Source organism: Manacus vitellinus, unplaced genomic scaffold (genome assembly GCF_001715985.3).
Source record: "Manacus vitellinus isolate BGI_N305 unplaced genomic scaffold, ASM171598v3 scaffold_104_pilon, whole genome shotgun sequence".
In the NCBI taxonomy this organism is placed as follows: domain Eukaryota; kingdom Metazoa; phylum Chordata; class Aves; order Passeriformes; family Pipridae; genus Manacus; species Manacus vitellinus.
The window spans coordinates 185831-248021 of NW_021938821.1; the positions used below are offsets into that span (position 1 = coordinate 185831).

Consider the following 62191-nt stretch of genomic DNA (forward strand, 5'->3'; position numbering starts at 1 on the left):
CAGTATATTTATACTGCTCTGTCAGATTTCAGGCATTATCTGATAGCAGGGCAATGCATTTTTAAGGGTTTTTTGTTTTGTTTTGTTGCACTTTAGCCCATTCTGCAAGTTTCTTATCAACTTCACATGTGTTTTCAAAACAAACTTGTGTTAAGACCAACTTGTTCCACAATATTTCTAGTAACGTTTTCTGAAATGAAAGATGGGCTTTAGCCCTCTGGAGTTTGACAGAAATAGAGTTACCTGTGACCATGAAAGACTTGACTTTGGTTTTGAGAGTTCTAAAGAAGTAGCTGGCAAAATGAATTCAGTAAGCAGAGAATCTGGGTTTACCAGATGTAGTAAAATGACTGTAGAGAATGAAAGAGGGTAAGACAGAGAAGGTCAAGAAAGAGAGAGCTGAAATCCAAATAAAACAACAGGCAAGAATTTTAATGGTAACACAGAGTGGGTTAGTGTGAAAGAGATAAATGAACAAAAGCTTTTGTGAAAATGTAGCAGAAAGTGAGGGTTGACAGTGACATGGAGCAAAGAAAATGAATAAAGTTAAGAAAGAACAAAGTAAGCAGGTCATTTTAGCCAGAACAGGTAAAAGCTGCTGTAAAGCACTCAGGAAATGTCAGACACATGTGCTTATGTCTAGATTTGATGGAAGGAGGAAGCTAGAAGTGGGATTTTAATAGCTAAGTCATCACACATAATTAAACTGGGAAGGTGGATAACACTACCCCAAGATAAGATGTAGAAGTGGAGGCAGAAGACTGAGAAGATTGCAGGGTGAGAAAGAACAGAAAGTGTCCACTAAGAAGTCCATGAAGGAGCTGTCAGGAGCAAGAGGGAAAACAGAGGACGAGGTCACAAAAAGCATAAAGGAGAGAAAGGGTCAGTACAGATCAGTGAAGAGCCCTAGGAGAATGTCAAGAATTACTGGCCACAATATTTTGTGAGTAAAAATGAGCTTAGAAATGGCCAGAGTAATGTCAGGTCCATGCAGAAGGAGTAGTCGAGTAGTCCCTACAGCAGTGATACAGTGGGTGATTTACAGTGACAGGGGGTGAGGGGACAGTTGGGACAGTCCCCTGCCTCTTCAGCAGACCTGGGGAGGATTCTTGTCCTGCTGAGACCATCTTTGGTGAGACACAGGGACAGGTCAGTACAAGCTGTGTTGAAAGCCCTCTCTGATCAACAGGACACAACTGTTCTAAAGCATCTCCCAGGCCTGTGCTCTCCTGAATACACCACAGATCTTTGGCTCAGGCAGTTCAGGAAGCTTCTTGCCATCACTTTTTAAAACAAGTAACACTTCTATTTTTCCTCAGCACTCAGGAGTACTTTGTCTCTGCTCTGTACCTACTATAACCTATGTTAGACTTAGAAGAGTTGAGAAATGGCCTTTTGGATTTGAAGTACGTGCTGCTGGATCTCAAGAAGAAACTAAATTTCTAGATTCTCAGGGATTTTCATTCAAATTCTTTTCAGGTAATCAGATTACTGGAAGATTTTCATTCAAAGAAAGCTGATGAAGGTCTGAGTGCTTAGCACACAGGCAGAGGATGTACACTGATTTCTGGGTTGTACTAACACCACAGACACCCCGTGCTGCACAAGGGTGCAAATATGTTCCCCACCAAAGGGTTCAGTTTTGAGCCCTGTCAAAATGGGGATTGAGACCTTAAACTTAGTAATAAAGAAAGCAATACCTAAAAACATCTTTTGTATCAATGCTGAAGTAAGTGTATAGACATAGAAATACTTGGTCTGGTGTATTCCAGCTTTGTAGGTGTTTCCAGGGATTCACTAAGCACTGGAAGGATGTGCTGTGCAAATGCTACATCCACTGGAAATGCTGCAGTCTCCCAGCTTTGCTCTTGTCAGTGACTGAATTTCAGGCACTGAGGACTTCAAATATCCATGCCTAGGCAGAGAACCTGGGAGAACTAGATATCCATGCTCAGTACAGATAATTGTAATGAGGAAAATCTCCTATAAGAGTACTAGTGATGTTTTCTCCAAAGGAAACCTTCCCCAAAGCATTGCTATATAACTATATGCAAAAAAGGGATCTTTATTTTCTCCCTGCTCTGTAAAGTCTGTGGTTCCTTCCATATTTGAACCTCGACCCATTGTGCTGTAAATTTTATCCCATCTGCTTAGTGTTTCCAGACTGTTCTTCAAATATAGCAGTGGTAGAATATCAGAATCTTTCATCATTGTCTATATTTGTTTTTATATTCCCCAATGAACATGCTGCCTGCAGAGTAGATCCATTTCACCTTAGCAGTATATAAAAACATAGTTATTCTTACTAATTTTCTGGTCAGATGAAAAGAGAGAAATCCCAGTGTGAAAATATTTTTCCTGTAACCCTTTTACATAAGAAAATATAGAAGTGCTTGAGCATGTTTGTTTGATATTCTGAGACATGCTGCTCTGTCATATTCTCATTCCTATTTCAGCTTTAATTTGAATATATACATACACTTGGACTCAATCCAAAGCTCTGTAAGGACTATTCAAAGATCATTGTTTACTGCAGAACATTTTGAGTCATGACCTTGATAAAAATAAACAGGACTAGCAGTGGGTTAAGTGTAACACCCTATATAAAACTCTCTAATCACATTTCTTTTTTTTTTTTTTCCCAAGATTTGAAATGAGAAATCAAGAGAAGATTAAAATTTGTTCTTAAATGAGAAAGCCTGAAGTGGCACTTTTTCTGTCAACACCCTGTGAAGTAATTTCATTATTTGCATGATATTCTCACACAGGGAGGGGTGAAGGGTAAAGTTTAGCATGTCAGGAAAAGCAGTTGTTGTTCTTCCAATCATGAGTCTTTATTGTACATCCTTCCATGTCACCTTGGTGAGTCTGGGTTCTTTAGGCCACCTGTGCCCTCTGGAGCTGTGAATGTACCCTCTGTTTCCATGTCCTCCAGAAATCTTCAGAACAGTCTTCATTCTTCCAGTCTTAACATCTTTTGGTCTTTGGCCTCCTCCTGGAAGCCCAAAAAGTAACCTAACCAGAAGGAGGAAAAAGTGGAAAGGAATTTGTTCCCAGAGAAGACATCACGTGAAGCAGCAGTTTTCAGGTGCACAGCAGGCTGGGTGGAAGAGCCTGGGGATAAGAGGTAGTGGGAAAAGAAGGAATTGGAATGGGCTTTTGGGGAGGACAGGGAGCCAATATATTATTAAACATTTTCTGTCGTTGCTGAATGCACAAAATGTTGAGGAACGTTGCCTAGACAGGTTTGGGACTCAGCCTCACTTGATATTGTTTTGAACAACTAAATAGAACTCTGCCTACAACTGACTTAATTTTATCAGTTCTGCCTGAAAGTAGTGAGTGGGACAAGATAACCTTTTGAGGGCTCCTACATCCCTATCCTTTGTGACATTTATATATATATACACACACATATATATAAAAAATATATACATATATGAGATGCCTTATTCCTGCCATAGATGGAGCTGTCTTTTCTAATTCGTAGTAGCCAGTTATCTACTTTTTTGAAAGAATTTTTTATTAGACCTGAGACAAAATAAAAAACCCACAGAAAACCACTTGCTTTCCCTGCTAGAGAGCATAAGGGGTGTTGCAGCATAGCTTTGCCTCCCTCAGGCCTGACCTTAGCACCAGCCAGAGCAGCAACCTCATCACCAGCTATTGCCATGGAAGATTTTAAGGACTTCTTTTATAAACTGCAAACAGATATCTCATAAAATGAGGTTTGGCTGTATCTGAAAAATCCCCCTAACTGTGTGATGACCACTGCTGGTGCTACCAGAGCCACATTCCCCATAAATGAGTGTTCTCCAGACCTAAGAAAATTTCCAGTAAGATGTTGGCTGTTTTCAAACCCACCACAAAACAAACTAACATAGTAGGCATTTCCTTTAGGGTGCTGCTGCTTTACTTGCTGTGCTAACTGGGTTTCTTCAGTGATTTCAGCTGTCCTGAAACAATCCCCCTGAGACTGATTCTGAAAGGAAAGGTTCAAATCCTTTAAGGCTGTTTGGAGATAACATCCTGTTTCTTAGCAGCACACAAATTGAGAGATTGTCTGTCAGTCCACAGAGCTCCAAAATTACCTCCCCACTTGGAAGAGAGAAGCCCTTTGTCATAGGCCCTCTCTGAGGGCAAGCAGTGGACTAGAGCAGCAGAGGAGAGGGACAGCTGGTGAGGAACACAGCCTGGCAGCCTACAACACATCCCCTGGAGACAGCAGCCTGTGCTGCTCTGGGTGTCAGGGGAGAGCCATCCTGGCTCCAGGTTTTATGCATTTGTTATCAAGTTCAAGCTGTTAGAGTTTTAAAGAGAACCCGTAGAGAACAATGGAGTGGAAGGACTAAGAACACCTTATTGTCCAAAGGACACTGGTGCCACAGCTCAGCTGTGTCTGCTCCTCATACCCCATCACTGCATTGGCACATCTGGTGAACAGCCTTGAGGTGAACCAACAAGTCTCTGCAGAAAAGGAGGGACTCCACTTCTTTCCCTGCATACAAAAGGGAAGAGGGGCATCTTCATTCCAACTCTAGTCCCAAGAGATCCAGCACATACTCTAATCATCTCAGATGAACGATGGCAATGCCTTCCTGCATTACTCCTTTACTTCCAATTCAGACTATTTATTTCAGGGAATCATGAGGCCAGATTTTCTGTTGTACGTCTTTGTCTTTCATTGTTTCAGGTCTCCTTCACCCTTTTCCCTACTCTATGTGCCTAATCCCCAGGTTTACACACAAGATCAAGATGTAGCAAAGCTGGATTTATCATGTCAGTCTATTAGCAGTTGGATCTTTGAAGTCATCTGGCTTTCCTCTTGTCTAAACGTGTCTCTGGGTCTATGTGATGCCTTAAGTGGCCAGCCAGCATGTGCTTGCATTGCCAGACAGCATTTCCACAGCTTGTTGTAAGAACAGCCAGAAAATCAAGACTACAAATCCCAGCTGCCAGCACTTGACTGCTATCCCTGCTACAAAAGCTGCTGACTTGTCCATCTAATATTAGCCAGGTGTCATTGTTCAATAAATGATTGATTTGGTGCTGCAGATCAGGCCAAGACCACACTGCCCTGAACCTCGAGCAAAGTGGAGCCTTGGCCAAAGGGATGTGCAGTTGCTGTGGTTTTATGAGAGTACAGATGTAAAGGGAGGCTGGAAGACAAAGGATGTGACTGTGAATATTATGAATGGCCAGTTTGTCATTTTGACAAATCCCATAATTAGGCTTGGGCTTTTTTCAGCTGGCAGTCAGATGGATGAGCACCACTAGTGAGAGAGTTTTCATGACAGGACAGGAAAGGTTTTATCAAAAAGGTACACAGGGAATGCTGCAAGTGGTTTTCTTACTGGAAACCTAAACCAGTGCATGTGTGTTGTAATCACGAGCTCCCAAAGTTCTGGCTGACATGCTGTTGGTGAAACATGTTGGACTGGTGCTGAGCTCTCCCAGAGTCCATCTGCTGCCTGGATCCTCGGCTGCTGAGGAGTGAGAATCACGCTCTGTTTCCTCACATTCCACAGTGCTGAGCCTCTGACAGAGGGAACTGAGCAAAGGACAAGCTCTGAACCACATCTTACAAACTGAATCGATCCATGTGCTTAGAAGATTGAAAACACCTCAGTAAGGAGGAGTGACTTTGACCCCTTGACCTGGACTCAGTTCCAAACCCATACCCAACCACAGCTGGTCATGTGGGCTGGGAAGCTGATGGGTGTGAGGGTCACATCAGTGACTGCCCTGAAGAACTGGCCAACTTTCTTGGCACTACCTTGGTGAGCCCATCTAGGCCCAGGTGTAGCTCTGGTTTGGTACCAGCATCAGACTGGTAACTGTTCCATGGATCAGCACTGAGTAATGAACAGCTATCCAGTCCTGGACTGTGCACAGACCTTTCCATCAGGGGCAACTGTAAAGAATAGCTGCTACTGTAGATTGTTACTTAAAAAATCTGTCCCTTTTTCATCTAACTGGAATGCTACTGCCACGAAATTTATCCCTTTTTACTTCTGCTTATTTTTTACACAATTCCCAGAAGCAATTCAGGGTTTCTCATTCCAGGAATCATGCTTTGGGTAACATTCTTAAGCTTATCTTCCTTTTGCAGAAAATATTCATTGCAGCAGCTGAATAAGCAATTATTACATCATAGAAGTCTAAGGTTATGCAGATATTAACCACATTTCTTGCTTTGAACTCCCACACAGTATGGCAGTCCTGTTAAGATTAGCAAACTACCTTTTTTTAAAACAACCATATGCTCTTACACATCGTGCCCGTGTGCATAGTTCAGAGCCAGCCCATGAATGCATCATGCACACAAAATGTTTGAATAGCTGTGGCCTTAATCATGTCTTATCTGATAGCTTTTCTTCACGACAGCTTTTGTGAAATTAGAGAGCTGAGTTCCAGCTGTGTTTCTGCTGTCCTCTTCCCGAGACTCCTGAAATCTCCCTGGGAATCCAACACACACCACCACATTCCCAGCAGGACAGGCATCCTCACTGTCACCACACAACACATCTTTTGGATGCCCTGCTGCACATGATTTGGTAAAGGGACAAAGTGGTGATAAATCCAAAGTGTTGGATTTTATCCAAAATAAACTTGGGTTTTCTCAACTAGTCTTTTAGCATGCAAAATTAGTGTATCTAGAAAAGGAAGTCAACATGCTGTCATCTAACCAGAGCTCTGGGTTATCATGCTTTTCTGTCTTGTGGAACCAGAAAGCTGAACAAGTGCTTCTCAAATTTACAAAATGGACCAGCCAGTGTATTCCTGCACAACAGGAATTCACAACTTCCCTGTCAGGTTTCTTCCTCCAAATTTTATTTGGAGGCACATTTTATTTGGGCACATTGCAGCTGAGCACAGACAGTGTCCCCAGCCTTTCCCAGAAGGGCTTTCTCTCTCTGATGCCTGGGAGGTCTCTGGCTGATCTGCATGAAACTTATTGTGCAGTTGGCAGAATCCTTGAAGGAGCACCAGGTTCAGAAGAGCAGAGTTGTCATTCCTGCTCCAGCTGTGAGGGGTGCCACGAGCCATCAGCTGCACTGAGACACAGGGTCACAGCCAGAGGAAAAACAGCCATTATTTTCTGTTCAGAAAGTGAGATGTCATAATCAGAGCACTTCTACCATCTGCCTGCCACTGCCCCATCCTGTGCACACCCTGAAGGAGCAGTCTGTAGTCCCCTGTGGTGTTGGTCCCCTGAAGAGGGTGTAAGGAGGCACAGGTGCCCCAGTATGAACTGCTTGCCCAAAGGTTTCCAGCTGGGAGCGACATGAATATGCACATGTGTGCAGTGGAGTCCACAAGGCTGGAAGAATGCAGCCAGGAGAGGATAAGGGTCCTGTTCCTAAATACTCATTAACAACCCTGAGTGCCCAGATGGTCAGAATCACTTCTGGTTCACACACTTTCTGAGATTTGAAAGGGTAAGGATTTGCCCACGAATTGCAATTTTTAGAGCAACTGCAAAGCCAAGAGAAAATGTTTTTCACTGTTTAATTGTTATGTTTTAGAAGAATGGACTTGAGGGTGGAGTCCTTTTTTACTGCTTGTTTTTCACTTCCCTCTATTCTCAGGAGATTTTTGGCAGGACCTTTGGAGGATATGAATTGTGATGTCACCAAAACAATGAGCCTGGACCACAGTTCTCCTTCAGCAAACTCTCCGTGATCTCCTTTGTCTGGATGCACTCCTACAGACAAGCTTGCTTAGCTTGGCCTGCTTTGAATTCTTGAGTTATTTCGCTGGAGTAGAGGTGTGTTGCCAGAGCTTGGAGAGAAGAACTGGTGTCCAGAGCCAGGGATTGTCCTTCTGGAGAGGAACTTGGCCCAAGACCATTTTTTACAAAGCCCTGCAAAAACCTGCAGCCAGCTCTGCACTGCGGTTAAATGTGTATCATTTTTCAACACAGTTAAGATTGATTGCAGGCAGCAGCACTAAAAACATGGTTATTTGCAACCCATTGTATGAAATTTGATGCATATGATGTTTGTCAGCCAGAGAGCCCCAGACAGGGTCCCTGTTCCCAGAGAAGAGCTCAGACACAAGTGCGTGGCTTTCACCACGGGCAGATGGTTGTTTACCAGACTGATTTTCTCTGTAGCCTTGTAAACTGCATTTAGCTCTCAGACACTGGCATGGATTCTGGACACACTCTGGGATTCAGGAGAAATATTGCCTTGACTTAGTAATGACAGAATTTTGACCATTACTTTGGGCATGTAAGTAAGAGTGGAAGGGTGACCTGGGTCATAGAGTACAGAACTCTGTTATAAACTAACACTTAATGTAATTCCATTTAATGATTTTCTTACTACAACCTTTGTTTTTCTGGATCCCGTGATTCAGATTGTTTACTGCTGTACTATTTGTTGACAGGAACCACATCCTTTCACAGGTTGGTCTGATTCTCCCAGTTTCTCCTCATATAACAGGGCTTTGATTCCCCTGACCATCCTCCTGATCTTTACTCATTTTCCACTTTGATGTAATCTTTCTTAAAGCCAGAATTCTGTGCAGGACTCCAGAGCTTTGTCCTGTACAATTGACTGTACAAAAAAGTACCTACCTCAAGATGACTGATGCATCTTAAAATCTCATTTAACCTCTTCCTTTTTGCTTTGAAACCTTGGATTATAATCACTAAGTTGAGAATACAAGTTGTTCCCTGCAAAAAAACCCTGAGTTACTGGAGGGAATTACCTTCTCTTCTTGCTTTCAGCTGCTTTTTCCTTCCCCACATCTGAACACCTGCCAGCTGAGCAAACTCTGATGTGTGTCAAAGTTAGTGTGATCATGAACAGTTTAATTATTTCCGCTTATTTTGATAACTGGAACTACTTAGGAGGTGAGTATGTGGACAGATGGGAGGGGGCTGGAACCCCCACACATCAGGAGCACCTGGGAACGATGGCTTCCTAACTGGTGTAGGGAGAGCCAGAGGAGACAGGTGTTTGTCCTTAGGAGACTCTGCAGGAAGTCGTTTGTGAGGATGGATAGTCTCAAATATGATGTGGCTGCCTGCTGAAATGTGCTCCCTTTGGATGTGCTTGGACCAGAACTAAGGATGAGACAGTCACGGGAGGCACGGGAGTGACCTGCTGTGCACTCCCTGTCCTGCCACCTGCCTAATGGGTAATTTGGGCAAGGATCTTCAACCCCCTGACAGGAGGGGGAAACCAGGGGGGTCGGGCTCTGCTCCCAGGGAACAAGGGACAGGAGGAGAGGGAACGGCCTCCAGCTGTGCCAGGGGAGGCTCAGGTTGGACATCAGGAGGAATTTCTCCCTGGAAAGGGTGGTCAGGCACTGGCAGGGGCTGCCCAGGGAGGTTTGGAGTGCCCAGCCCTGGAGGTGTCCCAGGAAGGCCTGGCCGTGGCACTGAGTGCTCTGGGCTGGGGACAAGGTGGGCATGGGGCACAGGGGGATCCATGGGCCGGGAGGGCTGTTCCAACCCTAATGATTCTATAAGAGGTTGACCAGCCTGTAGTTTCCCAGATCTCCTCTCTTGTCCTTGAAGTCAGGGAGACCTTTGTTGTCTCCCATTCTTCAGGAACTTCTCTGGTTCTCCCTGAGCTCTCTGAGGTACCCGGGCGTGGCCTGGCCGTGTCATCCCTCAGCACTCCCGGAGCAGCCTGGCAGGGCCATCAGCCAAAACACTTATGAAACACAGAGAAACCATTAGAAAGCTGTCCCTCTGGATAATCAGAGGGGTCCTTTACACACATTGTGTATTTGTTACACAAGGAGCTGTTCGGTGTTCAGACTACAAGATAATTAATAGGAAAATGTGACTCCTGTTTTATTCCAAGTTCTGATACACCTGCTGTGCACTGAACTTTTGCACTTCGAATATGAAGCAAACCAGTAGTGCTTGTCAGTTCATTTACAGTATTCAGTTTTATTAAATTAAAGACTTGCAAAAATACACTCTACAGAAATAATTGTCTTCAATGTGCTTTTCCCCTTAGGTTCAGCTTTGGTGTAAGCTGGTATCTGGATCAATTTTTCCGTCGTATGTTAAGTGATCAAAATACCATATACCTTTTTGTCCCTCTCTACAATACTTTGGCATTTACAGGCATATTTTTGAGTAAAGCAGATTACTTGGATAATTACCTCAGGTGAAACCAGTTTTGCAAATTTACTTGTAATGACATTCAGGTGTTTCTGATATCGCTTGTTTGATTAATTCTGTATTCTTAGGGATTTTAAAAGGTTGCTTATTGCTACTGCCACATTTGATAGTAATGGATTGCAATCCAGCAGATCCTGTAGTTGTGCAGGAGTGTTCTGAGCTGTTTTCTGCTGGAGTACCAGTGCCCAGGCTGTGTTTTTGTGTGGAAGGTTAAGGGAAACTGAGGTTTGCTTCCCCAAGGAAGGCAAACCCCCAGCACTGGGCTTATTGCAAGGTGCTGCCAGGAGCCTTGTTTGGCCATGTCTGCCTTGGGTTTGGGTGCCCTGTTCTTGGGGGGGGTGTCAAACTCACTTCCTTGTGTTTGCTTGGGGGTTTTCAGTTGGAGATGCAAGGTTGTGTTAAATAGACTGCTGTGGTTTTCTTTCTTTCTGCAGAGCTGTCAGTGGAAGAATGCTGTGACAAGGGCGTTGAATGGGCAAACAAAAACAGAATGTGTGCTTCTCTGCCACCGATATCCGAGTCCAGAGAATGCAGGTACAGAGTTATGTGTAATATACTCAAGTACAGTTTACATCTTCATGATTCCATGTTTCAGTTCCATCTGAAAACAGACAGCACTCTGTGTAACAACACGTTCTCCTGACAGTCCTTTCTGTGTTCCTTTTCAAAAGGGGCACATTTCAATGGGTTCATGGGTTCACAGGGGGTTCAAACTGAAAGGGGAAATTTGGGTTGAATATTGGGAAGAAATTCTTCCCTGTGAGGGTGGGCAGGCCCTGGCACAGGTTGCCCAGAGAAGCTGTGGCTGCCCCAGCCCTGGAAGTGTCCAAGGCCAGGTTGGATGGGGCTTGGAGCAGCCTGGGCTGGTGGAAGGTGTCACTGCCCATGGCAGGAGTGGAATGAGATGAGCTTTAAGGTTCCTTCCAACCCCAACCATTCTGTGATTCTATGAAATATGTTGGACTATAGAAAATAGTACCTTTTAGTTAATAAGCATATTTCTTAATTCTGTTGACAGTTGATAGGATACTAATTTCTATTTGATAATCTACCAGATGAAATAATGAAGTTAAATGTTAAAATCACTTGCACAGTAAGATTTTGGTTCTACTGCATCTCTCATATGGTTGTGCCATTCCTAATTTTTATATCAATGACAGTTTGTGTTATTTTTGCTGTTACATGCACTTGTTACACTTAATTAGTGGAGCTCACAATTCGTGATTGGTGGTTGGAGGGGCAGCTTCACAGAGGACTTTGTATTTAAAATGCTTTTCTTTTCTCCCCTCTGTTCAAGTGGATTGAAAAGTGATTTAACCTTGGTAATTGTAGAAGTGTTGGATTGATCTTTATTATGGAAAGAATGTGTCTTCCAGGCAAGTCTGTCCATGTTTTCTGACTTCTGCATTTACACTGGCATTGAAAGCAGTCTCTTACGCAGAAGAATTGACAGATAGGACTGAAGTGCCAATTTAGGAAATACTTGAAGGGTTATAAGAGCTACAGACAAAACAGAGGCAGGAAAAACAGGAAACCAAGTTTATTGAACAATCTGGGAGAGAGAATCTTGATGATTTAATGATAATTTGATTAATGTAAGTTGCCATTCTGCTGTAAATTTAATTTATTCTTCTAAAGATTTTCATTTTAGAGACTCCCTAGGACTTCATGGGAATTGAAAAAAAGCTTACTAAATGCTTCTTCTAGCTTCTGTGCATAACTGAGGTGTAATTAAGAAAATCATAATAGTAAAATAAAAGGCACATATTCTGTGAGAGATATGAATAATTATTGACAAAACCTGAAGGTGATAAATGTGGTTCAGTTGCATTTATTCATGGCTGCACAAGAAAAAAACATAGCACAAGAAAAAAACATAGCTCCTTCTGAAGCTGGGCTTCACTCTAAAAATGAGTGAGTTAAATTGGCACCTTGGGGTGCTTTCTTCAATGGCAATACTGTTTTACTCCAGTTACGATTGCAAGCTGGCACAGCTCTGAGAGGTACAGAAAAATCACTTCAGGATGCCACGTGCACCTTGTGATGGCATTTCAGACACAAAAGTGAGGGCCAAATTGTATTCCTAATTGCTGGTGTAACTGGAGCCAGAGAGAGCCGTGAGGGAGCACAATTCCCTCGGCGATTTATTCCTCCTGAACAGGGAACAATCCTGGTTCCTTGTGTTTGCCGAGGCCTGGGCAGGTGCCAGTGCGACTGTTTAGACACCTGCAGCAGTGGGAGCTGCTGGGGGCAGGTGTCAGAGTTTCTGTGGTTGTTTAAACCCCGGCTGGGATCCCTTGACCTCCAGTGCAGCTCAGTGCTGACCATCTGGCTCTGAGGGCTCCAGGAAAGTGTGGTGCAAATCCAGGGGGCAGCTGTTCACCCCGTGGGTCTCAGCTTCGGTTTGTGAGGCTCAGAGCTGAGTGTGAGGGGACAGTACATAGGGAAGGGAGCAGGTTCCATACAGTTCCTGGAATGTGAGGGATTTAGTGTGGTTACTGTGCCAAGGCTGTGCTAACAGGACAGGTCAGATGTGAGTGCCTTCCCTGACACGCTTCACAAGAACGTACCTGCCAGTTTTGAGTCATATGTTTAGAATGCTTGTAACTTAGTGCTGTCTCAGATTCAGTCCTTCCCTCAAACAAGCCCACTGCTTGCCAGCTGTCTTACTGAGTTAGAATTGCACCACCTTGACCTTTCCCCAGCCATTTAAAACACATCCATAGAAATCATAGAATCCCAGAATGGTTTGGGTTGGAAGGGACCTTAAAGATCATCTCATTCCATCCCCTGCCCTGGGCAGGGACACCTTCCACCAGCCCAGGTTGCTCCAACCTGCCCCATCCAACCTGGCCTTGGACACTTCCAGGGCTAGGGCAGCCACAGCTTCTCTGGGCAACCTGTGCCAGGGCCTCCCCACCCTCACAGGGGAGAATTCCTTCCACAGTGAAGGAAGGAAGGCTTTCCTCTCAAGCACCATCCTTCTGGTATCTGCTGTGTGCCCCAGAAACAGGGTGACAGGTCTGGGTTCCAGCATCTCTTTAGGATCCTTTCCCCCAAAGCCTCCTGTTGTTCCTGGGGGACTTGCCAGCTGTGTGAGTGTCCCTTGCTGAGGGTGGTGCAGTTCAAACTGCAGACATGGTCCCTGTCCTGCCCCAGTTCAAACTGCAGACATGGTCCCTGTCCTGTCCCAGTTCAAACTGCAGACACGGTCACTGTCCTGTCCCAGTTCAAGCTGCAGACATGGTCCTGTCCTGTCCCAGTTCAAACTGCAGACATGGTCCCTGTCCTGTCCCAGTTCAAACTGCAGACATGGTCCCTGCCCTGTCCCAGTTCAAACTGCAGACATGGTCACTGGCCTGTCCCAGTTCAAACTGCAGACATGGTCCCTGTCCTGTCCCAGTTCAAACTGCAGACATGGTCCCTGGCCTGTCCTACACGAGGTGAGCCAGACTGCCTGAAGTGCACATGAGCTCCGAGACCCAGCTGGTCCCTGTTACACCCCGGTGTTCAAGCTGAAACAAGGCTCTGGGTTCAAGACTCTGCCATCTCCTGCTGCGGTTTCTTGCCCCAGATATGAGTGTATCCCTCGGTGTTATCACTCTGGACAATGACAGTGTCTGTCCCTGTGTCTCCATGACTCAGTAAATGCGAGTGTGGAGTTTTAATGAGTAACATCCTGGCTGTCAGAGCAGCAGCTCTTTGCCCATTCATTCATTTTCTCGTGGCGTGGTTAAACTCAAAGCAGCTGGAAAGAGCTGCCATTTCATTCTGGAACTCAACCTGCCCCATAAATCTTCTTCCTTTCAAACTGAAGAGTTTCCCCTGCCCAGAGCTCTTAGCAAGTGAACTTGATTCCTGTGCCAGAAACAGCCTATCTCCATATGGGAATTGCATGCCTTTGACACTGTGTAAAGTCTTGGAGTTACACAGGGAATAACATTATTTATAATTAGTGTTGCAGGAATGCAGACTGAGGAATCTAAGGGTGGAAGACCCAGCCTGTTTTTTGCAAAATCACTCTTTTCAATTTTAATATTTTGTCCAAGACCTTCCAGTGTTCACATGAATAGCTTGAAGTAAGTAGGAGGCAGGCAGAGCACAATGAAATGAGACTGACAAGGAAGACATTGTTTTCAGAGCAAAGTAAAATTTTAATGCTTTTACAGAAAAAAAGAATGAAAGAAAAAATAGGTGATAATGAAATCTGTAATGGTTAGGAGTGCATCCTCAGGGAAGGAGAATAATAAAAGTGAAAAGATTGTGGAGGTAAATGGGCATGTAGAGTTTCATCTGGAAATTAACTCCATGAAAGTCAGTAACATTGGTTAAATTTTAACCAAAAGTAAAATGAGAATATAAAACATGATTTCTTAACTTGATTTTTAATCAAAGTTTCTGGAGATAAAATAACTAATTTTAGATCAACATCTGAAACAGAGAATAAGGATTTTTTTAAGTGTGTGAGTGATGTCTGTTCACTAGTGAGCCAGGTATAAAACTCATCTTTCAGAGAAGCACGATTTTGCCTGAAATATCCCGAGTGAGTGTCAGCTATGAAGCCTCATGCTCCTAGAGATTCAGTATTTAGTGTTTTAAGATTTCAGCCATATTGTGAATACCTGTTTATTTTCAGGGAAGTTCTGTTGCACTGTTTTAACTCAAGCAGATATGGAAAAAGCAGCCTTTGGCTTTTTTGAATATTAGGAATAATTAAAAAAAAAACAAATTCACAGGAAAGTGCTGCTCTACTTTCTCTGTTTTTAAAGGCCAATCATGTAAACTGTCCAATGAAGTGTGATTTTATTGTTGTTGTTCTGAGAATGGAACAAATGGTATTTTAATCTATTATTCAATTGATGCTTAATTCCTTATTTACAGTTGGGGTGGGCCACATGACTTATGAATACAGCTGTGGGAAACATTGTAAGAAACTTTCTTGTTTTGGTTGAAATTGCCAATTTGTTGGGGATTTCAAAGAGATGGCTTGTGTTTGAAAACAGAGAGGCACCCTGGGAATCCAGCAGAACTCCCGATAGGCTGTTGTTTGTTTGTTTGCTTGTCTGGGGCTAACATCTCTCCTCAGCAGAACCTGCAGGGCTAAGGGAGCTGGAAAGTCTCAGCTCCCACACTCTTGGGCCTGAAGTTCAGGTTTTAGAGGCTTCCAAAGCCCTGACAGTCAGACCACCCCAGAGCTGGGCAGGGAATGGAAATTCTGCTTCAGAGGGAATTTCAGCAACAAAAAAGCTACATATTCTTCCAAACTGGAACTAAATCAAATATCAAAACCTTCAAACATCCTGCCAAATAACGTTACTGTCCTGAGCCTAACTTCTTGCTGTGACTTTAGAGTCTATTTTTGAATGATTTGTTCATGAATTTATCCTGGGTTTTGTTCCTATGCATTGAAATCTCAGAGCTGTTTTTGTCCAAGTGAGAACTGCACAGTCAGACCATTACTAATCACAGAATTGTGGAATCACAGAATGGTTTGGGTTGGAAGGGACCTGTGTGCAATCCAACAAATAGTAATTGGGAATCACCCCTCTGCAGAGATGCATAATCTGAGCCTATAATCTGAGTTCAAACAACTAAAGTTGAGGGGGAAGAAAAGGGTAAATGCTCTTACTAGCAAAGAGAATGTGTTCAGTGTTGTTGGTCTGTAAGATGTATAAGATGGATATAATAGTACATTTGTAGGGGGTTTCTCTTACAGAGCTCTAACATACCAGGTCATGCCTTTTAGGTGCCCCTGCTGTACTATAAATAGAATCCATAAGCTTGGATTGTATTTGGGATAATTTCCCCATAGCAACTCAGGTAACAGTTATTCTCAGAGAAATCGGGTTACCACAAAACACATGGATATGTTTACATCCTTCCATGTGTAATCTGATTTATTACTGTTTATTTTTTTCTCTGTTTCCCAGTGTCTGTAACAGAAGGTGACAGTGGAAAAGCTTCACCCACAAGCTTCACCCACAAAGCTACCCAACAAAGCAGAGTTAGCCATAAAATCAGAGTGGAGAGAGATCTTCACTGGGCTCTGCATTCAGGGGGCAGTAGCAATAGGACTGGAGGAGTTTAAAGCCTCCTCATGCAGATTTTTTTCCTACAGAAAGGAGTTTCCAGTTTATTCACTGACACTGAGACAAAATGGAATGATTTTATGAGGAGTGGAACTAACAAAGCTGAGTTTCCTGTACACTTTTATCCTGTCTCCTCTCTACATCTCCCTGCCCTGTAATATTCTTCTTTCCCTTGTTTTTCTTTGCCCCTTTCTTACAATACACTGTTTCTCCCTGGGATTTCCCTTGGTATCTTCATTTCTCCCCATCATCTCCAGTTGTCCCCCAGAGCAATGCTCTGACCTTCGTCCCACACGCTGTCCCTGCTGGAGCCAGAGGACATCGTGGTGATGGAACTGTGCTCCCACGGGAACCTCTTTCCCTCCGACTGGTTCAGGTGCTCACTGTCAGACTGCACTGCCTGTTCCTGACCCTGTGTGCCATTTCTCTCCCCCTGCTCCCGCCTGTCCCAGCATGAGCCAGGAGCAGTGCTGCCGCAGCCAGCTGGAGAAGCAGGCCTGCTCCGACGGCCTGGAATTCGCCAACGTGCGCGAGGAGTGCGACTCACATGCTGCTGAAAATTCCACCTGCGAGGCCCAGCGCTTCAAGGTGAGACATCACAGCTGCTCCTGTTCATCCTCCAGAAGTGGTGTTCCCTGGGTGAAGGTCAGCAGACTCTGCTGCACACGAACAGTTTTTCCCCACCTGCACCTCATGTCTCTGCTAAGGCTGTTCGCTCTGTGCCTGTTGAGGGGAGCAGTGCCCTGTTGAGGGGAGCAGTGCCCTGTCCCTGGGATGCAGTTCCCTGTTGAGGGGAGCAGTTCCCTGTTGAGGAAAGCAGGCTGTCACATGGCATTCTAGCAGAGGCACAGGGACAAGTGCAAAGGGGTGGAAAGTCTCGAATGGGTAATTGGCCGGGAAATTACTTGCGCATGAAAAGAAGCCGTCGGTGCTGCAGGGAGGGGTGGGTGAGAGGCTCAGCCGCCTTTCAGACTTCAGCTTTCATTAGAGCCCAAGGTCACACTCAGTGGTTTTCAACACTGGTGGTCCAAAGGGGTAGGACTGCACTTAATCCTTTCAGGGTACTTATAATTCCAGTTTGTGTAAGTGCCATAAGTGAACATGACTTTGATTTGCAACTGGATGGAGACATCCAGCACCCTGTGATACCAGCACTTGACATCAGAATAAAAATGCCTGTCCTTGGCATCTTCAGTTAATCTGTGCCCTTGATACTGTCTTTGTCTCTCATTGCTTGAAGGGAGCATAGTTACACCTCTCTGCAGAGCGTGTTTGGAAGGAAGTTCCATGAGCGAGATCAGGACCTTGCCCATGACCCAGTCCTGAACAGCTCTGGTCCTATTATGGGTTTCTTTCAGTGATGTCGAAAATAGATGAGACTGATTTGACTTCTTCCTACTGCTCAAAGATGCTGAATGTTTCATTCAGCCAAAACAAACCCCTTCCCTATGGAAGATGGCAGGTCTTCCCTGCAGCACACAGTGCAGGAGGGCTGGTGGGAACCCTGGCTGTGCTGGGCTGTGCTGACCCCAAAATATGCCTCAGCATTGTCTGAGGGGGTGGCAGTTGCCATTAGAGCTTGCTGATATTTAAACAGCACAGATGACTGCGGGGCAATGCCCTGAGCCCACGTTCTGTGCCTGTTTAATTTCCTGGGATAAACATGCTCAGAGTTAATGAACCTTGGTGAGCCACGTTCTGCCCTCCCGTTCCCTGACAGGAATATCCCACACTTAACAGCTTCCCTGAGGTGGCTGCAGGAGTAACTTTAAAGGTAACCCCTTTAATCCATGATGGACATAGATAACTTATGATCTAATATCAGTGAACAATTCATCATTTCTTCTGTTAAACACATTTTGAATCTGATGACCTTGAGACACAGTGTCTGGCACTTGTGCCCTGCTGTGGTAAACAAGCTTTTTACATTCACACCAAGCCTGTCTCTCATGGGCTTGAATCTCATTTTGCCTGAGTTGGTCCATTTTTATTTAGCTTAGGTCGCATAGAAAATCTTTTGGATCTTCTTTGTCTCCTTCAAGGAAGCAGAAAGAACGATTTAGTGATTCAATTAGTGGGATTAATCGCAGCACTTTGCAGCAAATGAGGCAGCTAATCTTTCCTTTGAATCCAAGACTTGGGATTGGAAAGAAGATAAAAAGACCATATTTTGAAAACATTTGCCTCAGCTTTTACAGTAAAGGCAGCAGGCACAGGTAATGATGGGCAGGATTTTCTCCTCTGCTTGTTTGGAAGCATAGCTTTTCCTGCCCTGGGAAAAAAAAGGGATGCAAAATGAATCATTAATCTTTAAAATCTTCATCAAATGACAGGGATCGATTTAGAGATTTGTTGCTGCTTCAGGAGATGTAGAAATGATTTTATGGAAGTTTCCACCCCAACAGCCCTGCAGAAAGGAGTGAAGCTTCTAGAAATTTGACCATCTTTAAGGTGCTTGGACATTTTCCCCAAAATTTGTCTTAAGTACTTTTCAAAGACTGGCATACATCTTTATCTTGCAAGTTTTGTCAAGGACGCTTCAGTTGCATAAATTAGGTGAACACAAAAAATTTATTGCTTTGGACTGTTGAACATATTTTTAATTTTTGTTCAGCTCTTCAAAAATTCTGAGAAATTCTGCTGAGTTATTTGTGGTTTTCCAGTCTGTTTTTCATAGCATCTCCCAGTTATAATGTCTGGATTTCAGCAAGGGAGAGACCTCTTGTGGACAGATCCCAAAAGCAGCGTTAGCACAGGATTCACCCTTCCAGAGCTACTGACTTATGTGGGAACAGAAATAATAAGAACTATTTAAGTAAAAGGAACTTTAACTAATTAAGAACTAAAGTTCAATAAAAACTTTAACTTATCAAGAGACCTTATTAATCAAAGCAATTTCAGGCGCTTCCTAATCACACCAAAAATAAATCTTCAGATTTCTCACATGTGACTTTGTTCCTTTACTCCTTCCATCTTGATTCCTTCCTGTGAGAAGGCAGGCAAGGGATAATGGGATTTCAGGCAGGACACAGCTGTATATCCAGACACGAGGAGCAAGGCATGGCTTTGAAGCTGCATGGGGTTTTTCTAATGATGGGGGGAAAAGTTTGATATTATTATTGGGACCGCTTTGGAAGCAGAGGCTTGCAGGCAGTGGAAGGGTGTGATAACAACTCGACCTTAAGGCTGTCCCATCCACGGGGGCAGTGGTGGTTCTGGCAGATGGGTGATGCTCCAGGCAGCTGGCAGGCAGGCAGCTGGCAGGCTTTGGGAATCGGCTGCAAACACCTCCAGAACTGAACTAAACCAGAGTCTGGGGGCAATAGGAAAACAGCCCAGTCACCATAAACAGCAGTTAAGAAAACATTTGGCGCTTTCCACCTCTGGATGGTTTTGGCTGTGGGACAGCAATGGCAATTATTGTCATTATCAAGCTGCTAGACCAAGGCACCTGGTGCACTGTTAGAATAAATATAGGCTGGAACAAATGGTGCAGGGCACACAATTAGTTAATTGAAGATACAGTTTCTTGCAGATGTTGCAAGACTTAGCAAGCTCTGTGCTCAAAGTTTCACATCAGCTGGAGACTGAGGTCTTTCAAGTGGTGGCTCAACCTGAAAGAAATAAAGGCTATTCAACACTTCAAGAATGGCAAGATTAATGATCACTCTTTAAAAAAAAATCCAGAGGAAGCCTGTAACTCCAGTTTGAACCTCGTGTGACAAGACTAAGAAGTAGGCTGAGTCAATTCATATGCCTAAGAGCAGAAGTCAGTGAGGATATCCAGAAGTATGTAATACCAAAATCTGGCAAGGCATCAGCTGTATTCAATAGCTTAAATAAGATCTGGTTATCAAAAATATGCGAGCTTAAGTCAAATAATGAATCTTCAGCTCACTTTTCATTTTTGTCTTCTAATTTATGGTGGTGAAAATTGAAAATCTAACAAAATTGTAGTCAGATGTTATAAACCTCGAGAAGGATGCCTCGGGGAATTGCTTGACGTGTTAGAATAAATATTGAGCAATGTTGCAATTCTTGGAAGAGATCATCAAGTATTTATTTCTAAAGGCATCCAGAAAAGATGGAATAATCCCAGACATAACAGTGATAAAACTGGACTGTCTGCCACTGGATGGAAGTAGTTGGAGAACCAAGTAAAATAAAAATGGGTGGTGAGGAACCATCCCACCAACCAAACCTCTGCTCTGTTTAATGGTGCAGGTTATTTTCTTCAAGAAAAACAGAGTCTGGAAGAACAAAATTAATAATAAAAGCTTAATTCTGCTTTCGCATGACAGCAGCAATTGGCAGACACCAGTTGCAGATAACTTTTGCTGCTTTCTAACAGCAAGGAACAAACCAGAATAAATCAGCAGTATCTTCTCAACTGGAAATCCAAGGAGACCTCCATGGGATTAACTTGTCCTGTGCTCACTCCTGTGGTATATTCCAGGGCTGTAGTTCAGCAGCTCTGCAAGAGGAGGGCCATGTGTTATTGCTGCAAGCCATGGCAGGACTGTGATGCTCCTCATTAATGTTTGACTGTGCTTTTCAGAGCAAAATAGCTTCTCTGTATGACCTGGTAACACTAACCTTGGTCAGGGCTGTGATTTGACTTTGTTAATTTTTTTTGAACAGACGTGCTGTTACTGTTGTTTGCTGGGAAAGGCTGCCCAAGTTCAAGGACAGAGTTGTGACCCCAACCCGAAGCTGGGACACCAGTGTGGAATTGTCTTTAGATCCTGCTGTGGGAAAGGTCCAGAAGGCATTGATCTGTCCATCAGCGATGATGCTCCTAAAAACCAGCAAGGTATTTTACTGCAGACTGTAAAAGAGTGAGGCACAAAATGATACAGGGTACAAGGAATATTAAATTATTTCTTTAAATTATTTCTGTTGGAATTCCTCTAACGTGACATCTCATCTGAGTAATTTAATGATGCATGTTTTGGAGCTCATTATTTTGGGTAGTGAAAGCTGAAATGCTGTTGTTGGAAGTAAGAGGCTAAAAGAGCTGGCAAGTGGTCACTTAGTTCCTGGTGTCAGAACTTAAATGTAACATAGCTTATTTTGGCAACTAATGATCTTGTCTTGGAAGCTGAGTAGAAGCTATTAATTTTTAATGGAATCTTACCCACTGAGAAATGCTTGAATGCTGGTAGATCCCTTGTCCTCAGACCACTCTGCTAGTGACAAAAATTTGCATATTCAATGTACCTGGATGACATGAGAAATATGTCAGCACCTTCCTTTGGGCAAGCAGTGGGTTCAGGCAGAGGGTGTGTTCAGCCCTTCGATGTCCTCCCTGTGGACAGAACAAACTCTGCACGTGGCACAAACACCACGGAGCAAAACTCTCCAGGTTAAGGTACACAAGTATGTTTGAAAGAATGCCATAAGTCAGTGCCCAAAAGGTGGGTGTGGAGTTCTTTCTGGAATGAAGTCTAAATAATGAAAATCAGATTAACCTCAGTTATTTAAATCTGTGAGTACCCCAAGCTACTGTAAAGTCGGTGGAAGCCAAGCATGCCTCAACAACATGTCTTATGAAAATGAGGTGAAGCTCTGGTTCAAAGCCTGATGCTAAGAACCTGCATTTGAGAATCTCAGTCCATATGTAATCTGTGATCACAGCATGGCTTTCACATTGAATCAATCAGATGGAAAATGCCCCATGGCCATGTGCATTTGAATGTCAAATTTAAGTATGAAATAGCTGTAAAATATGTAAATAATGCTCTTTAATTTTGTCCTGGTTTATCCAAAACCCTGGTCTGAGTCCCATCCCAAGAATACAGCATTTTATCTTGAGAAGAAAAGTGCTTTCTCCTCTAATGCCTATCTCCTCTCTTTTTAGTTGAGATTTCAAAGGAGGAATTAGACCAAGAAGATCCTTATCTGCATGATGGCTGCAGAGGTAAGTCAGGTGCCTAGTCCTCTTAGCCAGCTCCCTTGTGATTGCCTTCAATAAAAGTGAAGCCAGCTTAGATCTAGAGATTAAACAAAACCTTTTGCCTAAGCTAGTTAGGGGTAAAAATAACAGAAGGAAGAGCCTTTCCAAGAAATAGTGGGCCATTATGTGATGCCTCAATAGCTCCTAAATACAAGCCCTGCAGTGGAGTTCATCTTACCCAACTGAAGCTGAGACTATACATTTAACTTTTATTTAACTTTTAGTGGGTGATACCTCAGAGGTTCCCTTGAACCTGTGGAGTCCTGTGGGTTCTTCAGGACATGGGATCCTACATTAAATATGTGCATTTTTTATTCTCCTCCTGGGATGATCAGGGTGTTTGAATACTAAATGAAACTTGTTTCCTTTTGAGATGCATCACCTAAAGGAAAGGAAGAAAAGTGGCTACTGTCCTCATTAATCCTGCTATTCTGCCTCCTGGGAAGGATGTGTATTTGGGATATTGTTCTGCTAAGCATTCTGATTTATTGCTTGTCACACGTGATTTACATGTCTATAAACATACAGCAGCAGCGATTCACTATTTTCTGCCAGCATTTCAGACCTCAGTGATGTATTTAGGATAAAATCAATTTAATAGACTGATATTCCAGTTGAGAGATGATTTACTGTGCTCCGTGTTCCACAGCTGTTACACTCTGGGGAGAGTGCAAATGTCTCCATTAGCAAAGCAGAGCCAACACTGCCTCTGCTGCTTGTCTCCAGCTGCTAATTACAGGAGATGACACAAAAAAATGTGTTACATATTTCCCTGGCATTATTTCTCCATGTAAGCAGTTGTTGTATTTGTCAGTTAATCAGCTGCCTGCAAGAGATGGATTGCTATGGCTAATTGCAAATCAGGAGAGTTGTGCCTACAGCCTATTTTCTGTGGTGGATTAATGGCCCTGTCCTCATTAGAAACAGTTACACTTACAAAGATTATTTTATAAATTTTTTATAAAGTAGTATAGTTGCATTTGCTCACATGGACTGTGCCCATCTCAAACCTCCTATTTAATGCCTCTCTAGCCATTCTGAAAAATGCTTCTGGGGTTTTTTTTGTTCTGTACTGAGAATATCAACACTCTTACCAGGAATAGCTGGAAATATATAACCTTTTCTCTATTTTGAGGATATTAAACATGTTTAATACTAATTTATCTTTAAACAAGATCAGAAAAAGGAAGTTTTCCTAATGATGAGCCAAATTTTGTGTAAATTTCCTATTTTATTCTCTTTCTGTCTGCCAGAATAACCCTTCTTGTATTATTTTTTTAAAGCTTCCAGTGCTCAGCCCTTTCCTTCCTTTGTATACGTGTGTTCAGTTAACTGCTTTTCTAAACAAGTCATCAAGTATGCTGTAAATTAATGGTTTGTTCCAGCTGCTCTGAAGAGCCTATTCATTACCTGAGACTGTTTCAAATACCCATTAGGTGGTGGGCCCTGCTCTCAGCAGTGCAGAGACACAGGATCCAGTTACGTGTGCTCCTGCTTCGTGGGTTATCAGCTGCAACCCGACGGGATCACCTGTGAAGGTAACACTCATCAAACCAGTGCCTTGGGGACCAACAGGCTTGCTTCAAAAGGGCGAGAATAGGTCAGAACACACCCAGGCAGAAGAGATCAGAATATGCTTATGCCAGCTGAGGAAAGAGGTGAGATCAGAAAAAGGTGGTTTGGAGTGTTGAAGTGAGAATTGTGGGAAGCTGAAGTTAAGAAAGAATCAGTAGAAAAGGCGGAGGATTTGGAGTGGGGAAGAGGCAGATCTTCAATTTATTGTTGTGGATAAAACCAAAATAAAATACCTGTTCTCTGCTGTAGAAGAAGATAGTAATTGATAAGTCCTGCACAGCTGCTCCGGGAGGAAAAATGTTATTCATCAGGAGTGCCTTTTTCTGTCACTGACTGAAAATGGAGCCTAAGTAGCTCATATACAAACTTCAGAATACAAAATAGATATTGATGATTGGTCAGATTAACACTGAAATAATGCTAAATATAAAAAGAAAGAACTTCTACATTTGCTACATGTGGATGTCAAATTTTCTTATGCATTCAAAGATATAAAATGCCCAAAGGAAATGTCTATCAGCAGCTGTAAAGTAGGAAGTTGGAACTTGTGGCTCAGGGAGTGCCTCAGCCATGTGTCGGTAGCAGGCAGAGCAAGGGAAGGATTTCTGCAAGTTTACCTCATTGATATGGGCACTATAACCAAACCATGGAATCATTCAGTGTGGAAAATCTGATTGTTGAGTCCAATATTAACCAAACACTGCCAGCTGCAGCAGCAGCCCATGAATGCACAGCCCACCTGTGACACCTCAGACATGTCTGGGACATGGTCTGCACTAGGCTCAACCAGATGGTGCTGCCTTTGACCTCACCCCTTCCCAGAGATGCTTCTTATTTACTCTCTCTTTTGTTGTTTTGAATCCCTTTGCGTTCCCCAGACATTAATGAGTGCATCACTGGGACACACAGCTGTGGGCTTGGCCAGACCTGTGTCAACACCTTGGGATCCTTCCGCTGCCAGCGGGACACCAGCTGTGGGACCGGCTACGAGCTGACAGATGACAGTCGCTGCAAAGGTATGTCCTGGGCAGGGAGCCCGGAATCCTCCAGACAACAAGGGGCTAAAAGCACTGTTCTTGACTAGCTAGGTTTGAATGCAAGAGTAACAGTCTCCTTTAGTAAAAAAATGGCCGATTTCCAGGTGTGTCTGGCTCAAAGGATGCTGTTACCTGCGTCCATAACTTCACCTGACACGCTGCCTTTACAGAGATAAATCAGCAGCAAACTCCATTTGATGTGGAATTGGTTTTTACTGTGAGAAAATCTGTCCCTGCTGAGTTTAGAACAGTTTATAAATAAACTAATTTCGTTCCACTGAGTAAATTAACTCAACCAAAGTCCTGGGTAAGGTTTTACTGTAGGAACTGATCAGTAAAGAAAAATAGATTGGATAAAAAAGCTGGTGGACAAACTCCAACTGCAAAACCTGCAGAACATCAGGCAATGCTTTTCAGAGTATTGTGGTTTAACTGTGATCCCTTCGAAGTAACATTTCTGCTGATTTAAGTGACATCAGATTTAGGCCAACAAATAGCTTACTGGCAGGTATTGACAGTCTTTTCTGATGGAAAAAAAGGAGTACAGATACTAAATCATGCATGCCATTAATCTTAGAGAGTTCTTATCTGCATAAGATAATGTTAATAATGTTAATTATTAGTGTTATGTTAATAAGGGTAAAAATAGAAAGTGAATAATCTTCACATACGGTGTTTAAATGCCAAGCAACATGACTGAGATCTGCTGCATGTAGAACTCTGCTGAACCCAGTTCAGTATTAACCCGTCCTGAACTTAAAATGGGCTCCACATCCATTAACTAAGTCTCACAAAGCTCTAGGCTAAGCAGTTCCATCTACACTTGTGTCAACTGCATGACTGGGAAAGCTGAGGCATCCAATGGCCAGAGAGCTTCTGTATTTTAATAGCTTTAGGAGATCTCATTCCACTGCCAGGTGGCAAACATGAAATTTTAGTTGCTTTTATGTGGACAGGGCTGCATTTGTGAATAAAGCCTTATTAGCCCTCGTCTGCTTTATGTGCTTCATCTGAACCATAATTTATTCACAAATATTTATTGTCTATTCTAAACTGGAATGAAATATTGAAGTTAGCATAATCCATGTTTATGTGCATTTAAAAGCACAATAATGCAAGGATGTTGCAAACCTTAATATGGTTGAGAATGAAGGCAAATTAATTCACTTACGAAAGAAATTAACAATGTCTGCATTGGATCTGAGGTTAGAATTAAAATTGCACTTGGATAATTAAATCTTACCGACTTCAAAGCTAAGCACAGGGCTGGATCCAGGCTGAGCACTGCTGAACGTGATGCTTCAGGTGCTCTGCAAGAGTTTGGAATCATTCTGTTGTGAGAACTAACCCTGTAAAGCATAATATGCACAGACACACCCCTAGATATAAAAACAATAGGAAAATAGTAAAAACCCCTGAAGTTCCCCTCCCTGAGATCCTGGCTGAGGTAGCAGGTCAGATTGCTCCTGGTCACTGCAGTGCACTGCAGGAAGGGACGCTGGGCATTCGTCTGTCGGGTGTTTATAACTGTGTCTTGTGTTTGAACTGTGATGGATGGAACCCTTGCCTCACCCCTGCTAACAGTTTTTTTTTGTGACGTACCAGATATTGACGAGTGTGAGACTGGTACTCATAACTGCCCCCCCGATTTTATCTGTCAGAATACTCCAGGATCCTTCCGTTGCCGACCCAAGCTACAGTGCATGAGTGGCTTTATACAAGATGCGCTCGGCAACTGTATCGGTAAGGCTTGTTCTGGGCTCAGGGGACACCCCAGTGCTGCCTGGGAGACAAGCTGGAGTTTCACTGCATGATTTCTGAGCTTCTCGAGCCGTTCTTCATCTGTGCCTTGCTCTGCTCTGGGGTTTTTCTGCTCCTTTTCACAGGGAAGATGTACAGATGAAATAAAAGACTCAAATACCAGATCGCCGTTTGTAGTGAGATTAGGTTACCTAAGGCACATAGCTGCATTTGAACACTTTCCTTAAGACTTTGGGTATTTTATCTGAAACAAAATTTGTGATGTATTTTATCTACCTCTATCCAAAAGGTTTTAGCCAAAGCTTAGTGTAAAAAGCTTTAATTATGACCTCCTCTGTTACACCCTTTCTCTGTGTGGTTTTATGGGTATGTAGGTCCTTCCAGACCTGTCCCTTGTTGCAGCCTATCAAGAACCTTACTGTGTATGTGTATGATGGGCCAGTTATAACACACCGTGGAGAGGAGTTTAATTTAAAGACTGATGACAATCTGTCAGGCTAATGCCTTGTTTCCAAAACTCCCTGAAACAGAATTATAACCTTTATATAAATACTTAAGAATTGCTGGTTTCCAGCAGACTCTAAATGGTATTGTCTAATGTGACCTAAAAATCTACCAGTTATTCCCTGGAGTAGGATTTTCAAGTCTCAACTTACCTTTGGATTCCCCCATCGGCACAGCAGGTCTCGGACCTGTGGAACTGGCTGAGCGGCAGCAGCTGCCAAGTCGAGCTCCCTGTCAGCCCCTCGTTGTCCTGCCCATATCATACCCTGTGGTGTGAAATCTGACACTGAAAACAGAATTGCAGCCTTTGAAATGGGGGGGCCAGTGCCTGTGCACAGCAAGCCCTTTGAGGACACGTGCCTGCCACAGGCAGCCCCGGGTCAGTGGCAGCTCAGGGTTAACTTGCTGTCACAGATGTCAGCAAAGCCACAGCAATTTGTAGCAGTTATGGCCCCTAAAAGGCATTCCCTCAAAATATTTACCAAAACAATTTCGCAGGTGAATTTTACACGATGGGAATCAAATGCTGCCCTGTGCAGTGTTGAGGGGATTTTGTTGTTGGATTTGTGACTCTGCTCTTTGTGTAGAAGCTGAGAGCGGGATCAGAACCCACAGACTGAAACAGAATGGGTTAAACTGATGAGCTGAATTGTTGGTCAGCTCTTTGTATGCTTAGGGGAGGTTTTGAAACAAATACAAGTACTATACCCTATTTTCACTGCTTTTCAGTGGGGTCTGTGCCTCTCACACCTGCCCAGTCTTCGCCCTGGAAGCATTGCATTGGTGAAGCTGAAGGGCCTGAATAATTGTATTGTGCCATGGGCAGATCTTGCCTCTGAAGAGTTACATGGGGATGTAAACCTCTGAAGGGCTACATAGTGAAAGCATCTTGTGCTCTTGCAGATATCAACGAGTGCCTGAGCACCAACACGCCGTGCCCGGCTGGGCAGATCTGTATTAACACTGACGGCTCCTTCACCTGCCAGAGAATCTCACCCAGCTGTGGCCGAGGGTACCACCTCAACGAGGATGGGACAAGATGTGTAGGTGAGGAACAGTTTGCAGGAAAAAGCAGCTTTAAGAAAACAACTTGCATCTGTCATTTGTCTGTAGCAGTTTCTTGCACTTTGCTCAAGCTCCTCTCGTTCCCACAGTCAGTTCTTGATCCTGTTCTTTCCCTCATGGCAGCCCCAACAAGTGAAGGATGACAAGCATCCTCTCCATCCTTCATATACCTCATGGAACCCTTATATTCTGAGGAGAGGAGAAATGATAATCACCCCCAAAAAGGGCATTGTCTGTGACTGTATGAGTGTATTGGAACAATACTGTGTGGTCCCAAATCTCCTCAGTACAGAGGGGCAGGGATAACACAAGGCCCACTTCATACCCCACAGAAGCCATTTGAATAATGTTGAAAGACATATATGTCTTTGACTGGCTTTCAGCTGAGGTGGCTTTTGCAAAGAGATGTATTTTTGCGTGTGTTTTCAGTTTTTGTAAGTGGCTTGTCAAAGCACTACCTACTGACTGTGGGCCTATGACATCTTATCCTAGATGAAGATCTGATCCCTGGGTACTGAATGTGCTTAACAAAACAATTTTACACCTGATTGCCTCCAAAGGTTGCCTGACTTCCCGGTCTTTTCCCTCCCAAGTCCATCAACGTTAAGGACACCTGACAGATAACCTGCCTTGGTATGAACAGTTTGCATTCGTGACTCTGATCTTGTAGAAGCTGAGAGTCTGATAAAACCTTACTCTCTGATTCAAAACTCTTCATAAGTACTCGGGGACACAGAAACAAGTTGACACGTTGCTCTTCTCTCCACTCTCCTGCTCAGAAGTGTATGCTGAGTCCCTGCTCTGTCTGTTTTAGATGTGGATGAGTGCTCATCCCCCAACCAGCCCTGTGGGGAGGGACACGTGTGTATCAATGCCCCGGGCAATTACCGCTGCGAGTGCAAGGCTGGCTACACCTTTGATGTCATCAGCAGGACCTGCATTGGTGAGTTAAAGACCTGCAGCCAAGGCACTTCAAACGTGAGCCTGTGTCAGGAATGTTAGTGCTCTCTGCATAACCTTCGTCATCAGAATGTAAAATTCACTACTGTGTTATTTGGATAAATCTAATAACATATTAGAGGCTTGCTGATACTTCAAAGGAAGCTGTATGGGTATTGTCAACATGTTATCTGTCATCCCATTAAAAGGTAAGATTGTGAGAGTGTGTGTAATTGTTTTCTGTGATATTTTTATATGCACCTACAGCAAAACATTCCTCTGGAAGATCAAAGCAGCTCTCTTCTGTGTATAGATCTAATCCAATTATGCACTGGGGTGTTTCTAAGTGAGCATTTTGAGGACTTCTTCCCTCTCTAGTGCGGAATTTAAATCTGGAAAATAAACCCCAAACTTTTATGGCTGCTTTCTTGCCCAGGCTGCTGTTGCAGTGAAGGCAGCTGCTCCACAGAGCTCTCTGTGCTTGTCATTGCAGATATCAACGAATGCAGACGCTACCCAGGCCGCCTCTGTGCTCACAAGTGTGAGAACACTCCTGGCTCCTACTACTGCACTTGCACCATGGGATTCAAACTTTCAGCTGACGGGAGATCGTGTGAAGGTACGGCTGTCAGTGCCCTGGCTGTGTGGTGTGACAAACAGCTCGTTGCTCTTCAGCTGTTTCTGTTTGATTTTTAGCTTGCAAGGCCACTGGAATGGTGTGACAAACCAACCCACTGCAGTCTCTTGCTGTTATGATTTCATTAGAAAAATTGCCTTCCGAAGTTTTGTCTGAGTCCAGCGTCAGGAGCGCTGAACACAGCGAGAAATTCGGGGTTCAGGTGCCTTAACTTTGCATTTCAGATTTAAATGAGTGTGAGAGCAACCCCTGCAGCCAGGAGTGTGCCAACGTGTACGGCTCCTACCAGTGTTACTGCCGCCGGGGCTTCCAGCTCAGCGACATCGACGGCATCTCCTGCGAAGGTGAGGGACGGGCAGCGTTTCTCGCTGCCACCGTCACAAACGGGAGCCCCTCCCCGCAATTGTTTCATTTTAATGTTTGATTCTCTGTGGTATTTTCTCGTGAACTGTATTTAGGGAAGGTCTCCCTCCCGTGCCCTTGTCCAGAGACATCTCTGTGCTTCTGGGGTGTTTTGATGTTTACATGAATCGGAGCTTGAAATATTTTTGTAACTTGACAGAAATTTATTTTGTCTGAGGAACTAGCAGGACTTCTAGTCTTCAGCAAGTGAGGATATGAACATGTTACATAGGTAATATATAATATTACTAGGGAGTATTTTATATATCCTCTTTTTGTGGCTCGTTCTGTGGCTCTGAACTAATGTGTGAGTAGGTTCTCCTCAAATACAAGGAGGATGGGGTGTGACCTCATGGACAAGAGCCTGAATTTGGACTTAGGTCTACAGGACTTATTGGACAGTGAGACCTTGGGCAGAACACCTAACTTTGATTTCCTTTTTTTGTAATAACAAGGATGAAACTATTCCTCTCCCTCCCTTTTGCAAAGCACAGTGATACACATCACTGTAAAGTGCTTGCTCTTGTCCATTACTTTGTCCCTTGGGCCCTCATGCTGCTTTTAATTTTCTCCAGACCTCCATTTATTCCTGCAAGTCTTTGCTATTTAGACTTTATTGACTAGAGCCACACCTATCTGATGATCTGCTTTGCCCAGCAGTCAGAATCATCACACTGTGTTTGAGGCTCTCAGCGGGAGCCCCATCTGTGTGCACCCGGTTGGGTGCCATGAACACACAGGAAATCAGTGTTTTCTCCTTGCAGACATCGATGAGTGTGCTCTGCCCACCGGAGGGCACATCTGTTCCTTTCGGTGCATCAACATTCCTGGGAGCTTCCAGTGCACTTGTCCCTCCTCTGGCTACAGGCTGGCACCCAATGCACGCAACTGCCAAGGTGAGCTCAGGGACACCTCGCTGCACGGTGGGCTTTGAGCAGTTCTAGAGAGTTTTTGTGTTTAAAAAAATGCCTTTCCTACAACAATACAGGTAAAGCAATAAACGGCAGCCTGAAATCTGAAGAAACAAGTCTTCAATAATAAATATACAGGAAGTTTCCATTGTGAAGTACAGAATTCCGTAAAGAATACTTTTTATAATGTTATTAAATAATTATTTAAAAAAATCTGAAGACAAAGATTCAGGCTGTGAAGTGGTATGAGTTAGTTTAGGTGTTAAAAGGAAATATCCTGCTGTAAACACGTCAGCAGATGTTTAGGTCTTGTCCACTTAGTGGCACTGCTGCTCTTCCTTTTGCTCTTCTTGGTTGTTGGGTTAATTTTCTTCTTTTCTGTTGTTGCTGTCCTCCCCTTCCAGTCCTGCTGCAGTGTTTAAGTGCAGCCCACGCTCTGTAGTACCTGACAGGGCACTGTCATTGCCTGGCACCTGCCAGGAGAGGAAGGGCCTGTGTCTAACCCCTGCCCTGTTTCCCTCGCAGACATCGATGAGTGTGTTGCAGAAAGCCACAACTGCTCTTTCAACGAGACCTGCTTTAACATCCAGGGCAGCTTCCGCTGCCTGTCCCTGGAATGCCCGGAGAATTACCGCAAGTCAGGAGACACGTAAGTGCCCTCTTCACCTTCTTCAGCTTCTTCAGCTTCTCTGTCCAGGGCAGGCAGTTTGGTGGTGCCATGATCTCCTTTGTGTCCCACCACTGCTGACTGAACACAGAACAGTTCCTGGCAGACACGTGTTGTGTTGGCAGGCCTGCCCTGTGCAGTGCACACACAGGTCTGGTCTCCTTCTCGTGATCCTGTTTCAGTCTAAGAAAAAGACAGCCCCTTAAAAAATGCCATGTGTCAGTGGTTTGCACTGTCATGGACTCCAGAGCCACAGGCAGATACTCTCTCCCTGGCTCCCTTGCTGGCAACCTGTTGGGAGGGTTACATCCAGCTTCAAAATCCTTGACACCTCCCACTAGACCAGGTTGCTCAAAGCCTGATCCAGCCTGGCTTTGAACACTGTCAGGGTTGAGGCATCTAATTTTGTAAAATTGTGGGTTCATTTGTATCCTAATTAAAAAAAAAAAAAAAAGTCACATGCAGTGGGCCACGAGGCAGAAGTAGCAGATTCCTCCTCTTATGGACATCCCTGAGTGGCAGAGTTCAGTTTATAAAACACACATAGTGCACATACATTCCATTTCATCTTCTCTCTCATCTCCATTGGGCTTTCATGGCTATTTGATCTGTGTGAGATCTTTTGGGGAAGCAATAGAATGTCTGAGTTGTTTTTCTGTGTCTGGGTTGCTGGGCTCTGTAATGGCTTACTCTGCCCAACTCAGACCTGCTCAGAGGGCGAGATCCTGCTGATGTGCTGGGACTATAATTAGGCCATGAGTCAGACACGAATCCTGCAGCTGCTCAGTGAACTTCTAATTATTTTAATTTCTTGAGTTATTATCTTGTTGGATTTATTAGGTTTTTCCCTCTCAGCATCTACAGACAGTTACTAAATTTATTGTTGAAAACATGTTTGCATAAGTGAAAGAGAATATGAGTCCATTGTCTTTCCTGGAGAAGTGGGAGCATTCAGCAGGCAGTGGGTGCCCTCAGACCTAGCCAGGATACACCAACATGCAGGAATCAGGGTTTGTGCATTGGGTTACCTGGTGCCCAGTGGGGAGTAGTTTCATGAGAGCTCTTTAGCACCCTTTTTTACATCCAAACTGTTGTACATCTCCTTGGCTATTTAGTTTTAGCATACCTAACCAGCATGGTTATATATATGATATGTAGCTAGCATGTCTTTGTTACCTTCTGCATGATAATGACATTAAATTGCTTTTTCACTCACCCTTATGCCAGGACTCCAAAATCGAAATAGTTGGTTTCTCATAACATCACATCTAGTACAGTTACCATTTCCCTCTCCCTTTTATTCAAAATACACTCCAGTTTCACCAGCTTGGCACATCATAAGAGAGACAACATATTCTCTACTCCCTTTCATCAAGTTGGCACCTCAGGAGATTTTTTTTTTTACCCTGTTCCCCATTATTTTCTTTAGTAGGTCTCAGTCCTGTAAATCCAAGTTTCCTTAGTCTTATTTTTCCTTAAAATCCTTGTGTACAGGCAAGAGCCCTCAGTGATCCAGAAGCTTCTTTACCCCATACCTTCAAGGCAGAGGTTTTTGCATGGTGGCTGTTGAGTGGTGATGGCCATCAGGAGAGGTAATTGCAGGATTGTCCCATCCTACAGGCTGGAAGCTCAGGATGCTGTTTAGACACTGAGCTCCAGGAGGAAACAGCCTGTGTAACCTTCCCCAGAGACAGCAAAATGCCTGGCACGCTCTGAGCCTTGATGGTAATGATTTAATTGAAGGCCTTATCTCTTTTACCTAAATTCTGCTTTTTGTTTTTTCATGGATCAGCCTATAGGCTTGGTATTTTTCCAAGGATAGTTAAGATCTACTGCTCCTCACAATAGGACTTAACTTGCTGCACTGCCTTGCCAAACAGTTTTTGTTTTCAAATTGCATAACAATTAAATTCTCTTTATGTGGCACTGAAGTCTTAACATTTGTAATATTTAAGCCAAGAAAAATAGTAGAAAATATAAAGAAGGGTTTATGGCAACGTGTCAGAAATGTGTGCTGGGCTGAGCCAAATTGGGAAATATTTGTATATTCTAGGCATGTCTGTGTATTATTAAAGTTGCCTGGTGCTTCTCATTACTAGGACCTGTCTGCAACTCCTTAAAATTCTGCCAAAACGTAACCAATGGCTGAAATTTTACCTGCCAGGTGTCTGACTCAGGCTCAAGTTTTGGCCAGTTTCAGCCAAAGCAGCTCACTCATTTCCAAGAACAAGGGTAGGGAGGAACACATTGGTTTGTGTGTTTTAAGACATCTTGGTGATTTTTCTTTTTCTTTTAAAAGTTTGGAGTAGAAATCTGACATTCCTTAGGAGACTGCTTTTGAATTTTTTGTCATCCTTACCAAAAACCTGTGATACCTCTGAAACTGCAAACTTTGTAAAATTGCATTTAGCCTTTTTTTTCATAAAACATACAAAATGAGGACCTTGATGGGTAAACCGAATCCACTTCTGTATGGCAAAAAAGTCTTAGACCTACCTGGAATATTTCTGGGAGTTGTTTATTTAACTTCTGCTTCAAGTCCTTGAATGATAAGGATTTCATAGCCTCTGTAGCAATCTATCTGCCTCAGAGCAATTGAATTCTCCCTATCAGCAGAGAGGTGTTTTTCTTTTAGCAACAAACCATTATCTTCTGACTTGGCAGACCCGAGCCCTTTCAGGCAGTCTGAGTCATGCAGGTCCAGCTCCCCAGAGTGCCTGAGCCACAGCACAGGAGCCCAGTTTTCTCCCTAATGTCAGCGTTGGTGGGTCTGTGATTCTGTGCCAGCAGGTTGTTGCATTCCCCTGTCATCTGATTTCCTGCTGCCCACTGAGGGAAGCATTTCAATGAGGGCTGGAGAGTGCCCCGGGGTTGAAACGCTCTTTGCTTCTCGCCTTTGCGGTGCGTGACCCCAGAATGAACCCTGGTTCTCCAGAGCAATAACATCTGCTATCTCTCCTTTGTGGTGGTTTGATGGAACAATTAGTGCACATTAACTCAACCTGTAGTCAGTGTGTAGTGTGCACCACCGAAGCACAAGATAAAAGATGGTGAATTTTGAATAATTCTAGCTCCTGGCCACAGGCACATCTACCTTCACAGGGAGCTTTCTGAATCAGCAGAATGTCCTTTCTCGAGTCTTGGAGCCTTGGTTTTTTGTTCTCTTAAAAAATTCTGGCCATTATTATAAAACGTATTTTACTTCTGTAAAATAATAAGGCAGAGCATCTTTATGAGTGTGTAAGTGCTCATAAGCATGTCTATGTTTCCAAGAAGTTGTACTTGAAGAAAACTAAGGAATTAACTGTCTTGACTTGCTTCATGATTTCAGCAAAACCAAGTAGCCTCATGATTTCAACAAAACCAAACCATTCTCCTTAGTGGAGTTATTAATGACATCTCAGAAAAGAATGCAGAACTCTCTATACCTGAAAATATTCCAGGAGTATCCACACCTAATTAGCTGGCCATCCTGTGAGGACTTGTGCACGCTCTTTACACACATGAATAAAATTAAGGATGCATTTAGATCTTCAAAGAATTGCTTTGTACTTTGGTTTGCAAGCGGTATTAAAGAAAAACATGCAGCACATTAATTGAAGAACTGAGGGTGCTTTTAACTACTCTTTTTGAAAGTGCTGATTTTGCATATAATGAGAAGTTCCTGGAATTCAGGTCACCCTGCACTGGCAACAAAGAGGGTCTTGCTTATGAGCCACAGTTCTGTTGGTAGTAGATACTCCTGACAGGGGCTCAGTTTTATATGCCAAAATAAAATAAATGGAACGGGCACTCAGATTTACTTGAGGTAGTAAGAAACCAACCGTGCTTTAATGCTGGAGCATTTCTTGGTAAAGAAACACATTGTTTAGGTTCCAAAACCTCAACCTGTGGACCAAATATTGCTTGGAGTGGAGAGGCTCTTGTGCCCAGTTGAGGTGATTTGTAGTTGTCCACGAGGCAAGCCTGGAGCTAAATGTGGAGCCTGATCCTCCCCAGACATTGCAGGGTCAGCGTCCAGCTGAGATCTCGTGTCCACCTCTGCAACACTGACAAGGGCAGCGCCTCTGCCAGGACACCACCTGCAGCCAGGCCCATCCCTGTGTGATAAATGCCCCTTTGCAGTAGGGATGAGGTGCCAGGCTGAAGAATGGATGCAGGCAGGGCCCTCGTCCCACCCCAGTGCCCTCCTCTCCTGTCCCGCTCGCTACCCGTGCGCTAATCTTCCTCTTGTCTTGTCTTCTCACTTGTCTTGCAGTCGCTGTGAGCGCTTGCCTTGTAATGAGAATAAGGAGTGCCAGAGCCTGCCCCTGAGAATAACCTACTATCACCTCTCTTTTCCTACCAACATCCAAGTACCCACCGACATTTTCCGCATGGGCCCTTCCAATGCTGTCCCTGGGGATAAAATTCGGCTGTCCATCATCAGCGGGAACCACGAGGGGTTTTTCACCACAAAAAAAGTGAACAACCACAGTGGCCTTGTGGTCATGCAGCGTCAAATCACAGAGCCCAGAGACCTTCACCTGACAATCCAAATGCAACTTTCCCGCCATGGAACTGTCAACACATTTATTGCCAAACTTTCTATCTTTGTCTCTGCACAGCTTTGATCCCTGAATCGCTGTCACCACTGGCTACTCTTTCTCTTCCAAGAGTAGCTTTTTTTGCCACAAGTTTTAATAAAGTTTTAGTTCATCCGTTGCACGCTGCACTTGCATTTTATTTGCCATCATTGTTCCAGTTCTTCACTTTCCCCTGTAACTGAACATCTCAGTTCGGGGAGGTTCTTCTGTGTGATCTGCACCGTTATACAAAGCAGAAACTGGAGTCTAAGAGCTTATTACCTGGAGGTTCTGAGGACTGAAAACCACTGATTTACTTCACACAGTAGTGGAGTTTGTCTCATCTGATGACAAACAGCCGCATATGTTTAGGTCTGAATTTCCCAAATGAAATAGGTACATAATTTGAGCTGTCTCAACTGAGTCATCTTTAGAGAATTGCATCATTTAAGGGGCAAACTCTGCATTTTCTGAACATCTGTTAAACTTGGGCCCTTAGGGCCCCAGAGGTGCCCACTGTGAAAGTGTGGAGCCAGATTCTGAGGCTGTGCTCTGTTACAGCCCTTGAGCTTGTGCTGATTCCCACCAGGTACAGATCCCAGTTCGAGCTTTTAAGGATGGTACAAAAGAGAATCTCCTCTAAACAAGATTTGTTTTAGAGATCTTTCATCTTGCTTTCTGTGGACTTTCCACTGAATGGAAGAACTACTGACAGGAGAACAGCAGTGAACTTCTAACAGCATTCAGCTGACAGCAGAGAGCTCCTTTCTCTTTCACAGCTGTATCCTGAAATGTTCCTGTCTACAGGAACATTTTAAAAAGGGTTGTCTCATAACACTTTTGTCTCTCCAGCTTCCATATCAAAGCTGATAAATTTTGAATAGTGAAGACTTTACCCACTACCACCATCAAATCAAACCTTAGGAGCCTTGAAAGGTCAGCCAGAATTCCAACATCCAAACCTTTCTTCCTTTATTTTGACTTTCTTCCTTTACTTCTATGCAGTCAAGGGCAAAGTAGACAATACAAGGGGAATTTCTTTGGAATGCTTTTGTTTTCTGAGCTGGAAGAGGATTCATTGTACTCTCTGGTCCTTGTGTTGATAAATAAAAGTACAAGCTCAGTCCCAGAGGTGTGATCCAAAACGAGGGTTTTACACCACCCTGGGCTCAGATCTCCCTGCTGCCTGGCACACAGGGAGAACAGTCAGTCCTAGAAGAGCAGGGAATAATCCATGTGGCTGCACATACAGAAAAAATACTTCACTCTGTAAATCCTGACAGCACAGGGTACGAGGGGGGAAACAGAACTTTCTGAAGGAAGATGCCAAGCCTTAACCACCTGAGCACAAGGAATTACTCCCTGAGCTGTGGGCTCCCGGGCTCATCACCAGCCAGGGCCTGGATGGGGCATGATCACAGCTCTGTGCCAGAGCATCACATATCCCCTGAGGCACAGTCTAGCCCAGCTGGCTGGCAGGAGCTCCAGTCTCATGAGGAATGCCAGTGTTTAATAAGCCTGTTGACACACACTTCCAAAGCTACCACAAGCTGCCAGTGGGGATGGAGTCCCAGGTTTAAATACTGAAAGCACAAGCCCATGCTGCCTGAGCTAATGGGGTTCATTACCACCACAGAAGATGCTTGTATGTAAATGCCCTCTGGCTACCAGTTCATTATGAGGCCATAATTAAGTAGGATAAAGATTCAAAAATAAACTTCATTTTCACAAACATTAATATATATTTCTTTGGCAGGAAAGGAAGGGGGTGTGAGAATTTGGCCTTCAGTATTGTAAAATGCTGCCATTTTAATTGCATTCAGCAGGGAATTGAAGAACAGGGAGCTCACATCCTCCTGTGTTGGATGCTTTAATGCTGCAGTGTCACTGGGACTTCCAGGAGCACATATGGAATTATGTAGTGCCATTTATGTGCCTGGTCCTTTCCAGACAAAAATGAAATCACAGCTCCTGGTCCAAAGAACTTATTGATTGAATCCAACAGAGAATATGGAAAGGACTGATACCAGGACCCAAGCAGAAAGAAAAAATTATACTCAGGAAGTAATCAGAGCAACTGAACTGTTTTTAAACTTTGTTCTCTTTTAAATAGAAAAGGTGTAGAGGAAGGAGCAGTTCCAAAGCTGCAATTTGTGTTAGAGGGGGAAAACCTGAAGAAAAGGTTCGGATAAAAAAAGTTCTCAGCACGTAGGAAGAAACTTTTGTCAGTCACAGGTCCCAGGGCAGAACATAAGCAAAAAAGGAAAACCTCAGCTATCAGAAGATCAAATGCAAAGACGATGTGCAAGGATAAAATTACAAAGTATTTTGAGATCAGAGCACACCACTGATAGCAAATATCAGGAAGGAGCAAAGGCAGGCCAATGCTGAATGCCTCAGACACTCCCTCCACAATGGTTTTTGCGTTATTTTTTCTATTATCTAAATACAGCTATGGAAATTTAGGATGCTCTGTGTATTCTAACAGTACTTCATTAGTAATAATATCCCAAAATAAGTTATGCAAGCTGCTGGTTATTTGTGTCCCTAAAACCTCTAGAGGATGCTATAGTTATTATTTGTGTGTTGAAGAAAAAAAGAAAAACTTTTAAAGAACTTTTCTGGAATTTGGGAACATGTTATTGGAAGTAGAACTAGTGGGACTTGGCTGTTGTGAGCCCAGCTCAGCAGGATCCTGAGGAAAAATGCAGTGGGTTTATATGTAAATGTTTACTAAACTCTCTGTGCACAGGGAGAAGAAGGGGACAGAGGGAAGCAAACACGAATGATGTTTATTTTGCGTCAATTTTATATGTTACATGTTTTGAAATAGACTATTTTACACTAGACCTCGACTATGTAATTTAGCTGATCCTTATTTCACAGCCATGAGGATCAGCCAGCTGGAAGTCCCTTCTTATTTTGACAGCCGAGGTTTAAAATAAGGGAATTGCATATGTTGTTGTAGGTCAGAGTGTTATGTCTGTATATCCAAAATTATTTTATCCAAAAATGCCCAGCAGGAGGCATTTCAGCAGAAAGGCCTGTTCTGTTCCCTGTGGGGTGTCTGGGAACTGACAAAATTTTGTACCCAGGTAAAGGTGGGAACTAAAGGGTCTCTTCTGGCCTGGATGTCCTGGCCAGTCTCAAAACACCAAGTCCAGGGTGTGAACCCCAGACTCAGTTGGTGTTTATTAACCCAGCTCTGTTGCCTCCCCGTGGGCTGTGCAGTTCATTTCTGTTGAAGCAAAACATTGATATTGGTTCATGTTTTCTCTTTATTTTAACTTCATGCAGTATCAGCGTGTTTGCCTTTGTTTTCTTTGATGAGCAACTGTGGGGAGTATGTAATGAGAACTTACAGATGTACTGACTGTTAACAGAGCCATAAAGTCCCTTTGAACATCTAAAAAAGATGGTTTGTAGGTGTGGATTTGGGCAACATATTTTGAAAAGAGCAAGAACCATTCATTTCTAGAGGTATCTGACAAAGTAAAACTTCCATTTTTGTTTCCCTTTTAGTCAGTGAATTTTTCTCCCTTTTAATCTTTTAATTCCTCCCCCCTCTGACACTGCAGCCCTTTCTTTTTTCCACTTGGAAATATGAAGAAATGGGCAGGTCAAAGTTGAGATCATTTGTGGGGCTTAGTCACATTTTAAGTCCCAGCACAGCCCTTTCATCTCTCATGAGCACAGAGTGGGCATTGTGTGAAGTTCTTGAACTGTAAGTGACTTTAAATTCACTCTGGTGGACAAGGGTGAGAAGAAGTCATTTAACTTTTAATAGACTTTCAAGGCCGAATGAGCAGCTGGTCGAGATGGAATATATGAAATGACCCTTACCATTTCCCCAAACTCAGAATTCAATCTTTGAGGTTTCATATAATGTGGCTAACTTTTTTCCTCCCCTGGTTTCCATTCCTCTCTGTTTCCTCAGTTTGGATGAAAAGGGAGGGTGTGAAAAAAAGATTTGAGAGAGGCTTTTCTGGCCCTTGCTGCACTGAAAGTCATGGAAGAAAGTTGGCCCTTCACATATATCCTGCCAGATTTCTGGAGTGGAAATGATGGTTTCTGCTTTACATGACTGAGTGAAAAAGGCTTGTGCAAAGGAAGTGCAGCTCCACTGAAAGTGGTGACACCAGGCCAGCTGAGGGCCTGGGTCTCGTTGTTTGCTCCTGTTTGTCCTTGGAAAGACACTTTACCTGGCGTCTGCTGCACTCCAGTTCTCCCTGTTTCACGTGCCTGGCCTGAAGAGCCGGGTGTGAGGGAGTTCTGGCTGCCACCCTGAGCCAAGCCAAATTTTTCAGTGGTCCCAAAGTTCTGCTGAGCTGCGTTCGTCTGAGTTTTCAGGGTGTGGAATGAACACTTACATCAATCACAGTTTCTAGCTCCCTAGACTGCATACCACAAAGCAATTAATCTTCAGGATATACATGCATCTCTTTTTGGTTTGTTTCAGTGTGAGGCTGGAGAAGACAGACACCATCCGCTGCATCAAGTCCTGCCGGCCAAACGATGTCAACTGTGTGCTGGATCCAGTCCACACCATCTCCCACACTGTCATTTCACTGCCCACCTTCAGGGAATTCACAAGACCTGAAGGTAAGTGGTTTGTTCCTTCTTCCATTTAATAGACTGCAACGTACAAAACCTCCACTGGAAAGCCTTGCCTACAGCCAGGCTGGCTACCAGTGCAGTGAGATGTTTGCACAGCTCCAAATTACAGTGTAGTGTTCATTTCATTAAGACCTTCCATAGCCAGGAGTTTTAATTTTATGGAGGAAAGAAAGTCATTCTGAGCTCTAACTTCCCAGGCTAAGGAAATACTGACTCTGAATTCCCATGTACCACATTTACTCACCCAATGCCATGTGCCCCATGACTTTTTTCTTCCCTTGTTTGCAGATTCTGCCACAAGAAAAAGGTATTTGGTATATTCCTCCTGTCTGTGACCTGTTTTTTGCTACTGACAGGTGGCTTGTTCCAAGAATAAAACCCTTACCTACATGCAAACATTAATCACAAAACACATTAGATTGAACATGATTGGCTGATTTTTGACCTGTGAACAAACAAGGGGTTGTTTTTCAAAATACCGAGTAAAGGAAGGGAAATTTCAAGGGCTGGACAGAAAGTTTTCAAGACAGGATTTTCCAAAAGCCCCCAAGTGAGTGGCTGTCCCCTGCAGCACCTGTGAGTTTCCAAGCCCTGCAGTTTCATAAGGATCACACTCACTTTTCTTAGTTCACATATAAACTTACAGATTGAGAGTGAATTTTTGCTCCTTGGCATTTTTAGGGATGTTCTGGTCAGTGGGGGCTGTGCACACCCCCAGAGGGGGATGAGTGCTGCAGCCCTGCTGCTCTGCAGGGCAAGCCCCTCACTGAGTGGCACAGGCACAGAGAGAAGGGCATGGAGGAAAGGAAGACTATTTTGGAGGGGTTTGTAAAGGTCCTAAATTCCTGTTTCTGATGCAGCCAAAGTCTCAGCCTTGCTGTCTCAGAAAGTTGTCCTAATGAAAGCCAGAGCTGGTTCTTCCCCTCTGCGTCAGGCAGGGGTGGGGAAGGAGATGTCCCAGTCCTCTTCTGTAGAGGAACAATTTAAGCACCAATCCCTTGGCCGTGTAGAGCTCTTGTAGGTTGTGTCAGGCCTGTTTCAGGCCTTGGCTGGCCCTGCTTCCCAGGGAATTGGGGAATGCCCCATGGCCACTTCTGCTCCCATACACAGCCCTCCGGCTTCACCAGGTGTACTGGCAGCAGAGCGAAGGGTTTGGCCCAGGATGCTTCCCAAACTGTTCCCCCACTAGTCCAGCCTCGTGGTTTAATAGAAAGAGATGAGACCCAGCAATCTGAGAGCACTACCAAAGCCCAGGAGACATAAACTGGAATGCAGTGCATGGCCTCAGCTGTGTTCTTACAGCCTCAAAGTTTAGCTTCCTCTTCTCCAGAGTGGGGATAGTAATGGGAGTAGTAATACTTACCTCCCTCACAAGGGGCTTAAAAATAGTCTCCCTTTTATTTTTAAACCTAAACCCCTCCTCCAGTACTCCAAAGGACTCTACATTGCAATGTACTTAGTCAGTATTTAGCCTGAGGGGATCAGAGTGATCTGTTTGGCTCCCTCCACTGCCCACCCTTCGGATCCTCCGTGTTCTCCTCTTGGGGTACACGCTGCAAAGTCAGAGTGGTTTCTAAGGGTGGTCTTTCTGGACTCTAACAGTAAGTGTTTTGGCTCCAGGGCTTCTTGGATGGTGCAGGAGGAGACAATAAATCTATCCAAACCCTCCCTTCCCCCAGATCTTCTTTCTTTCCATTTTAAAGGACAGATTGGGAGTGGTGAGGGGAGCTTTGAGGACAAGTCATTTTGGATCAAATTCTGTCAGATTCTTCAGTGGTGTTTTCAAATAGTTGTCAGGACACTCTGTGATACTGTTTATTTGCAGAGATCATTTTCCTTCGTGCTGTCACACCCACGTATCCGGCCAACCAGGCAGATATCATATTTGACATTACAGAGGGAAATTTAAGAGATTCCTTTGACATCATCAAGCGTTACATGGATGGTATGACAGTGGGTGAGTAGAGTGTTTTCTGCTTACTTTCTTCCCCCAACAATACTGTAGGGCAAGGTCAAAAAATTAACTCAAGTAATTAATCCCCACCTTGATTTTCAAGCCTATATTGATACAATATTCTCCAGTCCAGTATGTGTAATTTGAACTTATATCACAGATAAATTTTTAATCAAAATACCAGAGGCCTAAACTTTAATTTGAGAAGTATTTTAACTTTTTGCAGAACTGACTGTAATTACGAATGCAGATTGCTTAGTTTTAAAATGATGAGGTTTGCCCATTATAATCAAACCAAATATAAAATATGTAGTGTGTCAGCAAAGAGACTGTAAATTTAATTAACTGTTCTTTATTGTTGAAACAGCATTGCACCAATTTTTGGATATTAATCAAACTTTTAAAGCAGGACTGATTCACTGAAATTGTTACCTGCTTTAATATTTAATGACAGGCTGGTTCAGTTTTAAATAAACACTTCTGTTGAGGGTAACTGTCAAATCCTTTGGTTTAGAAGAACCTTCAGAATGGAAGGGGCACGTGTGATTTCCAGTCTCAGCCTGGCAGAGGGGCTGTGGCAGGAGTGTACCCCTGTGCCCAGGTCGTGCCCAGCCCTGGCAGAGCAGGAGGGGCTGTGACCCAGCTCGGGGTCCTGCTCTCTGGGGGTTCCTCTCACAGCAGGGCCCTTTGGGGGGTGTTCCCAAGGCCCACCGTTCCCCGTGAACTTCAGGATGGGGCTGTGCAGGCTCTGCTCAGGTTTGTACATGTGCTGCTGGGCTTTCCAGCAGGACGTGTCTGCAGGAAAAGCAAACCCACTGCTGCTGCCAGACAGACATACAGGTTTGGGAAGGAGCCCTTTTCACTGTGGTCTGAAGGTGGCACTGGTGCATTTCAGAAGCAGGATAGCCCAGCATCAGCTCTGCAAAGGTTTTATGAGCTGTAGATAAAAATCCCAAGTCATTAGGTTTATATTTCTTTCTTTATCAAACAGAAGTAAATGTGAGTGCTGAGAAAGGGAGAGTCTGTTAAAGCAGGATGATAAGATTACAGATTTCAGGTACTGGGGCAATTCTTTAGCAGAGTATAAATGTTATCAGATCCCACAGGAGTTCCAGTAGTTTGCTTTTCGTGCTGTATGCTTTTTTCTGTCTGAAATAAGAAAGAAGGATGTGTTTGGAAAGTCAACTGGCCAAGGTATTCGCCTGAGGGAAGCATTTCCATTTTGAAGTACAGGACTGTGTGTCAATGGTATTTTACTTGGTAAACTGGATATTTGCCTCACAACACAAGGAGAGAAAGGATATTCTTACACACCAAGTTGAGAGGATAAGATACATGCCCAAGTACATTCCCAGCTCTGCAAAAGAACTGGGCAACTCTCTCTTCACCTCAGTTCCCCCATGTGCAACGTGGAGATGATAAAACATGCCTATTACTGTCTTAATTAATTCTTGTGTGCAAGAGTCTTAATTAATTCCTCTATGTAAAAGTACTTTGAGATTAATGGATGGAAACTGCAAAGAAAACTGCCTGCAGCAGAATTGGAAAAGGAAAAACAAAACAAACCCCCAGCTGATATTACCTGGAGGGGCAGAGGTTCAGGACAGCACATTGTATGTGTAAAATTAGGATTGCAAATAATTCTGCCAGCAGCAGTTCTGCTGCTCTCATCATCATGCCATTTTTCTTGTTATTAATAATCAGAATGTTAAGTGTTCCCATAAAAAGTGCTGGGAAGTTTTCAAGACAAATAAATAAGATGGGATCCTAGTCAATGGGAGTTCACAAAGTGAGTCCCTCTTGTAAAGAAAGGCAAGGGTTTGTGTAAGGGTGGAAGAACACAAAGGGCATAGATGATATCAGAAAGCTTTATTGGTTATCCCACTAAGTTGCAGGAACATGGGGGCTGTGGGGAGGTAACAGAGGAACTCAGCAGAGCCAATGCCCAACCAGCCCAGCACCAGACAGGTTTACAGGAATCTCTGCAGTTGCAATGTTCCAACTTGTTGCAATCAGCATTTCATACACTTGTGGGAGAGCACACCTGGCCCATCCTGCTGGATGACCACATGTGCCTCTAGAATCCCTGTAGCCTATTTTTTAATATTTTTTTTTCTGCCTGTTTTCTAATGGCTTTTTGCTGCCTTTATGGGAGAGAATACATTTGTTCTGTTAGTAAATCATAGATGCATGGGTAAAGCATATTTTGTTCAGCTGTAATATTTCAGGAGAAATGATCAGAGTATCTAAGCTATTTTATCTGCTAATGCAAGTTAGATCACCAGGTATCTTCTTCTACAAGACTGATTTCCTCTACAAGAGAAAAGATAGAAAACCTCTACAGGATATTCATCTCTCAGAGAGAGATGAAATTCGTAAGAGTATATGGAAAAAAGCAGTAAAATAGTTACCAGTATTGCTGAAAGAGCTGAGTGTAATAAACCTTGACTCGAGCCAGTGAAGGAATTCAAAGAAAGAAGGGAACACTGGGACAAGAGGGGGAGAAAGGACAGGCCAGTGAAGACTCTCGTGCAGGAAGACCTTACTTAGTAACACAGTGTTTTGCTGAGCTTTCACAGACCAGGAGAGAGATGATGCCTTGAGAAGGACCTGCATCTAACCTGTGTTTGTGTGAGTGGAAAGCAAGAAGATGCTCTCAGAAGTGTAACAATAAAAAAGTGAAAAGGTACAGTTCTTTTGGGAGGGGTTTAAAGAGTGGGAGAGGCTGTTAGAGATGAAGTTACAGAAGGAAGGTGAGGGCTGCAACCCTGACAGAGGGTTGTGGGCTGAAGAGGGTCAAGTCACCAGCTTTAGGCATTATCCCTTTAACCTGAGACTGAGACATCCAAGGGCATGTTAATGAAGCTGAGAAATACATGAGATGGGATGGACAGTGGCTGGTCAGGCTGGTCTGTGCTTTGTTGATGGAGAGGGAGCAGGTGGGGTCGTAGGAGGAGATGAGTGCGAGGGAGCAGGCTGTGAGGAAGGAAAAAGAAGAAAATAGAAACAGAGGAAAGAGCTACCTCGGGGAACATTAGGAAAAGAAAGAACACAGTCTCCCAAAGGAGGTGTAGGAGGAGCAGTTCCAAAGGCAGGAGAAGGCAGAGACAAGGAAAGAAAACATATCAAATGGGAATCAATGATAGCAGTATCAGACATGGAGGAGCTAAAAGAAGTAAGAACAGACTCCAAAACCAGCTCTGCTGACCTACAGAAAGGATCTTCCATGGGAAGAGGAGGAATGAAAGCCAGACTGCTGGAGTGGCAGCACACAGACTTCATGCAAGCTGGTGAAAGAGAATTGTGGAAAAAATCACTTCCAGTATTTCTACCCTATTGTATTAAAAAAAAGATGGTTCAGGAAGTGCTGTAGACTCTCTGTTGCTGGTGTAGTTACAGGCCAAGGTGGCAATGAGTCCAAAGGATACTGTTAACAACTTCACCTACCAGCATGGGTGGGAGAAAAACAGAAGTCCAGAATTATCCAGCTTTGGGGGTTTTTCAAAGCTTTTATAGACTTTTCACTGCATTCCTCCTTTAACCAGCTGTCAGTGAAAAATGAAGAATGCATTTTCAACCTGTACAAAAATGTCCTATCAGTGCCTAAGGTGTTATCAGATGCTATAAAACACTTTCCCCTTCAGCTGTGCATTCATTTCCTTATAACAGTAATCCCACTTTGTCGTCTGGTAAACTTCAGTAAGGTTTCAAAATTTCATAATACAGCTAAAAGGAGTTTTGATAGGCTGAAATCTTCCATATTGCATTTGGTAATAACCTAAGATATATATTCTTGCCTATGAAGCAGAATGGTGCTGTTCTTCTGGAAAACACTTGGAGCCAATACAGCTGTAAAATGTCACCATAGAGGTTTGCAGGGGGGTTGTGCTGGTGCTTGAATACACTGATATCTGCACTGATTTGTACTACTGCTCTCCCTTGGTATCTGCAAGCATTTCACTGCTGTCTCTGTCCTGACTTTGCAGCCTCTTTAACATGGGTGACAGTTCGTGGTGTCACCTTTGAACCGTCACAGAAAGTGTCTCAACTGCTGATAGCAGAGCGCTGGACGTAGCAGCAATCTGATTTTTGTGGTGGTATCGTGACTGTTTAGTGTGCTCCAGAGGCTGGGAAGAGACTTGTAAAGAATGGCCAAGAAGACAAACAAAACTAGACACTGTAGGAAAGTGTGCTTGTGAGATCCATTCTGGCTGGGGGGCAGGAGAAGGAGACTGAGACTTGCTTTGTTTCTGAAACCTGTCCTAAGCACAGGGGGAGTAGTTCTGTATCTCATAATTAGTTTGGTCATTTGCAGAGTGGCAAAATCTTTTCACAATTTGTATGGCCTGACATTAAATTCCATTACTGGACTGAAGAATATTTGGTCCTGAGCTTTGTCTCTGGACCAGCTCGCTGGGAAGTGCCCTCACGTTCCCCTCTGCTTGAGCCTCCTCTGCTGCTCCAGACTCTCTAGCTTTGGGCCAGAGGCTGGCTGGCTCCTGCCATGCTTGTGCTATGGTGTTTAGCACAAGGAGATTCCTGGGCTGATCTGGGCTTCCTGGCACAGCTGTGACCCTGAAAGCAGCAGTTCATCTCCAGCTGAACTTCTGCGAGGCCGGGGAGGCACAGGCAGAGCCAGGGCGTCCAGGAGAGCTCTGCTGTCCGCAGGGCAAGGAGAGATAATGCACATTAACTCCTGGGTGGGTGCACCTGCCAGGCAATAAGCAGCAACAGGAACCTTTTGTCGTGACTGCAGTGCCAGTAGCATGAGATGACAGTGGTGTTTGGCTGAACAAAACCAGTGCTGGCCAGGCATTCCCAGCGAGTTCACAGAGCAGGACACAATTCAGCAGGGTTTTCAACAGGCTCTTGTGACCACACATTTAAAAAGACACAGTCCCTTTAGTATCTTTGTTCTGGTTTCATCTCTAGGCTTGCCCCTTTCACAGAGGACCCCTCAGCAAAGAATATCTTGTGAGTTTTTCTCTATGCCAGGTTGCCCCGCAGAAATGAGTAGCTGTGCATTTGAGATGAGGGTGGCCAGAAGCCATTTGGTAAACGGGATCCTGGATTTATTGCCTAAACCTGCCCTTTTGGGATGCTGCTGACTGCACTGTTCAGTAGTCAAATCTCTCAACATCCTCCCTCCCCTCCAGAAAAATATCAGGCTGGAGAGCTCTTCTGGGGGCAAACGAGCACCTTGAGCAGGAGGTGGATTTTCATTTCGTGTCTGAGAAATGCTGAGGGTGCTTTTCAGGTGAGAATGAGCCTTGTGCCTGAGTGGAACAACCTTCCTAATGCCAAATTTCACTCCAGCCATATTGTGCTGTGTGCCATAATGTGGCTCATTGCCAAAAAATGTTTAGGCTTGCAATAATCGATTGCCCAGACATCCGGGATCCAAGCTTGGTTGAACTGGAATAATGCAGTTGTGGGACAGGCAGGGTGAGCACAGCCACTCTCACAAAATGGAGACATTACCTGTCTGTGACCATGCACATGGTGGACACCAAACCCTCTGTAAATAAGATATTGGGAGTAAAGCATCAGGAGGCTGATATATGTGATTTTGCACCTTTTGGACATTGAAGTTTTTCCACCTGTTTTTGTAATGTGTAAGACTCCTCTGCTACATAAAGCGTGTCACATTCTCAAAGGTGAAACAGGAAAGATTAAAAAATATATGGTGGAAACTATTTTTTAATGAGGCTACTTCAAGTACAGTTATTGCATTTTAGGCCTGAGTGATTTCGCGGCATTGTCAACGTTCAAACCCACTGCGAGGTTTGGCTGGAAGGCAAACCAGGGATCTAAAGGCACTTCGACTTTGCCAAACCAAGATAAGAGCACATCTCTCTGAAGTTATTTGGTATCCTTAATAAAGATCATAGTGTTTGTAAACTAGCCAAACCTCAGTAAAATCAAAGGTTGTTTTTAATTCTTTCATAATACCGAGGCTCCATATGATCCAACATGACAGATAATAGCTTTGAAAATATTTACCGTTTGTTTCTGGCCAAAAAATGTATTAATACCATGAGGCCTCTTTATGGCCTCTTTATTTGATGCTTTTCAGCAATCAAAGCTTTCTAGAGAAGCCCAAGTGTTAATGAAATTAAACTTCATTGAGTGGTTGAAGGATAGCATTTATGATAAATTGAATCCCAAATTTCTGATCTGTTGAATAAGGCAGAAAGGTCCTTTCTTTCATGCTGAAATGTAGTTCCTGTACTGTAATTTCATTTTTTTCTTTGGAACTGAAGCAAAAGGCAAAAAGAGAAGCAGATTCGGTTTTAGCTAAACTTAAACCAAGACTGGTACCCTGGGTGGAAACCTCAAAGGCTGGGAGTACCTGGAGAGTTTTAGAGACAATTGTTTAAAGAGTCACTAAAGGAGAGCTCTGCCTTTCCGTGGCTGATAAATGGTTCCTGTGGTCACAGATCCCCTGAGCGTGGGGGGATCTGAGCCAGAACTGGTGGCTGTGGTCACAGCCGTGGCCCACCTGGTTACTCTGTGTTTCTGAGGGGTGTCTTCCACACCCCTCACCCTCCCTGACACTTCTCAGGGAAGGATCCAGTGGAGCTGGAGCTGCACTGTTGGACAGTGGTTACTGAGCTGCTCCAGACACACACACACACACACACACACATATATATATATATATATATGTATTTATCTATAATTTTTCTCTCCCATGGTAACATGCCACTGCAGTCAGCACTGGGCTGGCCCAGGGCATCAGGAGTCCTGTTCATGCCACTGGTGCCACACTGCCTGTGACTGTGTCCCAGTCACCATCCCCTCTCTATTCCCAGCAGGACACACTGAGGTTCTGGTTGGTGTTCTGGAGTCTTGCTGGTGCTCAGAAGGGAAACCCCCTTCTGTCCAACCCTGAGCAAACACCCCAACCCCTTCCCTGTGCTAGCATCAGTTCCTCTGGGGCAAGCTACAGCTTGGGTTCTTTTCCTTCAGGTGTTAATCCAAGAGAAAGGGGGAGGATATAGCAGGACCACTATTTTTGATCAGCCTAAAGCAACAGTGATATGACCCTGAGTGTCATATAGTTTACAAAAGTAAATTTTATGTGTCCAAACTGACTTTGAAGCTTTTTATAAGCACTTGGTTGCTCAACAGTTGAAAAACAGACCTTTCTTGTGGGAATTTGAATAAAGATCTGGGAGGTCCATGTTTTTGAAAATCTTGTCCCCAAACCACTTCAGCAAAGACGTGTATAGCCAGCCACATTCCTGGGAGCAGTTCTCCATCAGCATGGAAACCTTGTTAACATCCAACTCTAACCTGATCCTTCAAATCTTTTGTTTTGTGAAGTGTTCACCATCAAACGTGAATGAAGGTCTAATTCACAATGTTATGAGGGCAATATACTTCAAAGCAAGAGGAAACCTATTTCAGTACTTGTATTTTGATTTATGAGTTTTCTGAATCCTTTCACCATATTTATGTTTGTCAGGTGTGGCAGCTCAAGGATTAATGATATCTTCAGAGCTATTTTTCTGTGTATGATTTGATGCCTGCAGTGATGATTACCAAGAAATATTTCATTTTCCAAGGAGCGGCCACTTATTGATAGAACAGATTACATCAGAAACTACAGAGCAGGAGCCACATTGTTGTTGCCACAAATAATTGAGAGAAATATAGGTAGCTTTCACACACACAAAAAAAAAGAGAAAATGAAAAAGACTATTCAGCTTTTGTGAGATGGAGGAATCTCAAGTGTACATGAACTTTCTGAAGTCAGCAGACAGACATCTGGTGGTCTGGGGAATGCCTGCAGTTTGACAGCTAGATTGTGCCTTCAGGCACAGTCATGAACTGGAGAGGAGTGGAGGAGCATGATGCCTGAGAGGCTGCCTATGGAGGCAGGAATGGGGCAGGAGACTGGGTGGCAAAAGCCACAGAGAAAGCTGAAGTGTTCAGCGCCTTCTTTGCCTCGCTCTTTACTGACAGGACTGGCCTTCAGGAGTCCTGGGGTTCTCAGAGCAACAGGAAGCTCTGAGGCAAGGAATGCTCCTCCTCGGTGGGGGAGGTTGAGGTTAGGGAACACTTAAACAAACTGGACATGGCTGAGTCCGTGGGAGCTGGTGGGGTGCCCCCAAAATGCTGAGGGAACTGGCCGATGCCGCTGTGAGGGACTCTCATCTTTAAAAGATTGTGGTGATCAGAAGTTCCCATGGAAAAAGGCAAAAGTCACAGCAATCTTCGGGGAGGCCAAGGAGGATCTAGGGAAGTACAGGCTGGTCAGCCTCACCTCAGTCCCTGGAAGGAGATGGAGCAAAGCCCCCCAGAACCCATTTCCAAACGTCATAAGGACAAGGAGGTGACTGAGAGCTGTCAGCAAGGATTTATGAAGGGGAAATCATGCCTGGGCTACCTGACAGCCTGCTACAAGAAGATGGCTGGGTTAGTGGGTGAGAAGAGTGGATGTTGCTTATCTTGACTTCGGCGAGGCTTCCAACACCGCCTCCCTTAACACCCTCAGAACCAACCCAAGGAAATGTAGGCTGGGTAAGTGGACAGTGGGGTAGGCTGGAAACGGAAAAAGGCTGAGCTCCAGGCTGGCAGGGTTGGGATCAGCAGCACAGCTCACAGCCAGTCACCAGGGCTGCATCCAAAGTGTCCATGCTGGGGCCAGTTTCTTCACCAGCAGCCTGGATGATGGGCCAGGGGGACCTGGACAGGGGTACAGGGGAGACCAAACACGGTGAGCGGCACCAGAGCTGTGCTGCCATCCAGGGCACTGTGACAGGCTGGGCACAGGGACTGACAGGAACCTCAGGGAGTTCAGCAGAGGCAGCTTTCACTCCTCCAGAGGCAGCAGGACAGTCCCTAATGGGCTGTGTTTGAAGCAGGGTATTTTCAGGGGTAGGATCCAGTAAGCAGTTATCTGAGAGCTCACTCACGTCCCTCCTGCCCTGGCACGGGGTAGGGCAGTAAGAACTCCAGTAACTATGCTGGCAGAGCAGTTTAGGCACTGCAAACCATTACTTTGGCATAAACTTTTGGAATAAAGAGCAGCCTTCGGGAAAGGAATTTAATTAAACTGTAATGCACGCAGAGTCCCAAAGCTTTTTACAGAAAAAAAATTGCTAAAATAGCCTAAAATATGTATTTTCTGTTTGTGACCAGGGCATGAATTATTTTCCAACCTTATTGATGAATTTTGTATATTTATAATGAATACTGAATAAGAAATAACTTTTTTTCTTACAGATCTTAACATGACTTGAGTTGAGGTCTACAGAGCCAAAAATAAATTTGGCTATGTAGTTTTGGCTCCACACTATACATATGTATTTACATGCTGTAGACTGAGATAGCCTGGTGTTCCAACCTCACCTGCAACTCCTTGTCTATGGTTTGATCCAAAGAAGCATTTATTCATGGCTGGGTTTGTGCCTCTTGCTCATTTCTGGAATGATCCTATCACCATTGCCTTGTAAAACAGCCCCTGTGATGATCGTTTCCCTAGTCCTGAATTTCCCAGTTGCCTGAACATCTCTTTTGAAACTATGACTAGGCTCTTAAGTCACACTGATGCAGCTGAGATGTTTACTCTTAATTCTGTAAAACTTGGCCAACAGTATAAAGCAAAAGGCCTTGAGGAGAAAAGAAAACTTGAAGTTATAGTCCAAGGTCTTGCATTAACATGAGGAGATCAGTCTTCTTGTTTTGCTTAAAGGAAACTCAGAGACGTGCTTTTCCCCTTCAGCAAGTTGTTCACCACACATTACCACCAGTGTGCCAGTGTTTTGGAATATTTTCCTTTGGCAGTCATGCCATGGCTGTAGTTCCAGGGGGCTGAGGTGACAACTGGTTCTGTGATTCCCAAATGTCGTTTGCTTAGACAAGGGTAGTTACTGCTGTGATGTGGCACTTCAGACTATTCATCTCTGACAAGGCTGTAAAAAGGACCAGAGTGGTTTTTGTGGGGAAACAGAGATCCAGGAGTGGCCAAATGCAGGACTTAAGAACATAGGCTGAGATTATTTGGAATTTAATATAAAGCCCAATAAATTACCTGAGTTTCAGCTGAGTTTATGCTCCAGCTCCACAGCTCTCACCACATTCTCTGGTACTCACATTTTCCCAAATGAATCATTTCGTGTTCCAAGTACCCATTTAAAGCACAAGGAAAATAGCTGGAGGAAAAATTATAAGGTGTTCTTTTGAGTCACTGAAATCTCTCTCTTGTGTCACTAACAGCTCATCCCAAAAGTTCCATCTGAAAACAGACAGCACTCTCTCTTACCATGTAACAGCACATTCTCTTGACAATCCCTGCAGTGCTCCTTTTCAAAGGGAGCACATTTCACTGGGGTCATGGGGTCACAGTGGGCTCAAACTGAAAGAGTGAAGAATGAGGTTGGATATTTGGAAGAAATTCCGCCCTGTGAGGCCCTGGCACAGGTTGCCCAGAGAAGCTGTGGCTGCCCCAGCCCTGGAAGTGTCCAAGGCCAGGTTGGATGGGGCTTGGAGCAACCTGGGATAGAGGAAGGTGTCCCTGCCCATGGCAGGGGGTGAGACAAGATGAGCTTCAAGGTCCCTTCCAACCCAAGCCATTCTGGGATTCTTTTTAATGATGGACTTCAGCTTTTGTTTACAGTCAGACCTGGTAGACTCATAGCCCAAGGATTAGGAGATTTAGGGGAAAAACTGATTTACTTGGGCTGTTATGCTTCTTACGTGGGATTTTTTCTATTTAATGAGGACTAGACATTCCTACTATTTTTACCAGAAGGCCATGTGGCATGACAGCATGGGTGAGCTGGGCCTGCTTCAGCCCTGATCAGTACATGATGACCAGAATAAAACCATGTCCTGTAACCTCATGGGGGAAATGATGGGAAAGGGCCAAGAGGAAAAGAGCTCTTGTGCTTGTAACTGAACACAGAGCTTGAAATGTGGTTGAGGGAATTGATCCCATTTTTGATAGCAGTGTTTACTGTATTTTTCTGAGTGGAGCCCACAGGTTATTTGGAAGAACAACTTTTGATTTGGCAGTACTTGGCATTGTTTTTATATACACAAATACACATAGCTGCATAGGCAGGTAAGGCAAGAGGAGCTCAGTGCAGCAGGTCCTCTCTTCCAGCAGGCATCAGATACAGCCCCTGGCAGCCCTTGATTCCTCACATGCTCCACTGACACTTCTCTGCTTGATTTTTTGGGGATCCTTAAAAGTTTGGGTTCTTTGAGGCTCTCTTTTCAAAGAATGGGTGCAACTTATGTCTATTCTGTGCTCTCAGTGATGATACAGATTTAAATATTTGACTGGACTCAAGAATCAATCCCTGTGGAAAACCCTGTGAGCTTCACCTCTAGAATGGAAAATGTAACCAAGGGAAACCAGCCTTTTCTTGTGGCAGTGTGAAAATCAGTGCTCTGGTTCTGCTTTGCTTTCTGCAAAGCATAGAGATGGCTGTTGGAGGAACTTTCTCCAGAGAAAAGGCAAATGCAGTGTTCAGCCAGGGGTGTGAGGAACACCACGACCCAGGTCCCCTGAGAGTGTAATTGCAGCAGGTTTTGTGGTTAGCAGTGGAAAAAAGGAAGAAAGGGTTTTGTTTTTTTTTTTAAAAAAAAGGATTTCAAAGAGTTTTGCAAGTGCTTCAGCATACTGGGCAGTGAGCTTAGCACAGAAGTCAGAACTAGGAGTCTGGATTTCTGGAGGCAAAATGTGAATTCATGGTAAGGCAGGGACTTGTCCCTCAGAACAGGTTAATGTGGTAACACAGGAGCAGTGCTTCCCCTCGGCTGGAGATGGAGCTCCTCAGCAAATCAGCTGCCTCACACAGAAGTACAAGCAGAAACCAGACACAGAGGTGAACTGCCTGAGGGTCTCACATATTTCAAAGCAGAGAAATGTAATGATATCTTAAAGAGGTATAGACAAGCCAAGGAATACCTGTGGCATCTAGAGAACAAGTCTGGTGGGGAGCAGCTGAGGGAGCTGGGGGGGCTCAGCCTGGACAAAAGGAGGCTCAGGGGGGACCTTCTGGCTCTGCAACCCCCTGACAGGAGGGGGGAGCCGGGGGGGTCGGGCTCTGCTCCCAGGGAACAAGGGACAGGAGGAGAAGAACTGGCCTCTAGTGACACCAGGGGAGATTTAGATTGGATATTAGGAAAAATTCCTCCACTAAAAGCATTGGAAAATAAGTATTATATATTATTTATGTTATTGTCCTCACTACACAGGGTGACATAGTTTTACCTTAGACAATATTAAATATGAAACATGAAAGAAGAAACAGGACAAGAGAACAAATCAGTGCATTAATTACAGAGCTTTAGAAGATCTGGGCCATGGTCAGACTATCACTGTGACATCCAAAAACTTGCTGCCTCTCACTCCGAGGCTGTTTGCTTACACAGATCAGCAGGTGGAAAGGATGGCCACAGATCCTGTTTACAGTAAGGGCAAAGTGTGCAGGAAAAAATAAGTCTTATAATTGCTTTCTAAAGGAGGTCAGCAAACCATGAAGATAGCCAGGCAGATTTGGGATGTGTAATGACATCTGTGCTCAGTTAACAAACCAGCAAATCCAAACAGAGGTGAGCTGATGGAAGGGCTTTGCCTGGCCTGTGACACGGGGCATTCTCTGCAGATGGAGCCTGTGTTCGGGTCACAGGTTATGAACCAAAGAGGATGAGCAGCATCAGCAGCACATCAGGCTGGAGGGCACCAGCAATTGCTGCCACAGATGTGCCTGCAGGCAAGACAACACAGGTGCTCAAGGATGCCCAGCACATGGGATTCAGCAGCAGTGGGAACCTCCATGTTTGTTTATTATCAGTGATCCTCCTGTTCAAATGGAGACACATTTTCTCCTGGTTTATTTTTTTTGTGCAAAATGCTTGCCTAGCTGAAATTAATTTTGTTGGGAAAAGATTGGGGTGAACTTCCTTAAATAAACTCACCCCATCTGCCAACTGCAGAGCCTGAACCTTCGGTACCCAAGAGGACCAAGTGCTGGTATGTGAGAGGCCTCTGTTTTCAGGTCGTTTACTGAGCAACACCACTGTGCTCCTGACATCCTACAGAGAGCACCTCACAGGACAGAGGGCACTGCTGCATTGATCCAGGACTGATTCCCAATCTGCAGTTATCCCCATGTCAAATCTTAGTGGCTCCATCCAGCTCATTTGGATTTAGACTGGTAAAAGATATCAAAAAGCAGCAGCTTAATTTCTGCATTTCCTGACTTTTCAGTGCATCTAAAAATTGTAACCTTCCTGTTACTGTAAGGTATGTTTTTATACTTAATATTCAGCTATAAATTGTGATGGATGCCAGACCACCAATCTGGATCCACTAGTCTGCCAAAAGGGAGAGTGGAACAGCATGTTGATGCAAATGCTGCAGTGTCTCCTAAATCCGTGGTGCTTGAAAACATCCAGAATTATTACATGTGGCTCCTTCAAATGTGTCCTGGGCTAAATGCTTTTGGGTATTGACTGATTTCATTGAGCCATGTGTGTGAATTCCAGGGACCAGGCCTGGATCTCAAGCTTTGTCTCTGGATTTCTGTTTGTCACTGCTGGCCTTGCTTGGGTCTGGCAGAGCTGTCCCTCCCTTGTACCCCCCGTGAAAGGCACAAGACAGCAGAGAACCACACACAGGCAGCTCCAAATGGCAGCAACACCTTGTGGAAGGTGGCCTCATACAGCATTTCTGGGGCAAGTCCTGGGAGCAATGAGACAAGATCATTGGGAATTGGATAAGCATGTAGCCTGACTTCAGGCTCTGAGTAACTTTCCTGTTGCACAGTTTCCACTCGCATTTGTCCTTGAGTTTGGTGGAGACAAATACTCAGGTTTCCCATTTTAGCATTTGTCACAACACAAAAATGTGAAGCTCTCGAGGACTGAATCTGCAAAGAGCTGCAAACCTCTCATGCTTTTGTCCAGTAGAACATTTCAAGGTTTTCCCCTAACTCTTTTTTTCCTTCTGCCCATTTCAAATGACTGCATCCTTACACTCCTGCTGTAGCACAAACCCACCTGCTGGATCATCCTGTTCATTTAATGGGAGAGGAGTGAAATAGTCCCTGCAGGGTGGTCATTTCAGGACCATTTAGGACGTTGACATAACAAACTGGAGTTTTTGTTTGTTATTTTTTCAATTTTGTTTAATGTTGTGGTACTGTTGTGTCTCTCTGTGCAGTTTCTGCCTCAGCAGAGCTGTCAGCATGCACAGTATTCACTTCCCAAGCATTTGAGAGGCTTGATTTTGAAGCTGCATGGAAAGGCACTGCCACATGGAGGGCAGGGCTTGCCCATCCCACCTTTTTTCCTGCTGTTCACAGGATGCATCCGAGCAGGAAGGAGAAAGTTACTGATGGCTTTGGATGCAGTGATGTGTGAAGGGATGCCACAGTGGGGCATAGCACAGCAGAGAGGACATCACTGGCAATCCCACCTCCAGAGCAGAGCAGACTCTACTAGAGCAGGGCAAGAGAGTGTAGAATGCTGAAAAACCATTGCTAAATGGAACCAGCAGCCTTTGCTCTCAGAGCTTGGTGATGACAGCAGGAGCTGTTCCCAGGGTGGGTTCCAGACTGCCAGCACTGAGTGATTCCAACGCTCTGTGTTTCCGTGGCTGTCAGTCAGAGCAGGGCCTGCAAGAATGGGATGGGTTGTTAGCAAAATGCTTTCAATGGGACCCTAAAGGGAGGGCAATTTTAGCCAGGCTTTTCTGTTTCAATACATCATCTGCCAAGCCCAGTCATTTTAATAAGGTACAGGAGAGTAGCCAAGAAAGCTAAAAAAAAAAAAAAAAATAAAAAATATATAAATCTATATAAATGTAAGTACATATAAATTGTAGGGGGAAGGATGCTTAAAAAGTGTATTCATCAAATATGGCAAGGAAAGTGAGTGTGGTGAGAAGTTTGCAATTTCCCTGCATGCTGAAGATATTAGTTAGTGTTTGAACAGGACAAAGCTGTAATGTCAGCCCTGCCTTAGCACGAGGTGCTGACAGCCTGCATAAGCAAACGTTTCTGTCTCCCACCAGATCTCAGTGTGCTCACAGGGAATGGCTGCAGGACTCTGGGATGGCACTGGTGTGCTGCCTGCCTGTGAAACACAACCCCCAGCACACAGGGCAGGAGTAGAACCTTCTCCCTTACACTGTGTATTTCCTTCTGAACCAAAGGCTCTGTCAGCTCACTCTGAGGAGTGAGGCTCCCCACGAGGCTCCCTGTGCCTGCTGCCCTTGGCTCCCCGTGGTTGGGACATTTGGGTACATCCTTCTGGATGGGAGCAGCTGGGAGTGAGAACTGGTTTAGGAGCTGACCTGGAGCCTTTGGAGTCAACGGCAGAGCTTGTGTTGACTTCCTTTTGTAGGTCTGAACCTGTAACCCTGTTCTGTTCAGCCACATCATGTCAAGGCACCGATGACACCTCGTGGCCCAGATGTGCCTCCCCAGGGTCCTGTCCCACACTCTGCCTGGAGTCCAGGAGCCTGATTTCAGCTTCAGTCCCTGCCTGAAGGGGGCTGGAAGGGGGCTGGTCTCCAGAATGGTTTCTGCTGTCCTGAATGAAATGAGGTTTTCAACACAGTCCCAGGAGTTGTATGGCATCCCCAGGTGTGCTTGTGTACTCCTGGGGGCCATGTGTGTGCTGGCTTATCCAGGGAAATCTCCTGTGGAAAAGCAGTGTCGCAGCCTACTTATTGAATATGTCTCTGAATAAAAGGAAAAAAATATTGCTAATTTCAGAATATAAAGGGTTTTTTCTGCCATTAGCAGCATTTTAGTGCTAATTCTATATCCTCTTCAAGGTATTTCGATGTGCAAGTTGTATTTTATCCTTATTTTGCCAGCTTTACTGAGAGACCCAACAGATAAAATGCTGCACTGAACACAAAGGGCAGCGTAGCTCATCCAGGCTTGGCTGACTCTCCTGTTAATCCCAGCAACCCATTCCTGTCCCCACAGGTGTCGTTCGCCAGGTGAGGCCCATCGTTGGCCCCTTCCATGCCATCCTGAAGCTGGAGATGAACTACGTGATGGGGGGGGTGGTGTCCCACCGCAACATCGTCAACGTGCACATCTTCGTGTCCGAGTACTGGTTCTGAGGGGGCCCTGCACCCCCAGGGCCAGGCCTGCAGCAGCACCACCAGCTACTATGTCATATACTTGTTTGTAAAACCCAATAGTGTTCTTCTGTTTGTTTGGTTTTTAAATATTTGGTTTATAGTTTAAGACAAATAGCAAGCTATTGCGTTGGTTAGGCGTAGGGTGGAGCGGATTAAGGGAGCCTGATGTAGTTTGTCTGTATAAATAAGTAGTGTGTAAAAATGCTCGGCTGCCTAGTGAGATTTGAAACTTTTCTAAATGTTTGGGCAGATCTCAACTATTGCTCCTTGGCCAGATAACCTGAATGACTGAGGCTGTGGAACAAAGCAGATGTCAGAGTTCATTGGGATGAATATATACTATCTCTGGATGGAAGCAGTTGGGTAAGGATTAATAATTTAATCTCAATATTAATTCCCTTAAAGGATTCACATTGTCAGAGAGTGCTAAATACTTGGGTTTGGGCCCCCATAGGATAACTCTGAACAGGCTCTTAGAATTGCTAATAATTCCTGAAGAGTTCAGCCTGGATATTTCAGAAGTGCCATTCAGCTGCAGGTACAAGAGGAAGTGCAAAAGGAATTAGAAATAGTAGGAGACTAACAAGCTACTGCACATATTAAAAAAAAACCTCTCCCTTTTTTTTGTACTTATTATTTGATTGTAAGATTATGTTTGATTCTAATTAAACAAGCACCTCTCTTTGAAATTACTCTGTCACAAGGATAAGGCATATTGCTTAAGTTCCAGTCTCACCTGTACTCAGCAATACATGGGAACTTCAGACCTCTCTCACCTGTCTGTTATAAAGCTCCATGCCTTTCTAAAATTGGTAATAAAATTAGCATGTTGAACTGTACATTTCCTATGCACCAAACCAAGGCATATGTAATAATATAGTGAAAATCTCACCAATAAATGAATGTTTAATGTATTTTCTGGGCATCGAAATAACGTATCTTTTTTTATTACAGAACTGAAAAGAAATAGCACCATGTTTCAGTTTGTTATGTTTGTTAAGATATGAGGAAATAAAGAAAGTCAGATGGGAAATACTCTGAAGTATGCCATGGTTTCTGCTTCCCAGGGAAATTGTATGATACAGCTCCTGTAAGAAAATTCATTATATACACATTCCCCACTCAAACCAGTCCTTCTCAGTCATTACTGGCATGGAACAGGTTGCCCAGAGAAGCTGTGGCTGCCCCATCCCTGGAAGTGTCCAAGGCCAGGTTGGACAGGGCTTGGAGCAACCTGGGCTGGTGGAAGGTGTCCCTGCCCACGGCAGGGGGTGGGATGGGATGAGCTGGAAGGTCAGTGTGATCCCGCTCCCTTTATTTTTTCAACAAGGATCTGTGGGTTTGGTCTGTTTGTGGAGGTGTTGGTGGTGCAGGAAACAGCAGCAAACAGGAGCTGTGGCAGCAAACAGGAGTGTGGGCTCTCGGGGACGGGGCTGTGAGTGACCCTCTCACAGTGTTTCAGCAGCCTGGATTTAGTGTTCCAGAAAAGACCTGTCCAGGGATGCTGACACACGACTTCTCTGTATTGTGTGGGGGTGTTAATCCACATTGCCTAGGAAAATTGTGGCTGCTGCTTCCCTTTTGCCTTTTAGCACATTTAACACCCAGAGCTCAAGGAGCATTTAGACAGCTCTCAGGGGCAGGGTGGGATTGTTGGGGTGGGCTGGGCAGGGCCAGGAGCTGGACTTCAGGGATCTCTGTGGGTCCCTTCCAGCTCAGGATATTCTATGATTCTGTGATAACTAATTACACATATTCCTTTTCGATTAATGGAAAAGGCATTATCTCTGAAAGGAACAACAACAACAAAAAATCCTTGTTTTCCCTAAGCTGGGATTTTAGCTGGGAGTCATGGGAGCCAGGAGCCACGGGAGCCAGGAGCCACGGGAACCAGGAGTCACGGGAGCCAGGAGCCACGGGAGCCAGGAGCCACGGGAGCCAGGAGCCATGGGAACCAGGAGCCACGACTCACTCCCTTCTGCCTCCTCAGTGGCAACAGGGCTGCAGGGCTGCTCGTCCCTGTGGGCAGGAGCAGGTCCCAGCCCCAGCAGAATGTCACACAGGGCAGAGGTGCAGGGAGGGCTGTGATGGTGATTAAGGGCCCACGAGGGCAAAGCACAGCTGCTTTATGCTCACACCTGGCTTTGGTATTGCTTGGATGGAAACGGAGTCACCGGTCCCATTTAAATGAAACCCCAATAAATGAAATGGAATAAAGCCAGCTGTGGTGTGTCACACCACAGGGCATGGGCACCTCAGCCTGGCAGTGCTCACAGAGCCACGCTGGCAGGTTGATTCCTGGGATGGTGATGAGCTCTTTGGTTTGGCCATGTGTGGTTTCCCCACGAGGGAGATCTGGTGCAGGTCACACAGTGATAGGGGAGAGCTGATAAAAGAGCTTTGGGGTTTCCCTCACCAGGCTGACCCTGGCAAAGGCAAGAACAGCTTTCTCTGAACCTGCCCCATCAGTGACCTCGGACCTGATCAGAGGGACCACCCTCAGCTCTGGATGCGAGGTAAGTTAAATTACATGTTGCTGAATTGTCCTAATACTGCCAACATTTTGGGCAGAAGTTGTAACAATGATAAAAAAGCACCAGTGTAATGGATACCATCGTAACTCTGTAACTACAGTTTAGGTTTTGAAAATTACAAATATGTGTATAACTAAGGCTAACCAGAAAGTACTAGATGGTGCTTTAACTGTGGCCAGCTGTCTAGTAGTTAGAAATTAGAAAAAAAGTGGGATTTTTCTCTTCCAAAGTGGAAAAATTGTGTACATTTGTACCTATTGAGCTGGTGAGCATTTGTCCAGCTCTACCAGGAAGCATCAGATTATCTGTGGTATCAAGAGAGGACAAAGTAGTAGTTTGTAAAACAACTATACAGAGCATGAGGAAAAAGAGACTCTGTAGCCTTCAGCTTATGATGCACTTCATGTTTTATGGATTAGGGACTTCTTTCACAGCTGTTAAATCTCGTAGTTTATTTGTTTAGTCAGGCTCCATCAGTTAACAAATCATGTAAACTTTGCTTTCTTTAGTAACAGTGAGTTTCGTTTTGCCTTGAGTTACGTGTGAGACTGATTTCAGTGTTGTGTCTTCAGCTCGTGCGAACAGCTCCGTTCTCTCCAACTCATGTACCTGTGGCTGCTGAGCTCTCTGAATGTTTATGACTTTAATTCATTTTTACCCTGAGCAAGAGTTGCACCTGACACCGTATTCCACCTCCCCCTCCTT

The 62191-nt window shown here is 44.3% G+C and overlaps 1 protein-coding gene across 1 annotated transcript; it reads left to right on the forward strand.

Moving 5' to 3' along the window:
- Nucleotides 1–8811: 8811 nt before the first annotated feature.
- On the forward strand, nucleotides 8812–59141 carry FBLN1 (fibulin 1). The gene is made up of 17 exons (XM_008927395.3): nucleotides 8812–8863; nucleotides 10585–10684; nucleotides 16692–16827; nucleotides 20881–21052; nucleotides 22100–22159; nucleotides 23632–23733; nucleotides 24649–24786; nucleotides 26413–26550; nucleotides 27976–28119; nucleotides 28952–29080; nucleotides 29570–29695; nucleotides 29938–30057; nucleotides 30880–31011; nucleotides 31552–31675; nucleotides 40718–40860; nucleotides 42701–42832; nucleotides 58792–59141. The coding sequence occupies exons 1-17, from the start codon at nucleotides 8812–8814 to the stop codon at nucleotides 58929–58931; spliced, it is 2088 nt and encodes a 695-aa protein (XP_008925643.1). The 3' UTR covers nucleotides 58932–59141.
- Nucleotides 59142–62191: the final 3050 nt, after the last annotated feature.

Bases quoted from the DNA above. Each gene is read 5' to 3' on its own strand.
- FBLN1 (XM_008927395.3), top strand. From the start codon at position 8,812: ATGAACAGTTTAATTATTTCCGCTTATTTTGATAACTGGAACTACTTA. The intron at 28,120-28,951 runs GTGAGGAACAGT...TGTCTGTTTTAG, and splicing joins GGATGGGACAAGATGTGTAG to ATGTGGATGAGTGCTCATCC. The intron at 31,012-31,551 runs GTGAGCTCAGGG...TTTCCCTCGCAG, and splicing joins CAATGCACGCAACTGCCAAG to ACATCGATGAGTGTGTTGCA.